Raw genomic sequence first — 72,089 nt, forward strand, 5'->3', positions numbered from 1 at the left:
GGTAGACCGCCTGTCAAGTTTCGTGCCATTTGGACTTCGTTTGATACTCCAACGGTTAACCGAGGGACCGAAAAGGCCTCGTGTGTGTTGCAGCCCAACACCCCTCCAACGTGACCCAAAACCACCTAAACCCCTTCCATCACCTAGGTCGTTCAATCACGATCGCGTAGCCGCAAACCGCACCTCATTTGGAGCCTCCTAGCTCCTCCTACCTCTATATATAGGTCCCTCCATGAAAATCCCGGGTCTCCTCCACCCCTAACCCTAAAAAATCCCCTCACGCCGCCGCCGGAGATGTCCGTTTCCGGCCGGACGCTTCGCGTCGCCGCCCCGATCCAATAGGAGCGCGCCACGTGGCAACGCCGGCCACCTCCCACCGCGCTGTCCGGCGAGCCCGCCGCGGGCCCTCTCGGCCCGGTTCCCCCACGCCGCCCTACGCCTCGTCTCCGCCGCCCGAGAGCCGTCGCCACCGACCAGCGCCGCCCCGCGCCGCCTCCCTCACCGGCGGCCGCCACCTCACCGGCGACCACCGCCCTTGCCGCGCCCGGCCGCCGAAGTCCGGCGACCTCGCGCCCTCTACTCTGGCGCCGCGCCCGGGGTCGCCACCTCGCCGTCCGGAGCTCCGGCAAGCTCCTCCGCTGGCCAACTCGTCCCCAAGCTCCGGCCTTCTTCCTCGAAGCCGACGGCCGTCTACCGTGTTCCCCGACGATCCTCGCTCCCCATGCGGTCCGGATCTGGATCTGGATCGGATCCGGTTGACTTTTGCCCCTAACCCTAATAATTTTTGCTCAATTCATCACATCATAACTCTGCAACCGTTGCTCCGATTCATGTGTGTAGCATATCAAAATGTTCGTCTCGACGAGTACTTCATTTAATCTCATTGCATCATGTTCATTTAAGCTCATCTTGATGCCCGAAATGCTGTTGGAAGAGGGCTATGTGATGTTGGTTTCAGATCCTTAACATGATTTGCTCATTTGTCATTTTTGTCATGATTAATGTGTGCTGCATATGAGGATGTGCCCTACATGAGTTTTGAAGTATGCCATGCCATCTTTATAGGGGTATATGCCATGTATTTTTGTGACCTTTGTGGTGACTAGCACAAGCATGCAAAGTAGCCCTCTCAATGTTACTGATTTCAGGGACTTAGAAATATTCTAAGTCATTGCTCTGTCATTATTTTTATGTCATATGTTCATGTTGATACCTAGTGACCCGTGCCTCTTTTGAGCATGATCAGTAAGGATGTTTTGTAGATATTGTGGTGCTCTATCCATCCATGTCTTTGTTTGCATTTATGGAGCACCCTAGCTTGAGCCAATCGAGCTCTACGTTTGCTATAAAATGTACCTGGCAGATTGTTAACATGTTTAGCAATTTTGCCGAGCTTGTTGTAGTTGATCCATGCGTGCTATGATATTGTTCTTGCCATGTTTAGCTTCTATGCCATGTCTACTTGCTGCGTGTATGCTTAGATTGTCATGCAATGCCTCGTGGTGAGTGCATCGAGCTCGTAAACATGCCTACTTGATATCTGTTTTGCCATGTTCCAATTTTTCACCAAGTCTGAATCTGTTAACGATAATTGCTATGTGTTGGGTAACGTAGTAATTTCAAAAAATTTCCTACGCACACGCAAGATCATGGTGATGCATAGCAATGAGAGGGGAGAGTGTGATCTACGTACCCTTGTAGATCGACAATGGAAGCGTTAGCACAACGTGGTTGATGTAGTCATACGTCTTCACGGCCCGACCGATCAAGCACCGAAACTACGGCACCTCCGAGTTCTAGCACACGTTCAGCTCGATGATGATCCCCGGACTCTGATCCAGCAAAGTGTCGGGGAAGAGTTCCGTCAGCACGACGGCGTGGTGAAGATCTTGATGTACTACCGTCGCAGGGCTTCGCCTAAGCACCGCTACAATATTATCGAGGACTATGGTGGAAGGGGGCACCGCACACGGCTAAGAATATGATCACGTGGATCAACTTGTGTCCCTAGGGGTGCCCCCTGCCTCCGTATATAAAGGATCAAAGGGGGGGTGCGGCCGGCCAGGAGAGGGCGCGCCAGGAGGAGTCCTACTCCCTCTGGGAGTAGGATTCCCCCCTTTCCTAGTTGGAATAGGATTCGGGAGGGGGGAAAGAGGAGATAGAGAAGGAAGGGGGGGCGCCGCCCCCCTCTCCTTGTCCTATTTGGACTAGGGGGGGAGGGGCGCGCGGCCCAGCCCTGGCCACCTCTCCTCTCTTCCACTAAGGCCCACTAAGGCCCATATACCTCCCGGGGGGTTCCGGTAACCTCCCGGTACTCCGGTAAAATCCCGATTTCGCCCGGAACACTTCTGATATCCAAATATAGGCTTCCAATATATCAATCTTTATGTCTCGACCATTTCGAGACTCCTCGTCATGTCCCCGATCCCATCCGGGACTCCGAACTCCTTCGGTACATCAAAACTCATAAACTCATAATATAACTGTCATCGAAACCTTAAGCGTGCGGACCCTACAGGTTCGAGAACAATGTAGACATGACCGAGACACGTCTCCGATCAATAACCAATAGCGGAACCTGGATGCTCATATTGGCTCCTACATATTCTATGAAGATCTTTATCGGTCAGACCGCATAACAACATACGTTGTTCCCTTTGTCATCGGTATGTTACTTGCCCGAGATTCGATCGTCGGTATCTTAATACCTAGTTCAATCTCATTACCGGCAAGTCTCTTTACTCGTTCCGTAATACATCATCTCACAACTAACTCATTAGTTGCAATGCTTGCAAGGCTTATGTGATGTGTATTACCGAGAGGACCCAGAGATACCTCTCCGACAATCGGAGTGACAAATCCTAATCTCGAAATACGCCAACCCAACATGTACCTTTGGAGACACCTGTAGAGCACCTTTATAATCACCCAGTTATGTTGTGACGTTTGGTAGTACACAAAGTGTTCCTCCGGTAAACGGGAGTTGCATAATCTCATAGTCATAGGAACATGTATAAGTCATGAAGAAAGCAATAGCAACATACTAAACGGTCGGGTGCTAAGCTAATGGAATGGGTCATGTCAATCAGATCATTCACCTAATGATGTGATCCCGTTAATCAAATAACAACTCTTTGTCCATGGTTAGGAAACATAACCATCTTTGATTAACGAGCTAGTCTAGTAGAGGCATACTAGTGACACTCTGTTTGTCTATGTATTCACACATGTATTATGTTTCCGGTTAATACAATTCTAGCATGAATAATAAACATTTATCATGATATAAGGAAATAAATAATAATTTTATTATTGCCTCTAGGGCATATTTCCTTCAGTCTCCCACTTGCACTAGAGTCAATAATCTAGATTATACAGTAATGATTCTAACACCCATGGAGCCTTGGTGCTGATCATGTTTTGCTCGTGGAAGAGGCTTAGTCAACGGGTCTGCTACATTCAGATCCGTATGTATCTTGCCAATCTCTATGTCTCCCACCTGGACTAGATCCCGAATGGAATTGAAGCATCTCTTGATGTGCTTGGTTCTATTGTGAAATCTGGATTCCTTTGCCAAGGCAATTGCACCAGTATTGTCACAAAAGATTTTCATTGGACCCGATGCACTAGGTATGACACCTAGATCGGATATGAACTCCTTCATCCAGACTCCTTCATTTGTTGCTTCCGAAGCAGCTATGTATTCTGCTTCACACGTAGATCCCGCCACGACACTTTGTTTAGAACTGCACCAACTGACAGCTCCACCGTTTAATGTAAATACGTATCCAGTTTGCGATTTAGAATCATCCGGATCAGTGTCAAAGCTCGCATCGACGTAACCATTTACGATTAGCTCTTTGTCACCTCCATAAACGAGAAACATATCCTTAGTCCTTTTCAGGTATTTCAGGATGTTCTTGACCATTGTCCAGTGATCCACTCCTGGATTACTTTGGTACCTCCCTGCTAGACTTATAGCAAGGCACACATCAGGTCTGGTACACAGCATTGCATACATGATAGAGCCTATGGCTGAAGCATAGGGAACATCTTTCATTTTCTCTCTATCTTCTGCAGTGGTCAGGCATTGAGTCTGACTCAACTTCACACCTTGTAACACAGGCAAGAACCCTTTCTTTGCTTGATCCATTTTGAACTTCTTCAAAACTTTGTCAAGGTATGTGCTTTGTGAAAGTCCAATTAAGCGTCTTGATCTATCTCTATAGATCTTAATTCCTAATATGTAAGCAGCTTCACCGAGGTCTTTCGTTGAAAAACTCTTATTCAAGTATCCCTTTATGCTATCCAGAAATTCTATATCATTTCCAATTAGTAATATGTCATCCACATATAATATCAGAAATGCTACAGAGCTCCCACTCACTTTCTTGTAAATACAGGCTTCTCCAAAAGTCTGTACAAAACCAAATGCTTTGATCACACTATCAAAGCATTTATTCCAACTCCGAGAGGCTTGCACCAGTCCATAAATGGATCGCTGGAGCTTGCACACTTTGTCAGCTCCCTTTGGATCGACAAAACCTTCTGGTTGCATCATATACAACTCTTCTTCCAGAAATCCATTCAGGAATGCAGTTTTGACATCCATCTGCCAAACTTCATAATCATAAAATGCGGCAATTGCTAACATGTCGGACAGACTTAAGCATCGCTACGGGTGAGAAGGTCTCATCGTAGTCAATCCCTTGAACTTGCCGAAAACCTTTTGCGACAAGTCGAGCTTTGTAGACAGTAATATTACCGTAAGCGTCCGTCTTCTTCTTGAAGATCCATTTATTCTCAATTGCTTGCCGATCATTGGGCAAGTCAACCAAAGTCCATACTTTGTTCTCATACATGGATCCCATCTCAGATTTCATGGCTTCAAGCCATTTTGCGGAATCTGGGCTCACCATCGCTTCTTCATAGTTTGTAGGTTCATCATGATCTAGTAGCATGACTTCCAGAACAGGATTACCGTACCACTCTGGCGCGGATCTCACTCTGGTTGATCTACGAGGTTCAGTAGTATCTTGTTCTGAAGTTTCATGATCATTATCATTAGCTTCCTCACTAATTGGTGTAGGTGTCACAGAAACAAGTTTCTGTGATGTACTACTTTCCAATAAGGGAGTAGGTACAGTTACCTCATCAAGTTCTACTTTCCTCCCACTCACTTCTTTCGAGAGAAACTCCTTCTCTAGAAAGTTTCCGAATTTAGCAACAAAAGTCTTGCCTTCGGATCTGTGATAGAAGGTGTATCCAATAGTTTCCTTTGGATATCTTATGAAGACACATTTTTCCGATTTGGGTTCGAGCTTATCAGGTTGAAGCTTTTCCACATAAGCATCGCAGCCCCAAACTTTCAGAAACGACAACTTTGGTTTCTTGCCAAACCACAGTTCATAAGGCGTCGTCTCAACGGATTTTGATGGTGCCCTATTTAACGTGAATGCGGCCGTCTCTAGAGCGTATCCCCAAAACGATAGAGGTAAATCAGTAAGAGACATCATAGATCGTACCATATCTAGTAAAGTACGATTATGACGTTCGGACACACCATTACGCTGTGGTGTTCCGGGTGGCGTGAGTTGCGAAACTATTCCACATTGTTGCAAATGTACACCAAACTCGTAACTCAAATATTCTCCTCCACGATCAGATCATGGGAATTTTATTTTCTTGTTACGATGATTTTCAACTTCACTCTGAAATTCTTTGAACTTTTCAAACGTTTCAGACTTGTGTTTCATTAAGTAGATATACCCATATCTGCTTAAGTCATCTGTGAAGGTGAGAAAATAACGATATCCGCCACGAGCCTCAACATTCATCGGACCACATACATCTGTATGTATGATTTCTAACAAATCTGTTGCTCTCTCCATAGTACCGAAGAACGATGTTTTTGTCATCTTACCCATAAGGCACGGTTCGCAAGTACCAAGTGATTCATAATCAAGTGGTTCCAAAAGCCCATCGGTATGGAGTTTCTTCATGCGCTTTATACCGATATGACCTAAACGGCAGTGCCACAAATAAGTTGCACTATCATTATCAACTCTGCATCTTTTGGTTTCAACACTATGAATATGTATGTCACTACTATCGAGATTTAATAAGAATAGACCACTCTTTAAGGGTGCATGACCATAAAAGATATTACTCATGTAAATAGAACAACCATTATTCTCTGATTTAAATGAATAACCGTCTCGCATCAAACAAGATCCAGATATAATGTTCATGCTTAACGCTGGCACCAAATAACAATTATTTAGGTCTAATATTAATCCCGAAGGTAGATGTAGAGGTAGCGTGCCGACTGCGATCACATCGACTTTGGAACCATTTCCCACGCGCATCGTCACCTCGTCCTTAGCCAATCTTCGCTTAATCCGTAGTCCCTGTTTCGAGTTGCAAATATTAGCAACAGAACCAGTATCAAATACCCAGGTGCTACTGCGAGCATTAGTAAGGTACACATCAATAACATGTATATCACATATACCTTTGTTCACCTTGCCATCCTTCTTATCCGCCAAATACTTGAGGCAGTTCCGCTTCCAGTGACCAGTCTGCTTGTAGTAGAAGCACTCAGTTTCAGGCTTAGGTCCAGGTTTGGGTTTCTTCTCTTGAGCAGCAACTTGCTTGCTGTTCTTTTTGAAGTTCCCCTTCTTCTTCCCTTTACCCTTTTTCTTGAAACTAGTGGTCTTGTTGACCATCAACACTTGATGCTCCTTCTTGATTTCTACCTCCGCAGCTTTCAGCATTGCGAAAAGCTCGGGAATAGTCTTATTCATCCCTTGCATATTATAGTTCATCACGAAGCTCTTATAGCTTGGTGGCAGTGATTGGAGAATTCTGTCAATGACGCAATCATCTGGAAGATTAACTCCCAATTGAATCAAGTGATTATTATACCCAGACATTTTGACTATATGCTCACTGACAGAACTGTTCTCCTCCATCTTGCAGCTATATAACTTATTGGAGACTTCATATCTCTCAATCCGGGCATTTGCTTGAAATATTAACTTCAACTCCTGGAACATCTCATATGCTCCATGACGTTCAAAACGTCGTTGAAGTCTCGATTCTAAGCCGTAAAGCATGGCACACTGAACTATCGAGTAGTCATCAGCTTTCCTCTGCCAGACATTCATAACATCTGGTGTTGCTCCAGCAGCAGGCCTGGCACCCAGTAGTGCTTCCAGGACGTAATTCTTCTGTGCAGCAATGAGGATAATCCTCAAGTTACGGACCCAGTCCTTGTAATTGCTACCATCATCTTTCAACTTTGCTTTCTCAAGGAACGCATTAAAATTCAACGGAACAACAGCACGGGCCATTTATCTACAATCAAACATGAATAAGCAAGATACTATCAGGTACTAAGTTCATGATAAATTTAGGTTCAATTAATCATATTACTTAAAGAACTCCCACTTAGATAGACATCCCTCTAATCCTCTAAGTAATTACGTGATCCAAATCAACTAAACCATGTGCAATCATCACGTGAGATGGAGTAGCTTCATTGGTGAACATCACTATGTTGATCATATCTACTATATGATTCACGCTCGACCTTTCGGTCTCCGTTTTCCGAGGCCATATCTGTATATGCTTGGCTCGTCAAGTATAACCTGAGTATTCCGCGTGTGCAACTGTTTTGCACCCGTTGTATTTGAACATAGAGCCTATCACACCCGATCATCACGTGGTGTCTCAGCACAAAGAACTTTCGCAACGGTGCAAACTCAGGGAGAACACTTCTTGATAATTAGTGAGAGATCATCTTATAATGCGACCGTCAATCAAAGCAAGATAAGATGCATAAAAGATAAACATCACATGCAATCAATATAAGTGATATGATATGGCCATCATCATCTTGTGCTTATGATCTCCATCTTTGAAGCACCGTCATGATCACCATCGTCACCGGCGCGACACCTTGATCTCCATCGTAGCATCGTTGTCGTCTCGCTAATCTTATGCTTTCACGACTATTGCTACTGTTTAGTGATAAAGTAAAGCATTACAGCGCGATTGCATTGCATACAATAAAGCGACAACCATATGGCTCCTGCCAGTTGCCGATAACTCGGTTACAAAACATGATCATCTCATACAATAAAATTTAGCATCATGTCTTGACCATATCACATCACAACATGCCCTGCAAAAACAAGTTAGACGTCCTCTACTTTGTTGTTGCAAGTTTTACGTGGCTGCTACGGGCTTAAGCAAGAACCAATCTTACCTACCATCAAAACCACAACGATAGTTTGTCAAGTTGGTGCTGTTTTAACCTTCGCAAGGACCGGGCGTAGCCACACTCGGTTCAACTAAAGTTGGAGAAACTGTCATCCGCTAGCCACCTTTGTGCAAAGCACGTCGGGAGAACCGGTCTGGCGTAAGCGTACGCGTAATGTCGGTCCGGGCCGCTTCCTCCAACAATACCGCCGAACCAAAGTATGACATGCTGGTAAGCAGTATGACTTATATCGCCCACAACTCACTTGTGTTCTACTCGTGCAAATAACATCAACACATAAAACCTAGGCTCGGATGCCACTGTTGGGTAACGCAGTAATTTCAAAAAAATTCCTACGCACACGCAAGATCATGGTGATGCATAGCAACGAGAGGGGAGAGTGTGATCAATGTACCCTTGTAGATCGACAACGGAAGCGTTAGCACAATCTGGTTGATGTAGTCGTATGTCTTCACGGCCCGACCGATCAAGCACCGAAACTACGACACCTCCGAGTTCTAGCACACGTTTAGCTCGATGACGATCCCCGGACTCCGATCCAGAAAAGTGTCGGGGAAGAGTTCCGTCAGCACGACAGCGTGGTGATGATCTTGATGTACTACCGTTGCAGGGCTTCGCCTAAGCACCGCTACAATATTATCGAGGACTATGGTGGAAGGGGGCACCGCACACGGCTAAGAATATGATCACGTGGATCAACTTGTGTCCCTAGGGGTGCCCCCTGCCTCCGTATATAAAGGATCAAAGGGGGAGGGGGTGCGGCCGGCCAGGAGAGGGCGCGCCAGGAGGAGTCCTACTCCCTCCGGGAGTAGGATTCCCCCCCTTTCCTAGTTGGAATAGGATTCGGGAGGGGGTAAAGAGGAGAGAGAGAAGGAAGGGGGGGCGCCGCCCCCCTCTCCTTGTCCAATTCGGACTAGGGGGGAGGGGCGTGCGGCCCAGCCCTGGCCACCTCTCCTCTCTTCCACTAAGGCCCACTAAGGCCCATATACCTCCCGGGGGGTTCCGGTAACCTCCCGGTACTCCGGTAAAATCCCGATTTCACCCGGAACACTTCCGATATCCAAATATAGGCTTCCAATATATCAATCTTTATGTCTCGACCATTTCGAGACTCCTCGTCATGTCCCCGATCCCATCCGGGACTCCGAACTCCTTCGGTACATCAAAACTCATAAACTCATAATATAACTGTCATCGAAACCTTAAGCGTGCGGACCCTACGGGTTCGAGAACAATGTAGACATGACCGAGACACGTCTCCGGTCAATAACCAATAGCGGAACCTAGATGCTCATATTGGCTCCTACATATTCTACGAAGATCTTTATCGGTCAGACCGCATAACAACATACGTTGTTCCCTTTGTCATCGGTATGTTACTTGCCCGAGATTCGATCGTCGGTACCTTAATACCTAGTTCAATCTCGTTACTGGCAAGTCTCTTTACTCGTTCCATAATACATCATCTCACAACTAACTCATTAGTTGCAATGCTTGCAAGGCTTATGTGATGTGTATTACCGAGAGGGCCCAGAGATACCTCTCCGACAATCGGAGTGACAAATCCTAATCTCGAAATACGCCAACCCAACATGTACCTTTGGAGACACCTGTAGAGCACCTTTATAATCACCCAGTTATGTTGTGACGTTTGGTAGCACACAAAGTGTTCCTCCGGTAAACGGGAGTTGCATAATCTCATAGTCATAGGAACATGTATAAGTCATGAAGAAAGCAATAGCAACATACTAAATGATCGGGTGCTAAGCTAATGGAATGGGTCATGTCAATCATATCATTCACCTAATGGTGTGATCCCGTTAATCAAATAACAACTCTTTGTCCATGGTTAGAAAACATAACCATCTTTGATTAACGAGCTAGTCTAGTAGAGGCATACTAGTGACACTCTGTTTGTCTATGTATTCACACATGTATTATGTTTCCGGTTAATACAATTCTAGCATGAATAATAAACATTTATCATGATATAAGGAAATAAATAATAACTTTATTATTGCCTCTAGGGCATATTTCCTTCACTATGTTCACATGGTTGCCATTGTATTTTCTGATCCCTTTTGGCTTATGGTTAGTAAGGGACTTTTGTTGTATGCTTTGAGTAGCTTCATGAGATGCCTTGCTTTGCCTTGATATGCTCCTGTAGCATGTAGTTTTCTTGCTCAGAACAATGCTTCCTGATGTTAAATTCCTGACTTGATGTTTATTTCACTAAGTCTGTAACCTGATATCTTTTGCACTTTTGCCATGCTTGTTTGAGCCTGTTAATGAGTGAATTAGCCGTAGCTCAGTGTTCATCATTTGTCAAGCATCTTGAGTGGATCCCTGCCATGTATTTTGTTGTCATGTTGGAGTGCTGTAGCATGTTGTTCTTGATGCATTTAGATGGCCTCGTGCTGTTAATCGCAGACCGGTGCCATATTTGTTTTGCTTGTCATTTCCAAACCGTGCATCCGATTCCGGTGATCTTTTATATCGGTTTCGACCGAAATCAACACCTCTTTCCAGTGGCACTCTTGGATTTCCATGTGAGGCCAGGTTCAATCATTCCTTTCCAAATCATGCATATGCATAGCATATCACATCCCGCATATCATGTCATGTTTTGCATCATGTTGTTTGTGCATTGCACGTGGTTGATTGTGTTCTCCCTTTGCTTGTGTTTTGCCTTGGGTAGAGCCGGGACACGAGTACGTGATCGAGGAGCCCGTTGAGCACGCTTACGAGGATCAAGTCAACTCAGAGAACTTTGCATGCAAGATGACCATACCCTCGAAATCACTTCTATCTTTGCTTGCTAGATGCTCGCTCTTTTGCTATGCCTATGCTGCGGTACCTACCACTTGCTTATCATGCCTCCCATATTGCCATGTCAAACCTCTAACCCACCTTGTCCTAGCAAACTGTTGTTTGGCTATGTTACCGCTTAGCTCAGCCCGTCTTATAGCGTTGCTAGTTGCAGGTGAAGATTGGAGTTTGTTCCTTGTTGGAACATGTTTATTGTTGGGATATCATTATTATATCTTGTTTATCTTAATGCACCTATATACTTGGTAAAGGGTGGAAGGCTCGGCCTTATGCCTAGTATTTTGTTCCACTCTTGCCGCCCTAGTTTCCGTCATACCGGTGTTATGTTCCTTGATTTTGTGTTCCTTACACGGTTGGGTTATAATGGGAACCCCTTGACAGTTCGCCTTGAATAAAACTCCTCCAGCAATGCCCAACATTGGTTTTACCATTTTCCACCTAGCCTCTTTTTCCCTTGGGTTTCCGGAGCCCAAGGGTCATCTTTATTTAAACCCCCGGGCCAGTGCTCCTCTGAGTGTTGGTCCAAACTAGAGCCCCTTGCAGCGCCACCTCGCGGAAACTCGAGGGCTGGTTTTAGTTGTACGGATTGCTTATCCGGTGTGCCCTGAGAACGAGATATGTGCAGCTCCTATCGGGATTTGTCGGCACATTCGGGTGGTGTTGCTGGACTTGTTTTACCATTGTCGAGATGTCTTGTAACCGGGATGCCGAGTCTGATCAGATTGTCTTGGGAGAAGGAATATCCTTCGTTGACCGTGAGAGCTTGTGATGGGCTAAGTTGGGACTCCCCTGCAGGGATTTGAACTTTCAAAAGCCGTGCCCGCGGTTATGGGCAGATGGGAATTTGTTAATGTCCGGTTGTAGAAGACTTGAACTTAACTTAATTAAAATGAATCAACTAAGTGTGTGGCCGTGATGGTCTCTTTTCGGCGGAGTCCGGGAAGGGAACACGGTCTCGTGTTATGCATGACCGTAGGTTGTTCGACCGCGCCTTTGCCTTCTCTTCTCGCTCTCATTTGCGTACGTTAGCCACCATATATGCTAGTCGCTTGCTGCAGCTCCACATCATACCTTTTACCCTTCCTATAAGCTTAAATAGGCATGATCGCGAGGGTGTGAGATTGCTGAGTCCCCGTGACTCACAGATTACTTCCAAAACCAGATGCAGGGACCGATGATGCCATTCTAGGTGATTCGGCTGAGCTCAAGTGGGAATTCAATGAGGACTCAGGACGATACTACATTTCCTTTCCATATGATCAGTAGTGGTGCCCAGTTGGGGCGATCGGGGACATTGTTGCATTTGGGGTTTATCTTTATTTTGGTTCCGTAGTCGGACCTTGAGTGTAACTGGATGAATGTAATGTTATTTATGCTATTTGTGTGATGTGGCGAGTGTAAGCCAACTATGTATCCTTTTCCCTTATTGTATTAGATGGGTTATTGTGAATATTACCTCACTTGCGACATTGCTTTCAATGCGGTTATGCCTCTAAGTCATGCTTCGACACATGGGAGATATAGCCGCATCGAGGGCGTTACAAGTTGGTATCAGAGCCTTCCCCGACCTTAGGAGCCCCCTGCTTGATCGAATCGCTGGCGTTGTTGAGTCTAGAAAAAAAGTTTTTAGTCATTTAGGATTATATATATATCGGAGAGTAGGAATTATTTTTGCTCCTCAGGCCCTTCGTCGCTCTGGTGAGGCATCCTGACGTAGAGTTTTGACTCTTCTCTTCTCAAATTTCATTAAAAAAATTTAGGATCACGCGGGTATCTTGGAATCGTTCCGATGGTTTTGTGACGAGAACATTGTTCTTGGTGCCTCCTGACATTTAGGTGTTGTGGCAGTGTCCCAGGGAGTTGAGCTCCGAGGTGTTGTCATCACAATTTTATTGTTGCAATTCTGGAATACCTGAGTTTTGCCGACATCGAAAATCTCTTTTATGCAGTTGTTGGTGAGATAACCTCGACGCCACCCAGTACTGGGGCGGGAGTTCGGGAGTATTGCCATAACTCGTATAACAGATGCTTTTCGAAGGTTGAGGTAGATGATTTTCCGAAGGTTTCTTGGTTATGTGTTGAAGGATGGATACAGCTGGATGTAGGATTTGCTAGCTTTGGGTGAGATATTATGCTTCCCCTGTATCCCCAACACCTGATTGCATAACCGGAAAGGTTCGGAAGTTTCATAGGTGCGAATTCTTGTAGCTCTAGTATTTTCTTCCGCGGATATTTGGTTTGTGATTGGGTAATCCTCACCAAGTATTTGTTCTTGTCCGTACCTTGTTGTTTTATTCTTCTACCTCTATCTAAGTGGCTTATCAGTTTATGAAAATGTGACCATTTCAATTGGAATGCATTCATTCATTTTGTTCGGATGTTAAGACTATATGTTGCAATTTCAATCCATTTGATTCAGCTTGAATATATTTATGTCAAGATGCTAATGGATGTCACCCTCTTCAGGATGGCTCCTCCTACGCGTTCGAATCCTGAACCGCCACCACCATCTCCACCTCCGGAGGCATGGCAAGCTGTGATGGCCGCTACCAATTCAAACACGCAGATGCTTTTACAATTCTTGCAAGAGCGCAACCAAGGGAATCATGGCCATGGCAAGAATCAGAACCAGTTTGCTACACTCAACCAGTTCCTCGCTAACCAGCCAAAGACCTTCAGCAACTGTGTCGAGGCAACAGACGCTGATGATTGACTCGTGGATATCTGCAAGCATTTCGAGTGCAGCAACGTCAGGCCTGAGGACTTTGTCAAGTTTGCTTCGTTCCAACTCAAAGACCAAGCTGCAGAGTGGTTTCAGCAGTACAAAGATTCCATAGGAGGCCGTGTGATTACCTGGGAGGAATTCCGTCAAGACTTCAAAGCTCACCACATTCCTCAGAGTGTTGTTGAGAGCAAGCGTGAGGAATTCCGCAACCTGAAGCAAGGCAGCTTGTCTGTTTACCAGTACAACATCATGTTCCAGAAGCTAGCTCGTTTCGCTTAGCAAGACGTCCCTGACGAGAAGAGCATGATATATCAGTTCAGGGGTGGCCTCACAGAAGATCTTCAACTAGCTCTCGTGCTCTTTGAGCCGAAGAAGTACGATGAGTTTTACAGCATGGCACTGAAACAAGAGACTGCTCAGCTGAAGTGTGATGCTTCCAAGAAGCGAGTCAGAGATGCGACTCCTTCTTCCTCAACTCAAGTGGTAACTAAGCAGCAAAAGTATTGGTTGCCTCCTCCTCCTCCATTCCGTCAGCCTTATCAGTAGAAGAGCAAAGGTGGCAGTGGATCTTCCCACCCACCCAACCCAGGCTTTCAGAACAAGACTTCGTCTCATGCTCCAAGATCAAGTGCTCCGTATCACCGTCCGCTCTCGGAGGTCACGTGCAACAAGTGTCAGCAGAAGGGTCACTATGCCAACAAATGCTTCAATCAGAGGCGTCTTCCTCCTCCTCCTCCTGTGAGATCTGCCAGTACTGCAGTGGTCAAGCATAATCCCAAGCACGCCAAGGTCAACATGATGAATGCAGCTCAGGCAGAGGACTCGTCGGGTGTCATCATGAGTAACCTTCCTATTAATGATATTCCTGCAAAAGTTCTTTTTGACACTGGTGCATCGCGTTGTTTCATCTCGAGACCTTTTGCATCTAAGCATGATTTGGTTACTCAAGTTTTGCCGAAACCTTTGGCTATTGTTTCTCCGGCCCGACAAATGACTTCTTGAGTATTCGTTCCGGATGTTTCTATCACATTGGGTGACTATAAGTTCCTGTCTTCTCCTAATGTTCTTGGTGACTCGGATATCGATCTTATTCTCAGAATGGACTGGCTTTCTAAGCACAAGTCTCACCTTGATTGTGCTGCCAGGCAGATTCAATTGACTCATTCGTCTGAGGATGTAATTGTGTTTGCCGCTCGTGATGATACCATTCGACTGTTTTCTCTCAATGAGAAGGGCGAGCTGGACGCCATCTCTCAAATTCCAGTCGTTTGCGAATATCAAGACATCTTTCCAGAAGAGCTTCCAGGAATGCCTCCGCACCGGCCAGTTGAATTCATCATCGATCTTGAGCCTGGCATGGAACTTGTTTGCGAATGTCCTTACAAGCTTGGACTTGAAGAGTTGAAGGAGCTGAAGAAACAACTCGATATTCAAGAGCGAATGGGTCTCATCCGACCTAGTTCTTCTCCATGGGGTTGTGGTGTTCTTTTCGTCAAGAAGAAGGATGGAACAGACTGACTTTGTGTCGACTACCGTCCATTGAACAAGAAGACCATAAAGAACAAGTACCCACTTCCCAACATCAATGAGCTGTTTGAACAACTCAAAGGTGCTCAAGTTTTCTCCAAGCTTGATCTCCGTATGGGCTATCATCAGATTCGCATTCATGAAGAAGATATCCCTAAGACAACATTCAGAACAAGCTATGGTTCATATGAATACACTGTCATGTCTTTCGGCCTTGTCAACGCTCCGCCAACATTCTCTCGCATGATGAATTTCATCTTCAACGCCTACACAAATGACTTCGTCTTGGTCTACCTCGATAACATTTTGGTCTTTTCCGAGAACAAGGAGGATCATGCCAAGCACTTGCGTTTGGTGCTGGATAAACTCAGAGAACATCAGTTCTATGCGAAGTTTTCAAAGTGCGAGTTTTGGCTTGGTGAGGTTCTCTACCTTGGGCATATCATCTCTGCCAAGGGCATAGCGGTTAATCCTGAGAAGGTGTCTGCAATTGTGAATTGGGAACCACCTCAGAATGTGAAGCAACTCCGCAGCTTCCTTGGGCTCGCAAGCTATTGTCGAAGGTTCATTGAGAACTTCTCAAAGATCGCGAAGCCTCTTTCCAACCTCCTACAGAAGCATGTGAAGTACGTCTGGTCTCCTGAATGTGACATCGCTTTCAACACCCTGAAAGAGAAGTTAGTCACTGCTCCAGTTCTGACTCCTCCTGATGAATCCAAACCATTTGAGGTCTTCTGTGATGCTTCCCTTCAAGGTCATGGTGCAGTGTTGATGCAAGAGAAGAAAGTTGTGGCCTATACCTCTCGCCAGTTGAAGCCCAACGAAAAGAACTACCCCACTCATGACCTCGAGTTGGCGGCAGTTGTCCATGCTCTTTTAACTTGGAGACATCTCTTATTGGGAAGAAAAGTGGACATTTTCACTGATCATAAGAGTCTCAAGTACATCTTCACTCAGCTAAATCTCAACCTCAGGCAGACTCGATGGGTCGAGATGATTCAAGAGTATAATCCGAGTATTGAATATACTCCAGGCAAGGCCAATGTAATTGCTGACACATTGAGCAGGAAGGCTTACTGCAACAGTTTGATTCTCAAGCCTTACCAACCCGAGCTTTGTGAAGCATTCCACAAACTCAACCTTCAAGTTGTTCCTCAAGGTTTCCTCGCCAACCTCCAAGTCTCTCCTACTTTGGAAGATCAGATTCGCGAGGCTCAACTTCTTGATGCTATGGTGAAGAAGGTGAAGATTGGGATTGCCAAGAGTCAACCCAAGTACAAGTGCTATCGTCTTGATGACAAGGATACTCTATTCTTCGAGGATCGCATTGTTGTGCCTAAAGCTGACCTTCGTAAAGTCATTATGAATGAGGCTCACAATTCACTCCTCTCTATCCACCCTGGAAGTACAAAGATGAACCAGGACCTCAAGCAGTCGTATTGGTGGACTCGAATGAAGCGTGAGATTGCTCAGTTCGTGAATGAATGTGATGTCTGCAGAAGAGTGAAAGCAGAACACCAACGACCAGCTGGTCCCCTCCAACCTCTTGCCATTCCATAATGGAAGTTTGACCACATTGAGATGGACTTCGTGACTGGATTTCCAAAGTCCAAGCGTGGCAATGATGCTATCTTCGTTGTCATCGACAAGCTCACTAAAGTGGCTCATTTTCTTCCCATCAAAGAATCTATCACAGCAGCTCAGTTGGCAGAGCTATATACCTCCAGGATTGTCTCTCTGCACGGCATTCCGCAGTTGATATCTTCAGATCGTGGCAACACCTTTACCTCAAAGTTTTGGAATTCTTTTCAGAAGGCCATGGGCACCAACATTCGCTTCAGCACAGCTTTTCATCCTCAAACTAGTGGCCAAGTCGAGCGAGTAAATCAGATTCTTGAAGATATGCTCAGGGCTTGTGTCATCTATTTCGGTATGAAGTGGGAAGATTGTCTTCCATATGCCGAGTTCTCCTATAACAACAACTTCCAAGCGAGTTCGGGCAAGGCCCCATTCGAGATTCTCTATGGCAGGAAGCGTCGTACTCCTCTTAACTGGTCAGAGACTGGTGAACGCCAACTTCTTGGAAATGACTTGATCACAGAGGCAGAAGAAATGTGCAAAGTCATTCGTGATAATCTCAAAGCCGCGCAATCCGCCAGAAGAGTTACTATGATATCAAGCATCGTGACTTGGCTTTCGAGATCGGAGACCATGTTTACCTCCGCGTCTCTCCAATGAAAGGTACTCCTCGCTTTGGTATCAAAGGGAAGCTTGCCCCTAGATACATGGGTCCTTTCAAGATCGTCTGCAAGAGAGGCGATCGCGCCTATCAACTTGAGCTTCCCTCCAACTTTGCAAATGTGCACGACGTGTTTCATGTCTCTCAACTCCGCAAGTGTTTCAAGACCCCTGACCGCACCATCAACTTTGAAGAGATTGATCTCCAGGAAGACCTGTCTTATCATGAGCACCCAGTTGCTATTCTTGAAGAAACTGAGCACAAGACTCGCAACAAGTCTATCAAATTCCTCAAAGTCAAGTGGTCACATCATTCCGACCGTGAAGCCACCTGGGAACGCGAGGATCACCTCCGTTCTGAGTACCCGGAGTTTTTTCAGTCCTAGATCTCGGAACGAGATCCTTTCGTAGTGGTGGAGTGTTGTAACGCCCTGTATGTAACTTGCCCTATTTGTATTCCAACTCTTGCCGTTTCCGGCACTAAGTTATGATATTTCCTCGTTGTTGGGGTTTTGTCTCCATGTGCTTTTGTCTTTGTCATGCATCTCATATCATGTCATCATGTGCATTGCATTTGCATATGTGTTCGTCTCATGCATCCGAGCACTTTCCCCGTTGTCCGTTTTGCATTCCGGTGCTCCTATGTCCTCCGGTGTCCCTTTCTACCTATTTTCATGTGCGGGTGTTAAACGTTTTTGGTTTGGACCGAGACTTGCCATGCGTCCTTGGTTTACTACCGGTAGACCGCCTGTCAAGTTTCGTGCCATTTGGACTTTGTTTGATACTCCAACGGTTAACCGAGGGACCGAAAAGGCCTCGTGTATGTTGCAGCCCAACACCCCTCCAAAGTGACCCAAAACTCACCTAAACCCCTTCCATCACCTAGGCCGTTCGATCACGATCGCGTGGCCACAAACCGCACCTCATTTGGAGCCTCCTAACTCCTCCTACCTCTATCTATAGGTCCCTCCACGAAAATCCTGGGGTCTCCTCCACCCCTAACCCTAAAAATCCCCTCGGGCCGCCGCCGGACATGTCCATTTCCGGCCGGACGCTTCGCGCCGCCGCCCCGATCCAATAGCAGCACGCCACGTGGCAACGCCGGCAACCTCCCACCGCGCGGCCCGGCGAGCCCGCTGCGGGCCCTCTCGGCCCGGTTCCCCCGCGCCGCCCTACGCCTCGTCTCCGCCGCCCAAGAGCCGTCGCCACCGACCAGCGCCGCCCCGCACCACCTCCCTTGCCGGCGGCCACCACCTCGCCGGCGACCACCGCCCTTGCCGCGCCCGGCCGCCGAAGTCCGGCGACCTCGCGCCCTCAACTCCGGCGCCGCGCCCGCGGTCGCCACCTCGCCGTCCGGAGCTCCGGCGAGCTCCTCCGCCGGCCAACTCGTCCCCAAGCTCTGGCCTCCTTCCTCGACGCTGACGGCCGTCTACAGTGTTCCCTGGTGATCCTCATTCCCCGTGCCGTCAGGATCTGGATCTGGATCGGATCCGGTTGACTTTTGCCCCCTAACCCTAATAATTTGTGCTCATTTCATCGCATCATAACTCTGCAATCGTTGCTTCGATTCGTGCGTGTAGCATATCAAAATGTTCGTATTGACGAGTACTTCATTTAATCTCATTGCATCATGTTCATTTGAGCTCATCTTGATGCCCGAAATGCTGTTGAAAGAGGGCTATGTGATGTTAGTTTCAGATCCTTAACAGGATTTGCTCATTTGTCATTTTTGCCATGATTAATGTGTGCTGCATATGAGGATGTGCCCTACATGAGTTTTGAAGTATGCCATGCCATCTTTACAGGGGTGTATGCCATGTATTTTTGTGACCTCTTTGGTGACTAGCACAAGCATGCAAAGTAGCCCTCTCAATGTTACTGATTTCAGGGACTTAGAAATATTCTAAGTCATTGCCCTGTCATTATTTTTATGTCATATGTTCATGTTGATACCTAGTGATCCCTGCCTCTTTTGAGCATGATCAGCAAGGATGTTTTGTAGATATTGTGGTGCTCTATCTATCCATATATTTGTTTGCATTTATGGAGCACCATAGCTTGAGCCAATCGAGCTCTACTTTTGCTATAAAATGTTCCTGGCAGATTGTTAACATGTTTAGCAATTTTGCCGAGCTTGTTGTAGTTGATCCATGCATGCTATGATATTGTTCTTGCCATGTGTAGCTTCTATGCCATGTCTACTTGCTGGGTCTATGCTTAGATTGTCATGCAATGCCTCGTGGTGAGTGCATCGAGCTCGTAAACATGCCTAATTGATATCTGTTTTGCCATGTTCCAGTTTTTCACTAAGTCTGGATTTGTTAACAATAATTGCTATGTTCACATGGTTGCCATTGTATTTTCTGATCCCTTTTGGCTTATGGTCAGTAAGGGACTTTTGTTTTATGCTTTGAGTAGCTTCATGCCATGCCTTGCTTTGCCTTGATATGCTCCTGTAGCATGTATTTTTCTTGCTCTGAACATTGCTTCCTGATGTTATATTCCTGACTTGATGTTTATTTCACCAAGTATGTAACCTGATATCTTTTGCACTTTTGCCATGCTTGTTTGAGCCTGTTAATGAGTGAATTAGCCGTAGCTCGGTGTTCATCTTTTGTCAAGCATCTTGAGTGGATCCCTGCCATGTATTTTGTTGTCATGTTGGAGTGTTGTAGCATGTTGTTCTTGATGGATTTAGATGGTCTCGTGCTGTTAATCGCAGACCGGTGCCATATTTGTTTTGCTTGTCATTTCCAAACCGTGCATCCGATTCCGGTGATCTTTATATCGATTTCGACCGAAATCAACACCTCTTTCCAGTGGCACTCTTGGATTTCCAAGTTGAGGACAGGTTCAATCATTCCTTTCCAAATCATGCATATGCATAGCATATCACATCCCGCATATCATGCCATATTTTGCATCATGTTGTTTGTGCATTGCACGTGGTTGATTGTGTTCTCCCTTTGCTTGTGTTTTGCCTTGGGTAGAGCCGGGAGACGAGTACGTGATCGAGGAGCCCGTTGAGCACGCTTACGAGGATCAAGTCAACTCAGAGAACTTTCCAGGCAAGATGTCCATACCCTCGAAATCACTTCTATCTTTGCTTGCTAGATGCTCGCTCTTTTGCTATGCCTATGCTGCGATACCTACCACTTGCTTATCATGCCTCCCATATTGCCATGTCAAACCTCTAAACCCACCTTGTCCTAGCAAACCATTGTTTGGCTATGTTACCGCTTTGCTCAGCCCCTCTTATAGTGTTGCTAGTTGCAGGTGAAGATTGGAGTTTGTTCCTTGTTGGAACATGTTTATTGTTGGGATATCATTATTATATCTTGTTTATCTTAATGCACCTATATACATGGTAAAGGGTGGAAGGCTCGGCCTTATGCCTAGTGTTTTGTTCCACTCTTGCCGCCCTAGTTTCCGTCATACCGGTGTTATGTTCCTTGATTTTGTGTTCCTTACACGGTTGCGTTATAATGGGAACCCCTTGACAGTTCGCCTTGAATAAAACTCCTCCAACAATGCCCAACATTGGTTTTACCATTTTCCACCTAGCCTCTTTTTCCCTTGGGTTTCCGGAGCCCAAGGGTCATCTTTATTTAAACCCCCGGGCCAGTGCTCCTCTGAGTGTTGGTCCAAACTAGAGCCCCTTGCAGCGCCACCTCGCGGAAACTCGAGGGCTGGTTTTAGTTGTACGGATTGCTTATCCGGTGTGCCCTGAGAACGAGATATGTGCAGCTCCTATCGGGATTTGTCGAAACATTCGGGTGTTGTTGCTGGACTTGTTTTACCATTGTCGAGATGTCTTGTAACCGGGATGCCGAGTCTGATCGGATTGTCTTGGGAGAAGGAATATCCTTCGTTGACCGTGAGAGCTTGTGATGGGCTAAGTTGGGACTCCCATGCAGGGATTTGAACTTTCGAAAGCCGTGCCCGCGGTTATGGGCAGATGGGAATTTGTTAATGTCCGGTTGTAGAAGACTTGAACTTAACTTAACTAAAATGAATCAACTGAGTGTGTGGCCGTGATGGTCTCTTTTCGGCGGAGTCCGAGAAGGGAACACGGCCTCGTGTTATGCATGACCGTAGGTTGTTCTAGGATCACTTCTTGATCATAATTGTTCAACCACGCCTTTGCCTTCTCTTCTCGCTCTCATTTGCGTACGTTAGCCACCATATATGCTAGTCGCTTGCTGCAGCTCCACATCATACCTTTTACCCTTCCTATAAGCTTAAATAGGCTTGATCGCGAGGGTGTGAGATTGCTGAGTCCCCGTGACTCACAGATTACTTCCAAAACCAGATGCAGGGACCGATGATGTCATTCCAGGTGATTCAACTGAGCTCAAGTGGGAGTTTGATGAGGACTCAGGACGATACTACGTTTCCTTTTCAGACGAACAGTAGTGGTGCCCAGTTGGGGCGATCGGGGACATTGTTGCATTTGGGGTTTATCTTTATTTTGGTTTCATAGTCGGACCTTGAGTGTAACTGGATGAATGTAATGTTATTTATGCTATTTGTGTGACGTGGCGAGTGTAAGCCAACTATGTATCCTTTTCCCTTATTGTATTACATGGGTTGTTGTAAAGATTACCTCACTTGCGACATTGCTTTCAATGCGGTTATGCCTCTAAGTCGTGCTTCGACACGTGGGAGATATAGCCGCATCGAGGGTGTTACAAAATCCAAGCAATACCATGGCAACAACAAGATCAAGATAACTCCAATAAATTCCTTGGACAAATCATTAATAACTAATGCAATATTTTAAGCAAATTAAATTAAATAAACCATATTATTGCATTGCAATCATGCAAATGGAGGGTGTGGCTTGCCTTGCTCCAAGAAGAAGTGGGAAGCTCCTGGTAAGCACACAAAAACCTACTGAAAAACATTTTTGAAAGATTTTGTAAATAATCCATAATGCATTTTTCTCTGCCCAGAAAATCTAGAAACCAGAGAAAAATACCAAATTCTACCAGAAAATAGAGGAGCTCGATAGAAGAATAATCAAAAAGGATCAGTTCATTTGGACTTGCAGTTTAGGAGTTATTCATGGTCAAAGTTGAGTCAAATCTGGATTTAAATTGAATTTAAATGAATTTCAGAAAATCCCCAGGAGGGTGACGTCGAAGGCGTATTCGTGGAATACGCTTCCACTTGAAAACGATTCGGGCGGGGGAGGAGAGGCTGGCCAGAGGGGCCTGCCTGGCAGGTTTAAGAGAGAGAGGGAGAGAACAGAGCCGGGGCGATGGCTGGCCGGCGAAGAGGCAACGGCGGAGCTGGGAGACGACGGAGATGGAACGGGCGCTCGACGACGGTCATGCCCGTACCTGTAGCTCCTCAGGAGGTGGCTGGACGACGTCGTCCCCTTCATCTCCGGCGGCCGCGTGCTATGGCCGCCGGCGAAGTCAACGAATCCAGCGATGATTGGCCCCAGGAAGTGGTCGAGGAGGATCAGTGGAGCGAGTGGAACTCAATGGTGGTGGTGGTGGCAGGGGCGGAGAGGCACTGGAGCGAGCTGGCCAGAGCAGCGACCGAACGGCGGAGCACCTCGCTAGAGAGGAGGAAGAGGGCTCGCCGGCCGTGCTGCTGGGCTCCAGAGCGCGATTGGGAGGGAGAGAGGTGGAGGGGCGAAGAGAAACGAGCTCTAGGGTGGCTTAAATAGGCAAGGCGGAGGGTCCCGAGCTCGGGTGCCGCCATGGGCGCACGGGCCTGCTCCGGCGATGGCTGGGAGTGTCACGGGAGCGAGGGAAGGGATGGGAGAGCGCAAGGGAGAGGTTCACGAGCAGAGCCAGGCCAAGGAGCACGGGGAGGAAGAGGACAGGCGACGAACAGAGCCGGTCGGGGCACTGTTCGCCGCGTGCGCGCGGCGGCTAGCGCCGGCGAGGGAGCTAGAGGAGGGGAGAGAGTTCCAGAGCGACGACAACAGCACTGGGAAGCCACTAGACATGCTCAAGCGCGCGAAGACGACGAGAGGCAAAGTGACTAGAGCAAAACAGCGCTCTGGACGCGGACTCGACCTGCAGAGCGCGTGCACAGGCGCCAAACAGCGTGGTCACCGCCTTGCATGGCAAAGAGGGGACAAGAGGGGCTGGCAAACCTTGTCTGGTGGCTAGTCCTTGCTCCCCAAGGTAGCGCAGAAGTGACCAAACTCTGGTCGTTGTTCGCTTCAAGTAGGGAGCGCGACGTCTCTGCAGGGCCATCCCTCCATTAGTTGCTCCCCATGAATAGGCGTAGAGATCCTAGAACCTCCATGATTCGAAGCCTACATCAACATGGAGTAGCATAGCACCAACTGTCTGTATCACCGGGAAAATGTTCCTCAAACCTCCTTGTGCCTGCAATCTCCTAATCCTATCTCTTATTTATGCAAGTTTCAATTCAGTCTCTTCACTCCTGTAGGTTTGCATGTGTAGAAAGTCTTAGGTGGTGTTTGGTTCTCTAGTCCTAGGACTTTTTATATTCCCAACTAAAAAGTCCCTAGTCTCTAAAAAGTCTCTCCCTGTTTGTTTCCAGAGACTAAAAAGTCCCTAGTTCCTTCCTAGAGGCTATTAAATGACCATGTTGCCCCTAGTATATAGAAAAATAACAATTAAACAACGTCATGGGGTGGCGGGCCAATGGATGCATGGAGGGGCATTGTTGGAAAAGTCTCAAAAAGTCCCAAAAAGACTCTCCTTGAGAGCCGTCTTCATTTAGTCTCAAATGACTAGTTTAGTCCCTAAAAAGTCCCTCCCGTTTGGTAAAAAAGTCTCTAAGAAAGACTTTTTCTAGTCCCTACACGAAAAAGTCCCTGGAAACAAACACCCCCTTAGACAACCGCTAGGTTAGTTTAAAATCTGCCAATAACTCAAAATTGCGAAGAAAAAATCTCCTAGGTTTTGCTTGTAGTCTATTGACCCTCCTTTAGACATACTAAATGATATCGACATTCGGCGTGGGCGCACACTCATAGGCCGGCTCACCCTCAAACCTTCTGAACTTGGAGCAACCACAGGTAACCGATTCGATTTGTGAAGAGATTCATGGCCTGATGACCGATGCATGCCCACAGAGAGAGGCTGGGAGGGTACGAAGGCGAGCTGGAAAGTTAATGCTGTACACCTCTCGCCACCAATCGAACACTAACAGCAGTTCATCATGGTCATTCCCATTAATCCAGATCGTGCATCGTGGCCCAGCGTGCATGCGAGGGTGGACTACACTAGACGCATAGGTCGCCCCATGCCATGCATCTTGAAAGATGAACCGCCCACCACACGCAAGCAGCACTGAAGATGATTGCCATTCGATCGGTTTCAGGACCAGAACCTGTCCAAGGGCGATGCTTGCATCCATCGGCCATGCTGGATTGATGCTGATCGATACCTACTTATAATTGCTGTTGCTGCATAATAAGAACATGAAGCTAAGATAACTAGCTAGCTCGTGATTCATCTTGATGTTTTTGCTGTGGTCAGTCATACTTTGGCAACTGATGTGATCTGTCAATAACTCGCAGCGAGAATTCAATCACCGATCCACCATACGAAATACAAAAGTAACTACTGTCTAGCATGGACATGTACTCATTTGAACTTGCTATATTACACATAATCTCTCTCTCTCTCACTATTTATATTCCAATTTCTCCGAAAACCGATCTGATCTGCTCGCCTGAGTATACATGTAAGACGAAGTGCTTGTCTTTGTTCACTTCATCCTCACTAGGAAAATGCTCAGCTCCGGTGCGCTGCCGTCGTCGCCACCGTCGCCGCCGACGCCGCCCTCGTGGGGGTTGATCATGTAGAACGCCTCCGAGTCCTTGGAGCCGACAACGCGCTCAACGCGGGCGCGCACGTACGTGAGCTCGCCGTCGGGCCCCGCGGGCACGCCGCCGTCCTTCTCGGGCGCGGCCGGCAGCACGCCGGCGCCCATGGAGACGCCGCGCAGCAGGCGCATGACGTGGCGCTCGTCGTCGGAGGCGTCCTTGCGGCGGATGGAGTAGCCGGCCTTGCGGCCGTTGCAGAAGACGGCCCACACGTACTCCTCGACCAGCCGGCGGCGCGCGCTGCGGGTGTCGCTCTCCAGCGCCAGCTTGACCACCCCGGACGCGATCTCCTTGTGCAGCGCGCTGGTGAGCATGGGCAGCTCGATGAGGAACACCGGCGGCGCGCGGGTGTCCTCGTGGATGGCCAGGCTGACGCGGCCGCGGCGGTGGCCGAAGAGCGTCACCGTCGTGGCGTGGTCCGCGAGGAGCGCCCGGCTGTTGTGCCGGCCCAGCAGCGCCACCATCTTGCACCCCGACGAGAGCATCGGCATGAGCTTGAACATCTTGAAGATCCCTCCTCCATGGCCATGGCCGCCTCCTCCTTTGCCGCCGCCGGCGCTGTCCGGCGTCTTGGTCCGGCGCCCGTTCGTGGACGGCCGGAGCAGCGACCGGAGGCTTGGGCCGTCGATGAAAGACGGCATCGACGAGCGAGATGGAACTGTACTTGCCGATCGAGTTGGTGCAGCGAGGCTTTTTTCTTAAGCAAAGGGGCTTCCCTTGTCGTGCGGATATATAGCCAGCCGGCCGGCCAACCATAGGGAGACGAGGGAAAGAGGTTGGCTGGTCGTTATTGCGCTGTGTACCGTACCATCGTGGAGCCTGATCGAACTCATCGTTTACCTGCTGCTGCTTGGATCGGTCCGGGCGTCCCCTCTGCATCTGACCGTGACCTCACATGCATTTCCATATAGTTCGATCCGTGCTGCTTGTACAATTCTTATCTCTCCCTAATAATAAAGCACGGATTGGGTCTCCGGGTTCACCGTCACAATACGCTTTCTTCTCATGTCATAATACGCTTTTACAATTTGTATGGAAAAAATTGTAATATACACGAGGTGGTACTAATGAAATCAAGTCGTGTGCGTCGAACGATCGCACCGGCTCCCTTCCCTGCTGGGCTTGCCTGGACCCGTTTTTCTACTTGCAACGAATCAGCGGCTGGACTATCAAAAAATAAAACTATCAGAGACTCAAATTCGGAAACAATTGGTTTTTCCTTCATACTACGGTGTTTTGACTGTGACCCAGTCGAGCTCCACATCCCTCGCCGCTTCCTCAACTTATCTCAACTGCCAGCGCGCCGGAGGATGAGCAGAAGACAGAGTCGTTGCGGGCCGGCGAGCAGGTACTTATCTCAACTTCCAGCGCGCCGCCACCACCTGCCGCTCCGCTGCGTGCCGCCACCACCGCCTCGCGCGCCGCCCTGGTCGCCGCCGCCGGCCTTGCGTCGCCTCAACGCCCGACCCCCGAGTCTCGCAGGCCCGCTACACACCTACTCTCTTCCAACAATTCCGTGCATCCCGGCTCGATTACTTCAGGGAGGAGGAGGATGACGACGAGGCAGAGCTGCTGGACACGGTCACACGGCCGCCTGTCCCGGGAAGATCTGCAGCAACGGTGGCCTCTGGTGCACGCGGATGTCTGTGGAGGCGGAAATTTAATTCGACCTCACCTCGGGCTGCCGGCCTCCCCAAGTTCCTGCTGCCGGCGCCCTCCCGAAGCTCCTGCCGGCCTCCTCCCTAAGCCCCAAGCACGAACAAGGTACTATGCTGCACACCTGAAAGTCACCCAGCTACTCCTTGTAAAGCCAAATCCCCTTTTGAAATTGAGCAGTTGACCAAATTAACTAGGAAACCCTTGACGGCAAGTTACTTCAGGACTGATAGAATCACCACAAATTGAGATGAGGCATTCAAGCGGGCTGGACACACTGACACTCGAGCAGTAGGATCCCTTGAACTGAAGAAATGAATAGGAAGATACATGCAATTTAAGGTAGGCGCACACTAACGTCTCAGTATCAGCACCATAATTTGTGTGTGTGTATGAATTTTTTAGTTTGTCTCATGATTGATGCATTCACCTTAGTACAGTATATCTTCTGTTTCATGTGTTTTCTGTGTAAAAGTTGGGTCCCGATGACCAATAAGCAAAGAACAACCTTCTCCAACTGACAGTGTTATTCTCCTAAACAATTTGCCATTTTGGTATTTGCATGGGGAATAAAGAAGAACATTCATCATTAGTACTTGAAGAGACTTGCCTGGTTGGGGCAGAACAGGATCTGCTATAGTGCATGTTACTTGACTGCTCACTGTACGACTTCAATAAAATCAAGGTCTTTTCCTGATGCAAGAAAATGTTTTCTTGCTGCAATGGTAAGCTATTCTGAATCCATCTTATAATGTGGCTGCTCATGTTTGGTGCAGACGTAGCGCATGGCAGGGAGATAAAGTGTTGAGAAAAAAGATGACGATGTAAAGGGCAGATGATAGGGGATTACTCAATAAGTATGCGGAGCTGCTATAAAGTTTCCTCCTTTCTGTATAGTTATTTCACTATCCACCTAAATGTCATCCCATGTATATGTAGGAAACTAATTTTGTGTTGCTAAATTTTCTGTATATATTTAATATTATTCAGTGTTAAACTAATAATGATCGAAACAATGCTAGACTTACATGTTGATTCATCATTTGTAGACTTTTGGTTACAACGGATAGATATGAGCAGTTTAGCACTATTCTTGCTTATATATCAAAAAATATTATGATCAACAGGCTAAATCTACCACACGGGTCGTTAGCTCTGTTACCGTAACATTGCACCATCCTAACACGCGAGGAAAATAATTTCACAAGATTCTCATATTAAGTATCTATTCAAAGAGGTATATGACAATGTGCGGGAAGGAGAAATTCACTCGGTAACAACACCGATGCTACGGCTTGCATGCTGAGAGTTGAGACCTGGTGAGCTTACTCGTACTATTGTGTGATGTGTTAACTTACTTTTGTAGTTTCTATATGCCAACATATATCATGCTGTTTTATAGTTAGTAGTATTTCAACATAATTTTTCTATTCATGCATTGAAGCAAAACTGCAGTTAGTTGCTACAGAGCTAGGAGATCTTGGTGTATAATAAAATATATTAATATGGAGGGGTTCCTTTGTCACCTGATTTGATAAGGTATATAGTACGGAAGTTTTTTTATTTCATAATCATATTCTTGATGTACTGTTTAACGTATTTTCTTTTCAGAGATTTGCCCTTCAAATTTTCTTGTGATAGCTAATTGCCTTTCTGTAAAACTCTTTGTGCGGATTAGTTGATATGATAAATGGTCAAACTGTTTGAGTTTCAAAATCATTTTAACATTTCAAATTTGGGGGTTGTATATATACAACCGGATATCATGTGTATCATGCATAGCGATCTACTTTGTTCTGTCTGTTAGCATTAATTAATGTCTACTTCTTGATTATATTTGATATACTTCAGATAGTGAGCATGATTGTGGGGATGGTGCGTATGAGGATTTTTTTTCCCTTCTCCCATTGGAACACACAGGTATATTTGGGTTTATAATATGGGTTGTTGCCCCAGTTGCTTTTGCTTGGCGATAATGGCAATGCAGTTATCACCATGTTTGCACCGTTCTTCACATGCACATCCCTAGGCTCCTTATGTTACTGTTCACCATCACTGTTGATTATTTCTCCTTCTATTCTGTTATCCAATAGGTATTCTCTTACTACATATAAATTTGGAGGACAAAGCATTTATTCTGTTGATATATTAAACCCCATATTGCTGACATTTATTCTGTTGATATATTAAACCCCAAATTGCTGACATGTAACGTCTTCCATCTGAATTTGTTTCATAAAATTAATCATTGGTTTAGTTTGATAGATTAAACCCAAATTAGTTTATGGACTGAACTAGAAATAACACAATCATATATTAGTTTTCTTTTTAAATTTCATAGTAGAGATTTAGCCGTCGATGACCCACTACACGTGGATGCCACATCTTTTCTTCCTCACCTATCGCGTGAATTTTCAATGCCGGTCCACTGCGATCAGGGTGCTGGAGGCTCTTGGGCTTGCAGCTCGCATGCTTGGAGGTAAGTTTTGTAGCCTCCCGTTGCAACGCATGGGCATTTGTGCTAGTGTACACTTATGTTGTACTGTCTACTGAGTACTATATACAGTTGGTACACATGTGTTGTCACGATGAAAAAAATGCATGTAATGGCAAGGTCGTATAGGACAGTTTAAACACCAATTCTACACGTGGTCCCACTATCTAACTTTGGTATGTTACCAAGAAAATATGATGGAATGTGATGAACTTGGGATTGTTTTGCGAATTTAGACCGTGTTACTTGCACAAATACTCTTTGGCGCACCTCCTTTTGGCATTGCCGGTGAGCCTAATCTTTTGCGATGCAAGAGTAGACGTGCAAACAATGTTTTCCTTTGATTCGTTACGCCAGATTTGGCTCACCAAACTTCTCCATGCTATTCCTTTTATTTTGGCAAAATGGGCTTTCCCCATTTCAGTTAATAGAAGCCATCAGAGGTTCACATGACTAACACCCAAAGCCTACCATAAGAGCTAAAGCGTATCAAGATCAAGCAGCAAAGCAAGGTAGAATCACAAGAGTAAAGACGTCCATCGACCACCAGTGATTATGGGCCTATATCTCTTCTTAACTGCACCATCAAGATCATCACAAAACTTCTTGCAAACAATGATTTGAAAGCTGGTCCATTTAAATCAATATGGATTTATTAAGCAGAGAACCATTCAGGACTGCTTGGGTTGGGCCTTTAAATATCTTCATCAATGCCATCAGTCAAAGAAAGTCATTATAGTGCTCAAGCTGGACTTTGAAAAGGCTTTTGATCTAATCGAGCATAAAGCCACTATTGCAATTTTAAAAGCCAGAGGTTTTGGTGAAAAATGGATCAACTGGATGAATATGATTCTCTCTTCTGGTAGCTCCCTTGTGCTTCTTAATGCTCCCTTATTGCAACATGTCCATATTTATTCCTCTTTTTTACCCTCTCCTTCAGCCACCGTCTATGCAATTCTAAACAATGCTATGGTGGACTTCATTTCCCATCACCTGAATGAACAGTAAAATATACAAAAATAAGCAATTCTAACTTTTCTTTACAACAAACATAGCAGACTGTTCCACTCGCGTGTGGATTTTCATTAATAAATGAAATTCATACCACTCTATAGGCGAAGAAGGCAAAATCAAACCTCCAAAATGCCTCAGAAAGACCTTTTTAAGAGCACCGATTTTGACTTTTTGTACATAACAGCACGAATGAGATCCCTTCTAAAAAATTCACATGTGGGTAGAATATTCAATCATGTTTGCTAGAAAATATTCAAAACTGTTATTTTGTACTATTTTGTTGTTTATTTGGGTGCATGTGCACCCAAGAGTCAAACGTCCGCGGCGACGATGTATATGGTCCTAAATATGGTAGAAATCTTTATCCCAATGATGTGGCACATATCGGACAACTCGAATCCACCAAAACCAGACGGCGGGAGAATCCATGTATTGGCCCTCTCATCTACACCCCTCCTATATTTATGCACACACATCACATTTGCAAGATTGATGGTTTCCCGATCGTCAACACAATGTTCTAGTAAAATCGACGTTTTGCCGAGAATTCAGTTAATATCAGCAAACCAAACGATCAAACTTTGGAAGCATGCAGAGCGCCTCCATTTAGCCGCCTGTAGCTAATGGGCCCTCCATTATGTGGAGAAGAGTGTCGATTGTCCTAAGATCTTGCATTCCATTGGGGTAGTTCAGTCAGTATTCGGTAAAGATCTGTTTTAAACCCTTGTCTTGATATTATCAAGACTCCTTTTACCAACAACGAGCTTTTGTTCCATGGCGGATGAGGTTGATGGGGATGCTGGAAGGACCACTAGGAGTGGTGCCGGGTGGAAGAAGGGTTCTTTTCCAGTTCGGCATGTGTCTCCACTGTCCACACCCTATCTAGGACGGACTACCCTCAAAAGTTGCCTTCATGGGCTCTGTTCAACTTGCTGATCTCCGCATCAAACGCCACTAGCTAGATCACCACAAAGCTAGCTTCCATTTGCCATTCCTTTGAGTGCTTCTCGCAGGTCAGGATGACGGAAACGCCAACCATATGATCCACATATATGCATGCATCACACACGCATGTCATGTCATGATCAAACAAACGTACAATTCCATCGGTGTTACCTTTGTTGCCATGTCAGCGAGGCACTACGTACTTTGCGTAGTGATACTCCATCTAATCCGGCCGAACCGTGGGGGGTCGATAAGCTAGCTAGTGATCTATCTCTTGCCCGTACGTACAATGTTGCTGGCTAGCTAGCGAATTATTGGAGAATGCGTGGACGCGCGCGCCCTGTGGATTAAGTTGTGGGCCGGTGTGCATGCACATGGCATGTTTGATCGATTGGACGGGCTTCGTATGTGTATCCACGTTGACGCGTTGTTTTCAGGCTGTTAGGTACTTCATTTGCGTGAGAAGAAGATGACGCCGAGCGTACTGCGTCTGCATGTGCGGCAGGCTGTGTTAGCTAGAACTTGGTTCAGATGAAAAGACCTCGTGATCGGTATCCAAATTAAGCATGATCGGCCAGGCTTTGTGTAGACAGTAGAGAATTCGATCGACCAGCCACGTGCTAGGATCTTAGTGCCAATAATTGGAGATAGATTAAGGAGCTTCTGATCCACTGCTAGAGCTAGAACTACTGTCTATGCACTCCACCATCTATCTCTGTTCGGTGAGATGGTGGAAAAGAAGAAGACGACGCCGGCATCGGCATATGGACCCAGGAGACAACACATGGAAGAGAATCGAAGGGTTTTAGAGTATTTATTAGGCGTCGTTCCATCGACGGCGACGGCGACCGGTCGTTAAAAGGAAGGCGAGCACGCACGTGACGCTGCGCCTCGCCCTCCTTAACTTCTCGAAGAGATCTAGCTGTGCCATATGCTCCTGCCTGCTCGCCTGCTTTCCGGCCGGTCGGCCCTCCGTCCGTGGATGTGGATCCCATCCCATGCCATGCGTACCCCACGCCGGAGAGGGACACGACGCCGCGCTTGCTTGCTTGCCTTGCTCTCGGTCGTCGGACGGCATCTCATCTCGCTAGCTCCTTCTTGCTGCACAGGGAGCTCCTTGGTGTTCTCCTGTTCTGTACGTGCGTTCGGTTGAAACCCTCAAGTTCTGGGGCCATTTCGATACAGTTCGCTAGCTAGCTTGCCAGTCACTTGCCGATACGTGGTAGTCCACAGATCAGCACATGGACCCATCATTTTCTTCCCCCCACAAATGCCACACCATCCTTTGGATCTTGAATCAGAGAAAATTCAACCAGTTCATCTCATCTCGTCCAGTATTTCGTGCCGGTCTGTTATACAGTTACTTTTCCGTTGTGACAGTCGATGGAGTAGACCCATTTCCGTTCTTTCTTCTTCCAGCCTGGATTTTGTCAAAGAAATACTTCATGAATTGCAGTTGAAGATCATGCGCCAAGATGATGCCGATCATGGGTGTTCTGAAGTTGGCGCTGGTAATATAAAGCCTGGAGAATAATCAGGTTTCTCGGGCGATTGGGGGCTGACCGCGGACCCATCCATCGACGGAGAATCGAGAGAGATTGGGATGCGCACTGTTAACTCTAGCTGATGCTGTCCCTGTCAGCATCTTTCAATTGCTGTTGCTTGATGGTACGAGTCATGACAGAAGAAGAATCGGGTTTTCCTTCCTCTCGACATGAGTACATGGTGGCACACATGACCACCATGACAAGCCGAGTTAAGCACCGGGCCTGCCATCTCGCGCGCTGCAAGTGCTAACGCCAAAGTGACAGATTGTGGGATAAGCAGTACGTCGCACCATCACAACTTTGGTTGGAGAGTGGTTCTTCTACATCCACTCTCGGTGCATCCACGATGCACCCACGCAAAAAAAAAATCAAAATATTTTAAAAAAATCTGAAACTTTGTGGAAATAATCATCAACAAATATTAAAGAGGCTTGCAAAATTTGATGGTCAAATAACATTCGAGAAACTCTCTACAAAAAATACAAAATTACAAAATCTGCTCAAACAGTGTACTTACATTTTGACTAATTTTCAGTGAATTTGTCTTTTTTGTACAGACCTCCTCGAATGTTATTTGACCACCAAATTTTGCAAGCCTCTCTAACATTTGTTGATGATCATTTTCACAAAGTTTCAGATTTTTTTGAAATGTTTTGCTATGTTTTTTTGCGTGGGTGCACCGAAGGTGGGTGCAGCCACTACCGTGGGCTCACCAGGGCTATTTGTATATTTTTTTGCGGATAGGGCTATGTGTATTTTCCGTACTGTTTTTTTATTGGGGCGGCTCAGTACTATAGGAGTAATGCTACACACACGGGGACTTTAAGGTACTATAGCGCCGTTTTGACAGTTTCCACTGTTTTGCATTTGTTTTTTTTTCTATTTCATTTTTCTTTGTTTCTTTCTCGATTTTCTTCGGTTTTCAAATTTTTTTCAGTGTTTACTTCGGGTTTACTTATTTTTAATTTTTATTTGGTTTCCATTATTTTTTCCCTTCAATTTCCAAAGGTTTTCATATTTTCTTCCTTTTTTCTAAAACACATGCCTAATTTTTTCATACACACTGAGCATTTTTGGAATGCATCAAGAAATTTTTTATACGTGTTCAATACTTTTTCAATACATGATTAGGACGTTTTCAAATATATGTTTTTAGGGATTCAATTATATTTTTAAGCCTAATTTTTTCATATATGTTGTATATTTTTGTACACATCCAATACACTTCTATATGTTTAACATTTTTCAAATACATAATTAATTTTATTTTCCAGATTGAACATTGTTTCGAATACATGTTAAAGATTTTTCAACACAAAATGAAACATTTTGATATATGGTGCAAACTATGCGAACATTTTTATACATTAGATAAACATTTTATGGTTACAAACTTTTTCTTGAACTGCGTGAGCATTTTATAAAATGTAATGTACATTTTTCTAATGGTGCGAAACATTTCTTTTGAATTATACATTTTTTTAATTTTTTACTCCCTCTTTAAAGAAATATAAGAGTGTTTAGATCACTAAAGTAGTGATCGAAACACTCTTATATTTCTCTATGGAGGGAGTATAAGTCAATGAGGTTAAGTTGTTTAATTGATAGTGTGGTGCGTCTGTACCACTTTGGTCAGAAAAGCTCATTTGTTCTCTTTTTTTTGGATGATTGATCAATGATATAAATCACTTTAGCCACAGGTAAGCTGATCTAAATGGATTTAAGTAGTTAATTATATGATAATTAATAGTTTTGTATTGCTTCCTTCGTTGCTTTTCTCTTATATGTGTGAAGAAAAAGAACCCGTGAGAATAATCTGAGTTCAAGTTTTCTCATGCATCTACCTAAAAATCAGCTTAAAAGAAAGTCATGCAATAGTTATAAAAAATTATCTTCATTATTATTATCATCTGAATTAATGATTAGTTGCTGCTATCTTATATATCTTCTATGTACCTAATGGCAATAATATTGGATCAGCTGTATTGAACCAATCAATACATAGAATTAGAATTTGTTCTATATCAGAAGGAATCAGGTCTATGACATGAAGCTAAAAAAGTTTGCAATCTCAAATGGTCTGCTTATATCTTATGGATTTGGAATTACAGGTTTCAGTTAAATATATGTCCGTATTGCAATTTGATATGCAACTTTGTCACTTCTCTTTGAGCTATTTCCAGCTTTTGACTTCTCATATATTTATTTGATCTAGGAAAAAATTCAAGAAATCCTATTCAACAACAATTGTCATTTGTGGTTGTGCCATAAACAATGGGTACTTATTCCTAAAAAATGGACATGTTGCTTTTAAAATATAATTCTTTAAAGGGTCCCCTGAAATACTGCCGTACGCATTGGGTAAATTTATATGGGAGACTTCTGGCCTGAAGAGACGTAGCTAGGACATATTCTCTTATCAACTACTCTTTGTAGGCTATATTTAGGAGTCACTTCCAAAAAAAATATTTTAACTAATCTTAGTTTCCAGATTATATATAGTTCAACCTTTGGAGATTTTGGAATGAGTAGGAGATAAGATAAAATCCCGCTAAATTGTTCAATCACATATATTGAGCAGTTTCACTATTTTGTGGGCCTAGCTCTTGTGATCAGCGGAAGCTAGAGACTGCCTAATCTCCTTCACAAAGATGCATGCTTAAATTGCCTACTTCTCATTATGAACATTCATTATATTGTTGATTGCCGGCTTTTGAGATGCACATTATACATTTTTCGGGATGGAACGGCCGGGCCAAAAACATACATTAAGTGGTTATTATTTCAGATTTTCACCCTAACTAGATGAAAAACCATCAAATATCTTATGCTTATATAGTCGGTATTTTTGCCGAAAAAGCTTGGGGGTGATCTCTAAAGTGTTGCGCCGATAGTGGATATAGCCAGCAGCCAAGAAAGCAGCATAATAGTGAGCAACGTCAACCCGCAAGCTTATGAAATTTTCTTTCTTGCTATTATGCATGTAAGTAATGCAAAATGGTAGTATCCTAATTGGTAAAAAAACATCGGTGTGATATGGTTGGTGTTATTTCAAAATCATGCTATTTTTTAACATACAATGCACATTGTATATTTTACTATAAGTACTATGGGAAACATAATGAAAATGTTGGATCATTCAGAAAGTTTACCCTTTAGAAATTAGTATGATGTTCACTATGGGGAGATCCAAAAACAGTTTGATGTACATAGTGTTGCTTGATTTTTTTTCCCTTCCAATTCTATTAATTTTAGACTTTGCAGTATTATTTGGTCATGTCAAATGCATTTGCTTTTCAACCTAGACCAAGTACCCCCATGCAACCTAGGCACAAGTATGAAACTACATCCACTAATATCGAAATATGTTAATAGTTGAATACAAAACAACTACCAGATCAAATGAGCTCACAACTATAGAAAGTGTAAGTACTAGTTGAGAGCATCAAACACAACAAAGTGCAGAGAAAGGGAGACTCCTCGCGCTATCCGCCTGTCTGTTTTACTGTGTGGAAGGGGGAGAAAAAGGAAAGAAAAACACATTCGAAAAATCATTATGTGGGTGTATCGGGAGAGAGAAAAACATGTCTGGATAACACCTCCATTGGATAGAGACAGCTTCACCTTCATGCCCACACATAACCTCGCCTCTCTCCGCATCTCACGCCATGCTGCCACTCTCCCCTGCCCTTCGCTTCCATTTCCGCCTCATCGCCGCTCCTCCTCGCTACCACGCCATGGATCCTCGCGTCCGGAGCCTCGGTGCCGCGCGACCTAGGGCGTCCTGACGGTGCTTGATCCGACAATTATGGCCTACATGACTTCATCGACGAGGCCTTCGGCCGCCTCAACGCTGCAGTCGAGAAGATTGGCGTGAAGGCGCTCAAGGCCACCAACGTCCTTGCCGAGGCCTTCACCATCACCAAGGACTTTCTCATCCCCACCGAGCAGCACCCGCGGTACGATGCCCTTTCCCGCTGCCTCAGTCTGCTATTTATGGCCGCGCTCGGCTCTTAGATCTCTGGGTGTTTCCTTCGTTTTGTACATAGAAATGGTTGATCGAGCCAAGATTTTGGCACCGCAAGTGGTGGCTTTCTTTTGGCGGCGTGGGAACTCGTGGAATAGGAGATTCCGAGTGCTAGGGGCTATGGCGACGAAACGGTGAGAGGCTAGGGGGCTATCCCTGTGAAGGAGTGCCATGGCCGCTGACCGAGAGGATGCCTCACTTGCTCCCAAGATGCTTCTGGAATGGTGGTTTCAACCATCCTTAAGATACCTTTTGAGCTTAGAGACCTCGGGAATAGGCATGAACTTTAAGCAATCTCACTCGAGACTTGCTACATCTGTTGCATATGGGTGTTTCTTCCGAGTTCAAGGATTGGGAGAGAAATGTATTTTCTAGTGAGATAGTATAGGAGCCTTGTTTGAGTGACCATCTAATCAATCTTTATCGTAGATTTCTTTGATTATTTATTTAGTAGATATTACATTTCCTTCTAACCGTACCTTCACTTCTTTAGCACATGTATGGTTCTATTGATCAGGATTTTTTCTAAGGTGTGAGATATTACACTCTTGTCACTGATGAGTTACTGGTTTACTCATTTACTGGTTTACTCTAACCATACCATAAGTAGCCGATTTAAATCAGTAATTACTTGCATAGCAAGCCCTTTCTTTCATAGCACCATGAACATGCTTGTGAGTTTTGTTTTAGCATATGATGTTGTGATATATAATAGCATCACACTAGATGGATCTAGAAAATGCAATTCCGATCCTAACATCTCTGAGCATTTTTATTTACTTTGTCATCCATAAACCTCTATCAATGGCCAATGTGTATGATTTCTTTAAGCCTCTCAGTAATGCTATTGCAAACGCAACTCGTATGACTGAAGTAAGGAGGCTGGACTACTTTAATCATATAAGGAGTGTTGTTGACAGTCTCTTGTCCTTGAAAAGGAAGGAGGCCTGACTAATCATATGAAGGTTGTTTTTTACAGTCTCGCGGCCTTGGCTTGGGTTGCATTCTTCGAAAAAAGATTGTGGTTAGTGAAATTGCTTCGTTGGTTTGGATTTTTTTAGTCCGGCCAAAGTTATACGAGTTTCTCCCCTGATTTCCTTCTAATCTTCCTCTCTGTAAGGCACGAGTTTCCCAACAGCACATGTTGGAGAGAGTTGGTACATGTTCAAAGACATGAGAAGCCCCTCGTACTTGTCGGTGGTGTCCACTGCCATATGTCCAAGCCTGGAGTGACAGTCGGTCTTTCGTCCACCCAAGGCCGCCGCCAGCCTGCTCTTCCAATTCCGCATCGAACCTAGGACCCATAGGCAGGACGACAAGAAAGGGCAGCACCTCGCCACCACCACCAATGGCGAGCTTGTCAGTCTGGCCGGTCTAGGTTCCCGCTCACAGCGAAGTGGCTACGGTGGCGGTTGCCCCGGTTGGTGAGGTGACATGGGAGGATCCAGTTGCTACTGATGTGACGAACACAAACACACAACTGTGAGTGAGAATACTCTACATTAGCTATGAATCATTGCTAACTATCTGTCTGTTGAGGAACGTAGCATGCAATTTCAAAAAAATCCTACGATCACGCAAGATCTATCTAGGAGATGCATAGCAATGTGAGGGGGAGAGTGTGTCCATGTACCCTCGTAGACTGAAAGCAGAAGCATTAGATTAACGCGGTTGATGTGGTTGAACGTCTTCACGATCCAACCGATCAAGCACCGAACGTACGGCACCTCCGAGTTCTACACACGTTCAGCTCGATGACGTCCCTCGAACTCTTGATCTAGCAAAGTGTCGATGGAGAGCTTCGTCAGCACGTCGGCGTGGTGATGGTGATGTGATCCGCACAGAGCTTTGCCTAAGCACTACGACAATATGATCGGAGGAGTAAACTCTAGAGGGAGCACCGCACACAGCTAAGAGAACAATTGATCTACTTTGGGGTGCCCCCTGCCCCCGTATATAAAGGAGGAGAGGGGAGGAGGCCGGCCCTAGGGGCGCACCATGGAGGGCAAACCGACTTGGACTCCTAGTCCTAGTCGCCCCCCTTCCTTTCTTTCAGAGGGGGGAAGGGGAAGGAGAGGGAGAGGGTGAAGGAAAGGTGATAGAGCCAAAGGTGTCCCGTCTTTCGATGAGATGGTGGCTATTGTTTTGGAGGAAGTCGACTTTGATGATTCGACTACGATCGTGCGAGGACGTCGCACCTTAGCAATCGCTAAACCAACTCCAAGAGGTTATTGACCACGCCGGAGCACAATCAACCTGACCACGAAGGTCTGTTTTCTTGCAGGCAAAAGAAGAACAAGCAAGAAACTAAGATTGGAATCTGGATATTGCAAATATAAGAGGAAAGCTTTATTGATCAAGGTGGGGTTCTGTGATGCCTTTGTCTGGTCGTTGAACACAAACGGAGTACGCGAAGTTGCAGCTATGGCGAACTTTAATCTAAACAAAACCCAAATTCTAAACGATGCCCTAAGGGCTGTAGATATGGAGGAAGAGGGGGGATATTTTGTGGCCCTTGGAGGAGGGGTCCAAAACCAACCCTAACTCTTGTTTCCCCACACATACGGACTCTAAAAATAGCCTATACTTAAGTATTTCGAAAATACATGGGACTGGCCCAATAATAAGGTGACGTAGCACCTAGAATAGCCTCTGGACAAAATTTAAGTGGCATCTTGTATATTTCGTCCAAGGCTTCAATCACTCCTTATGGTGCCTTCAAAGTCCTGAAATCATCACTTGTAACTCCATTCTTGATCCCCTTGCGCATGCCATCATCTCCATGCTTAGTCTTGCTCCAGTGTTCATCCCTCTTATCCATGCCAGACCCTTCATTTGTAAGCAAAACAAATGTATCCAATTTAGGCAGCATCATATTCTCATGAACATTAGAATCATTACCAAGAAATGAAAGAACCTGATAATTTAATTGGCATGCACAAGCTCTAGTAATTGGTCCAGTATGTATAGCAACAGGGGTTGTGGGTGTAACAATGGTATTGATGTCCTTATCAAAAGGGGGGCCGCGCCCCCTCCCCTTGTCCAATTCAGACTGCCCATGAGGGGGGCGCCACCCCTTGTGGGCTGCCCTCTCTCTCCCCTATGGCCCATGTTGGCCCATTACTTTCCCCAGGGGGTTCCAATAACCCATCGGTACTCCGATAAATATCCGAAACCATTCCGGTGTCCGAATACCATCGTCCAATATATCAATCTTTACCTCTCGACCATTTCGAGACTCCCCGTCATGTCTGTGATATCATCCGGGACTCCGAACAATCTACGGCCACCAAAACACATAACTCATAATACAAATCGTCATCAAACGTTAAGCGTGCGGACCCTACGGGTTCGAGAACTATGTAGACATGACCGAGACACATCTCCGATCAATAACCAACAGCGGAACCTAGATGCTCATATTGGTTCCTACATATTCTACGAAGATCTTTATCGGTCAAACCGCAATGACAACATATGTTATGCCCTTTGTCATCGGTATGTTACTTGCCCGAGATTCGTTCGTTGGTATCTTCATACCTAGTTCAATCTCATTACTGGCAAGTCTCTTTACTCGTTCTATAATACATCATCCCTCAACTAACTCATTAGTCACATTGCTTGCAAGGCTTATCATGATGTGCATTACCGAGAGGGCCCAGAGATACCTCTCCGATACTCAGAGTGACAAATCCTAATCTCGATCTATGCCAACCCAAAAAACACCTTCGGAGACACCTGTAGAGCATCTTTATAATCACCCAGTTACGTTGTGACGTTTGATAGCACACAAGGTGTTCCTCCGGTATTCGGGAGTTGCATAATCGCACAGTCAAAGGAACATGTATAAGTCATGAAGAAAGCAATAACAATGAAACTTAACTATCATTATGCTAAGCTAATGGACGGGTCTTGTCCATCACATCATTCTCCTAATGATGTGACCCCATTCATCAAATGACAACACATGTCTATGGTCAGGAAACTTGACATCTTTGATTAACGAGCTAGTCAAGTAGAGGCATACTAGGTACATTTTGTTTTGTCTATGTATTCACACATGTATCAAGTTTCTGGTCAATACAATTCTAGCATGAATAATAAACATTTATCATGATATAAGGAAATATAAATAACAACTTTATTATTGCCTCTAGGGCATATTTCCTTCAGTGTCATAGTTGCACTAGAGTCAATAATCTAGATTACATTGTAATGATTCTAACACCCATGGAGTCTTGGTGCTGATCATGCTTTGCTCATGGAAGAGGCTTAGTCAATGGGTCTGCAACATTCAGATCCATATGTATTTTGCAAATCTCTATGTATCCCTCCTTGACTTGATCGCGGATTGATAATCCACAAGTATAGGGGATCGCAACAGTTTTCGGGGGTAGAGTATTCAACCCAAATTTATTGATTCGACACAAGGGGAGCCAAAGAATATTCTCAAGTATTAGCAGTTGAGTTCTCAATTCAACCACACGTAAAAGACTTAATATCTACAGCAAAGTATTTAGTAGCAAAGTAGTATGGAAGTAACAGTAACAGTGGCAAAAGTAACGATAGTAGTTTTTGTAGCAATCGTAACAATGGCAACGAAAAAATAACTAAGCAAAGATCAATATGTGAAAAGCTCGTAGGCAATGGATCAATGATGGCTAATTATGTCGGATGTGATTCCTCATGCAACAGTTATAACATAGGGTGACACAGTACTAGCTCCAGTTCACCAATGTAATGTACGCATGTATTCTGAATATAGTCATACGTGCTTATGGAAAAGAACTTGCATGACATCTTTTGTCCTACCCTCCCGTGGCAGCGGGGTCCTATTGGAAACTAAGGGATATTAAGGCCTCCTTTTAATAGAGTACTGGACCAAAGCATTAACATTTAGTGAATACATGAACTCCTCAAACTACGATCATCACCGGGAGTGGTCCCGATTTTTGTCACTTCGGGGTTGCCGGATCATAACACATAGTAGGTGACTATTGACTTGCAAGATAGGATCAAGAACTCACATATATTCATGAAAACATAATAGGCTCAGATCTAAAATCATGGCACTCGAGCCCTAGTGGCAAGCATTAAGCATAACAAAGTCATAGCAACATCAATCTTAGAGCAATGGATACTAGGGATCAAACCCTAACAAAACTAACTCGATTACATGGTAAATCTCATCCAACCCATCACCGTCCAGCAGGCCTACAATAAGATTACTCACACATGTCAGTGAGCATCATAAAATTGGTGATGGAGGATGGTTGATGATGACGATGGCGACGGATTCCCCTCTCCAGAGCCCTGAACGGACTCGAGATCAGCCCTCCCGAGGAAGATTAGGGCTTAGCGGCAGCTCCGTGTCATAAAACACGATGAATCCTTCTCTTTGATTTTTATCTCCCCGAAAGTGAATATATGGAGTTGGGTTTGAGGTCGGTGGAGTCCCAGGGGGGCCACGAGGCAGGGGGCACGCCCCAGGGGGGCGCCCTGCACCCTTGTGGACAGGGTTTGTGTGACGCCCCGAGACCGTTGCGCCAGGTGTCTTCCAGTTATTCGACGTCGTTGCCATGCCATTCGTTTGGTTGTTTGCATTTCATCATGTCGTCATGTGCATTGCATCATCATGTTTTCAAAACTTGCATCCGTCCGGGTCTCCCCGTTCCTTCCGTTGTCCGTTCTGAGCCTAGACACACTTGCACGCGCCCGCGGCACGTCCGAAATATTATTTTATAAAGTGGCCAGAAAATTTTCTCGGAATGGGTTGAAAGTTGGCATGCTGTGTTGTTATAGTGTAGATAGGATGCCTGCCAAGTTTCATCGCATCCGGAGTCCGTTTGACGCCCCAACGGATAACTATAGCGACAATATAGTCGGTCAAACGTCGGACGTTTTCGGTCTCCGGAAACTGTTGCCGGGCTGCATTCCCCCTCTTTCCTCTCAGCCCAAGCCCTTCTTCATAGTCCACCTAGGCCCAGCCTGACCCCTCCTTGCGCAGTGCATCGACTACCCTCGAGTGCGCATCTGAAAATTGTCCCGAACCCAACCCGGACAGTCGTCACCTTTGGGTCCGGATCATCCCCAAACATCTATAAAATATCACCGTTTTCTTATTTGGACTTCCTAACCTAGTTTTCTTGAACCGCCCAATTTTGATCGGAGGGTCCGAATCTACCATAAACTTCCCCTCTTTTCCTTATATAAAAACTCCCTAGTCTAAATCTGGACAAAACCCTAACTTCTAGGCACTTGCCCCCGCCACACTCAAATCCCCACCTCGGGATCCCCTCCCGATCCAAAAATCCACCCATTTTTCCTCCTGTTGCTCGCCCGAGCCCTCTGCCTCAAACCATCGGAGTCCAACCGCACCGCCGCCCAACGACTTCCTCCTTCCTCTGGCCGTAGCTAGCTGCCGCTGTCAACGGACCAGGCCGGACCTCGCGCCCTGCAGCTTGCGTCCCCATGCTCCTCGTCGCCAGAGACGAGCACCATCGCCAGGCCATCCCCGGCGCCCTACCCTTCCTCCTTCACGTTCCTTTCCCCTCTTCTCTCTCAACTCCCTCTCCGTCTCTGTACCAGGAACGTGCAGGAGCTCCGTCCAACACCATGGCCGCTGAAGGAGCTCGTCGTTGCCACCTTGAACCCCGTCGTCCCGTGCCCCGCTCTGCACCCATGGAACAGGGCGACGTCGGCCAAATCCGGGCCGGAGACCCTTGTTCCCGACCGTCCCCTGCCATTGACGCCGTCTTGCTGCGCCCTTCGCCGCTTGGAGCTCCGCCACCGCACCGTCCCGGAGTCCCGCACGTCAAGTCCGACACCCTAGAGACCCGCGACCCGCTGGACCTCCTTCCTCTGTGTTTCAGTGCCGCCGCCTGCATCCCGCTCGTCCTCGAGCGTTGACCAGTGCCAAAACCTAAAATATGGTGGCTTTACTTTGCATGTTTAACAACTCCAAAATATGGTTTAGGGTAGAACAGTGCCAAAACCTAAAATATGCACATGAGGAGTTTCCAGACTTGTTGTTTGTTGTTCCGGCCTCAGTTAAACTTGCCTAGATATGTAGTTTTCATATGCTTCACCCCTTGCCATGTTAATCAACATTTAATATTGTTGGGTACATAAACGAGATCGAATTAAATAACTTGAATGTGGTGTTCCGTCAATATGCAACTCGTTGCATATTGAGCTCCACTTAATTTGTAGTATTGTTTGTGCACTTTGCCATGCTATGCCTCATTAAACCGGACATGCATCATACTTGGTTGTGCATCATGCCATGTTTATGTGATGGTTGTTTACTATGTTGTTTGCTTCTTTCCGGTGTTGCTTCTTCGGGTTAGTTTCGATAACGTCGCATTTGTGATGATTCGTTCGACTACGTCCATTTGTCTTCTTCATGGACTCGTTCTTATTCCTTACGGGATTTCAGGCAAGATGACCATACCTTCGAAATCACTTCTATCTTTACTTGCTAGTTGCTCGATCTATTGCTATGTCGCGATACCTACCACTTGCTATATCATGCCTCCCATATTGCCATGTCAAGCCTCTAACCCTCTTTTCCTAGCAAACCGTTGTTTGGCTATGTTACCGCTTTGATCAGCCCCTCTTATAGCGTTGTTAGTTGCAGGTGAAGATGAAGTTTGTTCCTTATTGGAACATGGATTTTGTTGGGATATCTGTAACATCACGATTCTCAGAATGTTTAAGAAAAAGTTTTCCAAAAATTAGGGCGAGAAAATTTCATTTGTTTTATTTGTTAACAAAGCTTAAATTGGACTTTTATAATTTGAAGGATTTAATTTGAACTAATGTGAACCTAATTAAATTTTGTGTTTAGATCTTTTCTTTTAATCAGCTCTTCTTTGGCATATTAAATATGCGCCTTGAAATTTTTTTTTGGGTTACTGAAATTCGTTTGATTGCTCAAGCTTCTTTTCCTTCTCTCGATTTCCTAAAACGGAAATCAATTTCTTTTCCTTTTCTCAATCTCGGGCCAAATTCCATCGGACCATTAGATACGTTCTACCATTTGAATTGTTCACATATCTTACTAATACTTCTTTCACACGTACATTGTTTATTAGACAAATCCACCAATACATGCATATGTACATCTCTCTTCTCTTCCCTGAGTTGAGCCACTGTTATTTTTTCCTGTCTAAGTCGCATGGGCTTAGCCCATCTAATTTTTTGTTTTCTTTCTTTTTCTTTCTCCTCCCCTCCTCTCCACATGGGCTTCCATCCACTTGGCCCATCCAACTAACGCCTCTCCTCCTCTCCTCCTGTACGTTGACAACTCCAGAAGAGAAACAGCCAACACACACGTACAGGAAGGGAAAAAAGTCACCTGCAATTACATAGAGGAAACGGCTTTGCGTTCCTTCTCCTCCACTCCTTCCTTGGCCATTTCTTCCGGCCAGCGAGCGCCCCTTGGTGCTTCCTATTCCTTTTTAGTTTCGTTCATAAACGCACACAAAGCAAGAAACATACAGCCATGATTCTCCTCCTCCTCTAACTCCCTTGATCTTAGACCATTTCCGAAACCGGAGATATCTAGGCGTGCGCCTCTACTTCTTCTTCCAATCCCCTGGCAACTCATGCCCTCTCTCTTCCTCCTATGCCCAAGAACACTCATTGAACTTTTGAAGCTCCATGGACGCAAGGTTTCGATCCCGATGACTCGGACCATCTCTATCAGAATCCTTGTGCCATAAACTCCTCCTCCACGCCATGATTCCATTCAGGGAAGAAGGAACGTGATCCGTCAAGCACACACGAAGAATTCTGCATGTCCGCGTACATTGTTCATCAAGTTCGTCGCACTGTTCCATCAAACTCGGCGAGGCTCTATCAAATTCCTTTTGCATACGTACTTGTCATCACCTAGTGTATCCCGTAGACATCATGATTCGACCTATCTTTGCCGTTGGCCGCGTGTGTCCAAAACTGAATTCGATTCGATGGCATAATTCTTTAGTTTTGTTCATCATATGACTTTGAGCCCAATAGATAAAATTCTCCATATGACCGTAGAAATCCAGTGATGGGGTTAGATTGTGGGTTCTATCTTGTGATCGGTAGAAGAGATATAATCTTAGTCGTTTTTTTATGGAATCCAAATAGGTTTTGTGTTGGTAAAACTTTTCTATTGGTATGTTATTTCTATGTCTCTCGTTATGCCTAGGAGTATCAAATGTTTTACTTGATTGATTTGAAGGTGCGTTTTATTTTTTTTGTAGCATTTCGTGTAGATAACTTTGTGCATCATCTAAAAGTATGATATGCCTTTGTATTAGTTCCTTCGAGTTATTACCTTGTGTAGGAGTTGATTGGTGCATTAGTTATCATCCCTCATACATGATTGACACGTGTTATTATTTTAATTAGATTTGAAGCATTATTAGTGTAATCTTATTATCACTATTTTGGTTATATTTGATACTTATTATTTGCGAGCGTACAATATTTGGTGAACGCTCGACATGCTTATATTTATGTGGAATTATTCTAAACTTTGCTTTTATGTATCGAATAATGGAATATTTCGTGTTCTGATTATTTCCTTTTGTTTAGCATGAATATATCTTAGATATATTTTCTATATTCATTTACATCCATGTAGCATGTGTGTTTTATATATTCAAAATCATGTCATGCCTATGATAGTGGTCCGACAATCTATTATTTTGTTGTTTAGTTTCTTTATAGTAGTTGTCTTGAATTGGCATGTTAACTTAGAACATAGCCATGGTTATGATGAATTACTTGTTGTAGGCACTCTATTAGCATTTTAATTATCTGTCGCATCATGCGTGGTTCAAGCTCACTTTCTCACTTTGCTAAGTTGTGTGACATGTCATGTTTTATGTGTTATTTTGGTAGCAACTTTTGAGTAATTGTTAACGCGATTTTGTAGATGTTTATTGTTTAGTATTGCATGGATAGTTGCTTTATCTCATTGTCATATTTGCGTTCTATATAGAATTTATTCGTTGTGACATAGAGTTCAGTTTATTATTTTTTAGTAATTATCAAACATGTTATATTTACCTAGGATAGTAGCTATGCATGCTTAGTTGATTGGCATGTCATGTTAGTACTTACTCAAGTAGAAGGCATAATTGGTTGTATGCCTACCATGTGTTATATCATTGGTAGTTTGTACCTTATGTTCATACATTTGGTTAATGTTTACTTGGTAGATATATCATAGTGATTTGTTGATACCATACATTCTTTTATTTAAGAATTTCTTGCCTTATCAATACCATGTCATGATATTCGATTGTATAACTTGATTGCATAACGCGTGTCTATACCAATCCGTGTGTTGTATGATGCTTAGTTGTGTACCTTTTATATATTTGCAAGTGTATGATGACTACATAGAAATGCATTTCATCTTGTTATTCATGCTTCTATAACGCATGTTGATTTGGTTGATGAGATGATCTAGTTTTATACTTTCCTACATGCTTAGTATGCTTCCATGTTTTCATTTATCATAACTAGCATGGTAGTGTTGTATGCTAACATTGTGCTTGATCTTTAGGTCACTTGTTATCAACTAGGTTATCTCATCTTTCATGTGTTATTATATTCCATGTGTTATGGTTGTACTTGTGTTGCTCATATATGCTTGACTTGTCTCATGTTAGTGTTATGAGTGTTTGGCACATGTTGCATTAGATCATCACATGATTAGGATAGTTCACCTTTCAATAGTTGAGTTGTGTCTTTCTCATATGCTTAGTGCACATTGTTACTTTGTTGTTAATCATGTTGTGGTAATACTTTTGCTAGAGGTCATTTGGATATTAGTTGTTTCCTTTATTATAAAGAGTGACCTAGTTCAGTATCTTCTCATGGTCACTCATATGTTCAATGCTTTTGTTATTAGATAAGACCTCTTCAGGATTCTATACTCACATGCCTTGTATGATGTGTCTGGTTATTTAATTTTCCAATTATTTTTGTGATAGCATTGGTTTGTCTATTTTCATAGAAATGTTTGCTAATAGTTGTTATGATTGGTGTTTAGTCTTTGCTTATTGTTAACCATTATAAAATATTTGGATACATCCAAATATTTACTTGTGGTTGATTATTAATCGTAATCATATCTTGTGGATAGTAGTTCACTCTTTTGTTCCATGTCTTGTATAGTTTTCTTGTTAATTGTTTGACAAATGACTTGGTTTGTTATAATAGAGTTGATCCTATTTTATATTAATAATGTTATAGGGTTAGACCTAGGTCAACTCGATTCATGTTGTTCAGTGATGTTTGATTGCTTAACTAGTATAGTTTGTAATGTTTGTTCGTTTGTCTTACAGAACTATTGCCTTTCGAATTATTATATAGTTGATGTATATGTTTGACTACTATTGACCATTATAAATATTTAAATTCTATCTAAATATCTATTTGTGGTTAACTATTACCTTCATCATGTCATGTTGTAATTGTGTGGTTAAATGCATAGGATGGTTCCTTTTCATGTGTGTTGATGCCATTGTGTTTGTTAGATAGTAGTTTCCTATATAGTTTGTCGAGATGTGTAGTGGGTACTACTAGTGGTTAGTACCATAGTTCGTATTAGAACGTTGGTCTTGATCGCCAAGCCTTCCATAGTTGTGTCAACCTAAACCTTGCCACTTCGTTGAATCCTCTCTACTTACCTCCCTATCATGCTATCTCATTTCAGAATCTCCATCTGATCGATATCTCGCTATCCATCCACTCTTAATTTGTTTTGGATGTTATTTGGATTTACTATTGTTTTGGTATTTATTTGTTTTCCATTTGCTATCGTTACGACGAGTAGGGAGTGGCGAGGTTGGACAAGGACAGAAACATGTTACCGAAGAAGGACTCAACAACGAAGGCATGCCTCCTTCTTTGATCATACTTATCCTATGTTTTACAAAATTGCATTGTGTTTTATGGTTACTATATGCATGCCATTATAATTCTTGTAGCTAGCGTGTCGATTGACACATTACCTTGAACCGCTTGTCGCCTATTCGTTTGACACCTAAGTAGAAGTATATAATTCCGGTAGAGTAGAAGTGCTTAGCCATGCTTATCACCCTATAGGTGGCTTGTTGAATGACCTCTAAGTCATTGACAGTTGAAACTTAACGCTGAGCTAGGCTAGTTGGCCTTGTTAACCTTCTCTATCCTCTTCTACTCTGGGTGAAACTTACCATCTGAATACTGGCGCGGGTGACAGCTGAATCAAGGATTGAAGGAGTGATTGGCCGCCCTTCACGAGTTGAAGGGGGCAATCAGTCGTCCGTGCCGCATAAGGCCTAATAAGTCTTGGATTTGAAGATTGTGATAACAGTACAGCCACATGCTATATGGGCACTGGCTTGGTCAAGTAAGCTAGTCAGCCTTAGGTGTCGATGTTGCCGTACCGTAGATGGGATAGCTGCCTTGCGAGGAGTATCCTCGGCACAGATGGGGGGACCGGTTTGAGGACGTACTCTCAGTTCCGTGCGCCAGACCCGGTGGGCATGTCACATCTTTGGGGGATATAGTCCAAAGACCTCGTCACAATCTCCCTGCCGGTATACCAAATGGTGTACTATACCAGCGGCCACTGGTGGCATCAAGACGAGATTGTGTTGTGTGGGTAAAGTGTACGACCTTTGCAGAGTGTAAAACTATTCGAATAGCCGTGTCCACGGTCATGGACAACACATGAATCTTTCTTGATGTACAGGACCTGTCTTGCTTATTCCCTCTTTGCTCCTATTCTTGAAATCTATGAAGGACGTGAGTTGATCAAGGATCCTCACTTGATGAAAGTTGTTCTGAAGATAAAACATGTTTTCATCTAAAACTGCTCCCATCCAACTACTTTATTTGCTAAACAAAATTAGCTTTACGCAAATGAGCGATACAGCCTTCCTTTGAAGCCACATGTAGCTATTAGGTCCTTCCCCGAGGGAGGCATGTTGAGTATGTAATGTACTCATGGCAATAATTTTTTTTGACAACAGAGTTGCATGGACATGAAGGTGATGACTACGACCACTATGGCGATCCATAGGAGTGAGGTCACGTGGACTACATCGACTGCCTGTGGCTGAGATGGAGTCGCTACGCATTGTACTTTCCGCTGTTTTTCTGAATGTAATAAGTGTCATGAGACATTTATCTAGGTATGCCTTGTGGCAAGATATATTTAAAATTGTAATACCTTTTATGTATTGTGCAATGATATCATTTCACTGTGTTGTCAACAATGATCCTGGGGTTGACAAATATACACAGGAGGGTCTGGAAGTTAATTCCGGGTTCTCACAGAAGTGGTATCAGAGCCGATGTTGACCTAGTCACTGTTGGGGAACGTAGTAATTTAAAAAAAATCCTACACACACGCAAGATCATGGTGATGCATAGCAACGAGAGGGGAGAGTGTTGTCCACGTACCCTCGTAGACCGAAAGCGGAAGCGTTATGACAACGCGGTTGATGTAGTCGTACGTCTTCACGGCCCGACCGATCAAGCACCGAAACTACAGCACCTCCGAGTTCTAGCACACGTTCTAGCACTCCAATCCAGCAAAGTGTCGGGGAAGAGTTCTGTCAGCACGACGGCGTGGTGACAATCTTGATGTACTACCGTCGCAGGGTTTCGCCTAAACACCGCTACAATATTATCGAGGATTATGGTGGAGGGGGGCACCGCACACGGCTAAGAAGAACAATCACGAAGATCAACTTGTGTGTCTATGGGGTGCCCCCTGCCACCGTATATAAAGGAGGGGAGGAGGGGAGGGCCGGCCCTCTCTATGGCGCGCCCTAGGGGAGTCCTATTCTCACCGGGAGTAGGATTCCCCCTTTCCTAGTCCAACTAGGAGTCCTTCCAAGTAGTAGGAGTAGGAGACAAGGAAGGGGAAGAGGGAAGAGAAGGAAGGAGGGGGCACCACCCCTCCCCCTAGTACAATTCGGACTAGTCAATGGGGGGGCGCGCGGTCTGCCTCTTCCTCTCCCCTAAAGCCCAATAAGGCCCATATACTTCTTCCCCCGTATTCCCGTAACTCTCCGGTACTCCAAAAAATACCCGAACCACTCGAAACCTTTCCGATGTCCGAATATAGTCGTCCAATATATCAATCTTTACGTCTCGGCCATTTCGAGACTCCTCGTCATGTCCCCGATCTCATCCGGGACTCCTAACTCCTTCGGTACATCAAAACTCATAAACTCATAATATAACTATCATCGAAACCTTAAGCGCGCGGACCCTACGGGTTCGAGAATAATGTAGACATGACCGAGACACGTCTCCGGTCAATAACCAATAGCGGAACCTGGATGCTCATATTGGCTCCTACATATTCTACAAAGATCTTTATCGGTCAGACCGCATAACAACATACGTTGTTCCCTTTGTCATCGGTATGTTACTTGCCCGAGATTCGATTGTCGGTATCTTAATACCTAGTTCAATCTCGTTACCGGCAAGTCTCTTTACTCGTTCCGTAATACATCATCTCACAACTAACTCATTAGTTGCAATGCTTGCAAGGCTTATGTGATGTGCATTACCGAGAGGGCCCAGAGATACCTCTCCGACAATCAGAGTGACAAATCCTAATCTCGAAATACGCCAACCCAACATGTACCTTCGGAGACACCTGTGGAGCTCCTTTATAATCACCCATTTACGTTGTGACGTTTGGTAGCACATAAAGTGTTCCTCCGGCAAACGGGAGTTGCATAATCTCATAGTCATAGGAACATGTATAAGTCATGAAGAAAGTAATAGCAACATACTAAACGATCGGGTGCTAAGCTAATGGAATGGGTCATGTCAATCACATCATTCTTCTAATGATGTGATCCCGTTAATCAAATAACAACTCTTTTGTTCATGGTTAGGAAACATAACCATCTTCGATTAACGAGCTAGTCAAGTAGAGGCATACTAGTGACACTCTGTTTGTCTATGTATTCACACATGTATTATGTTTCTGGTTAATACAATTCTAGCATGAATAATAAACATTTATCATGATATAAGGAAATAAATAATAACTTTATTATTGCCTCTAGGGCATATTTCCTTCAGTCTCTCACTTGCACTAGAGTCAATAATCTAGTTCACATCGCCATGTGATTCAACACTAATAGTTCACATCACCATGTGATTAACACCCATAGTTCACATCGTCATGTGACCTATACCCAAAGGGTTTACTAGAGTCAGTAATATAGTTCACATCGCTTATGTGATTAACACCCAAAGAGTACTAAGGTGTGATCATGTTTTGCTTGTGAGATAATTTTAGTCAACGGGTCTGTCACATACAGATCCGTAAGTATTTTGCGAATTCTATGTCTACAATGCTCTGCACGGAGCTACTCTAGCTAATTGCTCCCACTTTCAATATGTATCTAGATCGAGACTTAGAGTCATCCAGATCTGTGTCAAAACTTGCATCGACGTAACTTTTTACGACGAACCTTTTGTTACCTCCATAATTGAGAAATATTTCCTTATTCCACTAAGGATAATTTTGACTGCTGTCTAGTGATCTACTCTTAGATCACTATTGTACTCCCTTGCTTAACACAGTGTAGGGTATACAATAGATGTGGTACACAGCATGGCATACTTTATAGAACCTATGGCTGAGGCATAGGGAATTACTTTCATTCTCTTTCTATCTTCTGCCGTGATCGGGCTTTGAGTCTTACTCAATTTCACACCTTGCAACACAACCAATAACTCTTTCTTTGACTGTTCCATTTTTGAACTACTTCAAAATATTGTCAAGGTATGTACTCATTGAAAAAACTTATCAAGCGTCTTGATCTATCTCTATAGATCTTGATGCTTAATATGTAAGCAGCTTCACCGAGGTCTTTCTTTGAAAAATTTCTTTCAAAAACACTCCTTTATTCTTTGCAGAATAATTCTACATTATTTCCGATCAACAATATGTCATTCACATATACTTATCAGAAATGTTGTAGTGCTCCCACTCACTTTCTTATAAATACATGCTTCACCGCAAGTCTGTATAAAACTATATGCTTTGATCAACTCATCAAAGCGTATATTCCAACTCTGAGATGCTTGCATCAGTCCATAGATGGATCGTTGGAGCTTGCACATTTTGTTAGCACCTTTAGGATTGACAAAACCTTCTGGTTGCATCATATACAATAAATCCATTAAGGAATGCAGTTTTGTTTATCCATTTGCCAGATTTCATAAAAATGCGGCAATTGATAACATGATTCGAACAGACTTAAGCATAGATACGAGTGAGAAACTCTCATTGTAGTCAACACCTTGAACTTGTCGAAAACCTTTTGCAATAATTCTAGCTTTGTAGATAGTAACACTACTATCAGCGTCCGTCTTCTTCTTGAAGATCCATTTAATCTTAATGGCTTGCTGAACATCGGGCAAGTTAACCAAAGTCCATACTTTGTTCTCATACATGGATCCTATCTCAGATTTTATGGCCTCAAGCCATTTTGCGGAATCTGGGCTCATCATCGCTTCCTCATAGTTCGTGGGTTCGTCATGGTCAAGTAGAATGACCTCCAGAACAAGATTACCGTACCACTCTGGTGCGGATCTCACCCTGGTTAACCTACAAGATTCAGCAGTAACTTGATCTGAAGTTACATGATCATCATCATTAGCTTCCTCACTAATTGTTGTAGTAGTCACAGGAACAGATTTCTGTGATGAACTACTTTCCAATAAGGGAGAAGGTACAATTACCTTATCAAGTTCTACTTTCCTCCCACTCACTTCTTTCAAGAGAAACTCCTTCTCTAGAAAGGATCCATTCTTAGCAACGAATGTCTTGCCTTCGGATCTGTGATAGAAGGTGTACCCAACAGTCTCCTTTGGGTATCCTATGAAGACATATTTCTCCGATTTGGGTTTGAGCTTATCAGGATGAATTTTTTTCATATAAGCATCACAATCCCAAACTTTAAGAAACGACAACTTTGGTTTCTTGCCAAACCACAGTTCAGATTGTGTCGTCTCAACGGACTTAGATGGTGCCCCTTTTTTAACGTGAATGCAGTTGTCTCTAATGCATGATCCCAAAACGATATTGGTAAATCGGTAAGAAACATCATAGATTGTACTATATCCAATAAAGTACGGTTATGACGTTCGGACACACCATTATGCTGTGGTGTTCTAGGTGGCATGAGTTTGTGAAACTATTCCACATTGTTTTAATTGAAGACCAAACTCGTAACTCAAATATTCGTCTCTGCGATCAGATCGTAGAAACTTTATTTTCTTGTCACGATGATTTTCTACTTCACTCTGAAATACTTTGAACTTTTCAGACTTATGTTTCATCAAGTAGATATACTCATATCTGCTTAAATCATCTGTGAAGGTTAGAAAATAATGATACTTGTCGCGAGCTTTAATATTCATCGGACCACATACATCAGTATGTATGATTTCCAACAAATCTGTTGCTCGCTCCATTGTTCTGGAGAACGGAGTCTTTAGTCATCTTGCCCATAAGGCATGGTTCGCAAGCACCAAGTGATTCATAATCAAGTGATTCCAAAATCCCATCAGCATGGAGTTTCTTCATGCGCTTTACACCAATATGACCTAAACGGCAGTGCCGCAAATAAGTTGCACTATCATTATTAACTTTGCATCTTTTGGTTTCAATATTATGAATATGTGTATCACTACGATCGAGATCCAATGAACCATTTTCATTGGGTGTGTAACCATATAAGGTTTTATTCATGTAAACAGAACAACAATTTATTCTCTTACTTAAATGAATAACCGTAATAAACATGATCAAATCATATTCATGCTCAACGCAAACACCAAATAACACTTATTTAGGTTCAACACTAATCCTGAAAGTATAGGGAGTGTGTGATGATGATCATATCAATCTTGGAACCACTTCCAACACACATCGTCACTTCACCCTTAACTAGTCTCTGTTTATTCTCCAACTCCCGTTTCGAGTTACTAATCTTAGCAACTGGACTAGTATCTAATACTAAGGGGTTGCTATAAACACTAGTAAAGTACACATCAATAACATGTATATCAAATATACTTATGTTCACTTTGCCATCCTTCTTATCCGCCAATCACTTGGGGTAGTTCCGCTTCCAGTGACCAGTCCCTTTGCAGTAGAAGCACTTAGTCTCAGGTTTAGGACCAGACTTGGGCTTCTTCACTTGAGCAGCAACTTGCTTGCTGGTTTTCTTGAAGTTCCCCTTTTTCCCTTTGCCCTTTTCTTGAAACTAGTGATCTTGTCAACCATCAACACTTGATGCTCTTTCTTGATTTCTACCTTCATCGATTTCATCATCATGAAAAGCTCGGGAGTCGTTTTCGCCATCCCTTGCATACTATAGTTCATCACGAAGTTCTACTAACTTGGTGATGGTGACTAGAGAATTCTGTCAATCACTATCTTATCTAGAAGATTAACTCCCACTTGATTCAAGCGATTGTAGTACCCAGACAATCTGAGCACATGCTCACTAATTGAGCGATTCTCCTCCATCTTTTAGCTATAGAACTTGTTGGAGACTTCATATCTCTCAACTCGGGTATTTGCTTGAAATATTAACTTCAACTCCTGGAACATCTCATATGGTCCATGATGTTCAAAACGTCTTTGAAGTACCGATTCTAAGCCGTTAAGCATGGTGCACTAAACTATCAAGTAGTCATCATATTTAGCTAGCCAAACATTCATAACGTCTGCATCTGCTCCTGCAATAGGTCTGTCACCTAGCGGTGCATCAAGGACATAATTCTTCTGTGCAGCAATGAGGATAAACCTCAGATCACGGATCCAATCCGCATCATTGCTACTAACATCTTTCAACACAATTTTCTCTAGGAACATATCAAAATAAACACATGGAAGCAACAACGCGAGCTATTGATCTACAACATGATTTGCAAAATACTACCAGGACTAAGTTCATGATAAATTTAAGTTCAATTAATCATATTACTTAAGAACTCCCACTTACACAGACATCTCTCTAGTCATCTAAGTGATCACGTGATCCAAATCAACTAAACCATGTCCGATCATCACGTGAGATGGAGTAGTTTTCAATGGTGAACATCACTATGTTGATCATATCTACTATATGATTCACGTTCGACCTTTCGGTCTCCGTGTTCCGAGGCCATATCTGTATATGCTTGGCTCGTCAAGTATAACCTGAGTATTCCGCGTGTGCAACTGTTTTGCACCCGTTGTATTTGAATGTAGAGCCTATCACACCCGATCATCACGTGGTGTCTCAGCACGAAGAACTTTCGCAACGGTGCATACTCAGGGAGAACACTTTTTGATAACTAGTGAGAGATCATCTTAAAATGCTACCGTCAAACTAAGCAAAATAAGATGTATAAAAGATAAACATCATATGCAATCAAAATATGTGACATGATATGGCCATCATCATCTTGCGCCTTTGATTTCCATCTCCAAAGTACTGTCATGATCTCTATCGTCACCGGCATGACACCATGATCTCCATCATCTTGATCTATATCAATGTGTCGTCACGTGGTCGTCTCGCCAACAATTGCTCTTGCAACTATTGCTATCGCATAGCGATAAAGTAAAGCAATTATTGGGTGCTTGCATCTTATGCAATAGAGAGACAACCATAAGGATTTTGCCAGTTGCCGATAACTTCAACAAAACATGATCATCTCTTACAACAACTTATATCTCATCACGTCTTGACCATATCACATCACAACCTGCCCTGCAAAAACAAGTTAGACGTCCTCTACTTTGTTGTTGCAAGTTTTACGTGGCTGCTACGAGCTTAGCAAGAACCGTTCTTACCTACGCATCAAAAACCACAACGATAGTTTGTCAAGTTGGTGCTGTTTTAAACTTCACAAGGACCGGGCGTAGCCACACTCGGTTCAACTAAAGTTGGAGAAACTGACACCCGCCAGCCACCTGTGTGCAAAGCACGTCGGTAGAACCAGTCTCGCGTAAGCGTACGCGCAATGTCGGTCCGGGCCGCTTCATCCGACAATACCGCCGAACCAAAGTATGACATGCTGGTAAGCAGTATGACTTATATCGCCCACAACTCACTTGTGTTTTACTCGTGCAAATAACATCAACACATAAAACCTAGGCTCGGATGCCACTGTTGGGGAACGTAGTAATTTCAAAAAAATTCCTACGCACACGCAAGATCATGGTGATGCATAGCAATGAGAGGGGAGAGTGTTGTCCACGTACCCTCGTAGACCGAAAGCGGAAGCGTTATGACAACGCGGTTGATGTAGTCGTACGTCTTCACAGCCCGACTGATCAAGCACCGAAACTACGGCACCTCCGAGTTCTAGCACACGTTCAGCTCGATGACGATCCCCAGACTCCGATCCAGCAAAGTGTCGGGGAAGAGTTCCGTCAGCACGACGGCGTGGTGACGATCTTGATGTACTACCGTCGCAGAGCTTCGCCTAAGAACCGCTACAATATTATCGAGGATTATGGTGGAGGGGGGCACCGCACACGGCTAAGAAGAACGATCACGAAGATCAACTTGTGTGTCTATGGGGTGCCCCCTGCCCCGTATATAAAGGAGTGGAGGAGGGGAGGGTCGGCCCTCTCTATGGCGCGCCCTAGGGGAGTCCTACTCCCACCGGGAGTAGGATTCCCCCTTTCCTAGTCCAACTAGGAGTCCTTCCAAGTAGTAGGAGTAGGAGACAAGGAAGGGGAAGAGGGAAGAGAAGGAAGGAGGGGGCGCCGCCCCTCCCCCTAGTCCAATTCGGACTAGTCAATGGGGGGCGCGCGGCCTGCCTCTTCCTCTCCCCTAAAGCCCAATAAGGCCCATATACTTCTTCCCCCGTATTCCCGTAACTCCCCGATACTCCGAAAAATACCCGAACCACTCGGAACCTTTCCGATGTCCGAATATAGTCGTCCAATATATCGATCTTTACGTCTCGATCATTTCGAGACTCCTCGTCATGTCCCCGATCTCATCCGGGACTCCTAACTCCTTCGGTACATCAAAACTCATAAACTCGTAATATAACTGTCATCGAAACCTTAAGCGTGCGGACCCTACAGGTTCGAGAACAATGTAGACATGACCGAGACACATCTCCGGTCAATAGCCAATAGCGGAACCTGGATGCTCATATTGGCTCTTACATATTCTATGAAGATCTTTATCGGTCAGACCGCATAACAACATACGTTGTTCCCTTTGTCATCGGTATGTTACTTGCCCGAGATCCGATCATCGGTATCTTAATACCTAGTTCAATCTCATTACCGGCAAGTCTCTTTACTCGTTCCGTAATACATCATCTCACAACTAACTCATTAGTTGCAATGCTTGCAAGGCTTATGTGATGTGCATTACCGAGAGGGCCCAGAGATACCTCTCCGACAATCGGAGTGACAAATCCTAATCTCGAAATACGCCAACCCAACATGTACCTTCGGAGATACCTGTAGAGCTCCTTTATAATCACCCATTTACGTTGTGACGTTTGGTAGCACACAAAGTGTTCCTCCGGCAAACGGGAGTTGCATAATCTCATAGTCATAGGAACATGTATAAGTCATGAAGAAAGCAATAGCAACATACTAAACGATCAGGTGCTAAGCTAATGGAATGGGTCATGTCAATCACATCATTCTTCTAATGATGTGATCTTGTTAATCAAATAACAACTCTTTTGTTCATGGTTAGGAAATATAACCATCTTCGATTAACGAGCTAGTCAAGTAGAGGCATACTAGTGATACTCTGTTTGTCTATGTATTCACACATGTATTATGTTTCCGGTTAATACAATTCTAGCATGAATAATAAACATTTATCATGATATAAGGAAATAAATAATAACTTTATTATTGCCTCTAGGGCATATTTCCTTCAGTCACCTGGCCTTAGTTAGAAATGGAAAGGCTTAGGGACTATTTTTATAAGAAAAACTATTTTGAAAAGGATCATTCTTGTACTCTTCTCCTTCACTGCTGCTATTGTCATCTCATCTTATTCAACTGAAATTTAAACTCTACTTATCTACCATCTTCATTGTAGTATGTGAAACCCTTTTCCCTGCCCTGGGTGTTGAAAAGTCAGAAGCTTCACACGATGTGCCAAGAATTTCAAGATAACTTCAACCCCTGAAGCTTTGAGTAGCACATTTTTCCAAGAGAAGACACTTCGAGACCTCAAGAAGGCAACAACTTTCGATCATGATCCAATCGTCAACGTTGAAGATTTGCTCCAAGAATTATTGTGACCATCCATATAGGATTAGGTTGGTTAATACCCATGTAGTGGTAGGACTCGTAACTAGTAGACGCAAAACCTTTCTTGTATGAGTATCATCTGCATATTTTTCTTCTGGTGTTTTCTATGCAGTCATACTAAACAATTTGCCAAAAAGAGTTGCTTTTGAGTTTTATTTGGATAGCTTCATGATTAGCTAGGTGTTATCTTTTGTTTATCTTCTGGGGTATCTCCTCCTTATGTAGGATTCTTTTACTCCTCTTAAACTCTTTCCCTCTTCTCTATAAACCCTGGAGGTCACCTTGAGATGAACGAAGTTGCAACAACCCGTTTGGAGATCTATTATCCAATTGAACCCCATGGAAAACTACTTTTAAGGGGGTAGTAGACAATGATTGTGTCAAGATTGAAGATTTGAAGACCTTCATTCACAAGGAAGACGAAGATTGAAGACCTTCACTACACCTACCATAACGTTCAAACTTGAAGGATCAATTAATCTAGCTGGACCAATGCTTCACCTACGGAAGGACAAGCTGAAGAATGTTCAACCAGCTACAGAAGCTATCAGATTACCATTGCCAAGATCGAAGGATTGTTTACAAGTCTTGAAACCTAGAAGAATTATGATAAGAGAAGTATCTCCAATGAAGACCCAAAGCCACCTATCACCAAGTTCAGAATGAGCAATGATTCCACAAGTTTTCGAGAAGAACTATGTCGATGACGAAGCTAATCCAAACCCATTCTCTTTAGTCAGCCCAAATCTCGGGGACGAGATTTCTTTTAAGGGGGGTAGATCTGTAACATCCCCGATTATCAGAATGTTTAAGATAAAGTTTTCCAAAAATTAGGGCGAGAAAAATTTCATTTGTTTTATTTGTTAACAAAGCTTAAATTGGACTTTTATAATTTGAAGGATTTAATTTGAACTAATGTGAACCTAATTAAATTTTGTGTTTAGTTCTTTTCTTTTAATCAGCTCTTCTTTGGCATATTAAATATGCGCCTTGAAATTTTTTTTGGGTTCTGAAATTCGTTTGATTGCTCGAGCTTCTTTTCCTTCTCTCGATTTCCTAAAACGGAAATCAATTTCTTTTCCTTTTCTCAATCTCGGGCCAAATTTCATCGGACCATTAGATACGTTCTACCATTTGAATTGTTCACATATCTTACTAACACTTCTTTCACACGTACATTGTTTATTAGACAAATCCACCAATACATGCATATGTACATCTCTCTTCTCTTCCCTGAGTTGAGCCACTGTTATTTTTTTCTGTCTAAGTCGCATGGGCTTAGCCCATCTAATTTTTTGTTTTCTTTCTTTTTCTTTCTCCTCCCCTCCTCTCCACATGGGCTTCCATCCACTTGGCCCATCCAACTAACGCCTCTCCTTCTCTCCTCCTGTACGTTGACAACTCCAGAAAAGAAACAGCCAACACACATGTACAGGAAGGGAAAAAAGTCACCTGCAATTACATAGAGGAAACGGCTTTGTGTTCCTTCTCCTCCACTCCTTCCTTGGCCTATTTCTATGCCCATTTCTTCTGGCGAGCGAGCGCCCCTTGGTGCTTCCTATTCCTTTTTAGTTTCGTTCATAAACGCACACAGAGCAAGAAACATACAGCCATGATTCTCCTCCTCCTCTAACTCCCTTGATCTTAGACCATTTTCAAAACCGGAGATATCTAGGCGTGCGCCTCTACTTCCTCTTCCAATCCCCTGGCAACTCATGCCCTCTCTCTTCCTCCTCTTCCCAAGAACACTCATTGAACTTTTGAAGCTCCATGGATGCAAGGTTTCGATCCCGATGACTCGGACCATCTCTATCAGAATCCTTGTGCCATAAACTCCTGCTCCACGCCATGATTCCATTCAGGGAAGAAGGAACGTAATCCTTCAAGCACACACGAAGAATTCTGCATGTCCGCGTACACTGTTCATCAAGTTCGTCGCACCATTCCATCAAACTCGGTGAGCCTCTATCAAATTCCTTTTGCATACGTACTTGTCATCACCTAGTGTATCCCGTAGACATCATGATTCGACCTATCTCTGCTGTTGGCCGCGTGTGTCCAAAATTGAATTCGATTCGATGGCATAATTCTTTAGTTTTGTTCATCATATGACTTTGAGCCCAATAGATAAAATTCTCCATATGACCGTAGAAATCCAGTGATGGGGTTAGATTGTGGGTTCTATCTTGTGATCGGTAAAAGAGATATAATCTTAGTCGTTTTTTTGTATGGAATCCAAATAGGTTTTGTGTTGGTAAAACTTTTCTATTGGTATGTTATTTCTATGTCTCTCGTTATGCCTAGGAGTATCAAATATTTTACTCGATTGATTTGAAGGTGTGTTTTATTTTTTTTGTAGCATCTCGTGTAGATAACTTTGTGCGTCATCAAAAAGTATGATATGCCTTTGTATTAGTTCCTTCGAGTTATTACCTTGTGTAGGAGTTGATTGGTGCATTAGTTATCATCCCTCATACATGATTGGCACGTGTTATTATTTTAATTAGATTTGAAGCATTATTAGTGTAATCTTATTATCATTATTTTGGTTATATTTGATACTTATTGTTTGCGAGCGTACAATATTTGGTGAACGCTCGACATGCTTATATTCATGTGGAATTATTCTAAACTTTGCTTTATGTATCGAATAATGGAATATTTTGTGTTACGATTATTTCCTTTTGTTTAGCATGAATATATCTTAGATATATTTTCTATATTCATTTACATCCATGTAGCATGTGTGTTTTATATATTCAAAATCATGCCATGCCTATGATAGTGGTCCGACAATCTATTATTTTGTTGTTTAGTTTCTTTATAGTAGTTGTCTTGAATTGGCATGTTAACTTAGAACATAGCTATGGTTATGATGAATTACTTGTTGTAGGCACTCTATTAGCATTTTCATTATCTGTCGCATCATGCGTGGTTCAAGCTCACTTTTTCACTTTGCTAAGTTGTGTGACATGTCATGTTTTATGTGTTATTTTGGTAACAACTTTTGAGTAATTGTTAATGCGATTTTGTAGATGTTTATTGTTTAGTATTGCATGGATAGTTGCTTTATCTCATTGTCATATTTGCGTTCTTTATAGAATTTATTCGTTGTGACATAGAGTTCAGTTTATTATTTTTTAGTAATTAGCAAACGTGTTATATTTACCTAGGATAGTAGCTATGCATGCTTAGTTGATTGACATGTCATGTTAGTACTTACTCAAGTAGAAGGCATATTAGGTTGTATGCCTACCATGTGTTATATCATTGGTAGTTTGTACTTTATGTTCATACATTTGGTTAACGTTTACTTGGTAGATATATCATAGTGATTTGTTGATACCATACATTCTTTTATTTAAGAATTTCTTGCCTTATCAATACCATGTCATGATATTCGATTGTATAACTTGATTGCATAACGCGTGTCTATACCAATCCGTGTGTTGTATGATGCTTAGTTGTGTACCTTTTATATATTTGCAAGTGTATGATGATGTAACGCCCTCAATGCGGCTATATCTCCCACGTGTCGAAGCACGACTTAGAGGCATAACTGTATTGAAAGCAATGTCGCAAGTGAGGTAATCTTCACACAACCCAAGTAATACAATAGGGGAAAAAGATACATAGTTGGCTTATAATCGCCACTTCACACAATTACATGAATAAAGCATTACATCATCCAAATACACTCAAGGTCCGACTACGGAACCAAAATAAAAGAAGAACCCCAAATGCGACAAAGGTCCCAGATCGACCCCAACTAGGCTCCACTACCGATCAACTAGAACGAAACAACACAACGGACAAAGTCTTCATCGAACTCCTCCTGAGCTTGGTTGCGTCATCTGCACGGACTCATCGGCACCTGCAAGCTGGTTTTGGAAGTATATGTGAGCCACGGGGACTCAGCAATCTCGCACCCTCGCGATCAAGACTAGGTATGGGGTGGAGCTGCAGCAAGCGACTAGCATATATGGTGGCTAACATACGCAAATGAGAGCGAGAAGAGAAGGCAAAGCACGATCGAGAAACTATGATCAAGAAGTGATCCTAGAACAACCTACGTCAAGCATAACTCCAACACCGTGTTCACTTCCCGGACTCCGCCGGAAAGAGACCATCATGGTAACACACGCTGTTGATTCATTTTAATTAAGGTCAAATTCAGGTTTTCTACAACCGGACGTTAACAAATTCCCATCTGCCCATAACCGCGGGCACAACTTTCAAAAGTTCAAATCCCTGCAGGGGTATCCCAACTTAGCCCATCACAAGCTCTCACGGTCAACGAAGGAATAGACCTCCTCCCGAGACATTCCGATCAGACTCGGTATCCCGGTTCTACAAGACATTTCGACCGGGTAAAACTAAACCAGCAACACCACCCAGATGTGCTGACAAATCCCGATAGGAGCTCTACATATCTCGTTCTCAGGGCACACCGGATGAGCAAGACGTCGGGTAAGCCAGCCCAGAGTTACCCCTGGTAGCCTCGGACATCGCTCAGTTGGACCAACACTCAGAGGAGCACTGGCCCGGGGGGGTAAAATAATGATGACCCTCAGGAGCGCGACTCCCAAGGGAAAAGAACAGGCTAGGTGGCAAATGGTAAAACCAATGTTGGGCATTGCTGGAAGAGCTTTACTTAAGGCGAACTGTCAAGGGGTTCCCATTATTACCCAACCGCTTAAGGAACGCAAAATCCGGGAACATAACACCGATATGATGGAAAACTAGGACGGCAAGAGTGGAACAAACACCAGGCATAAGGCCGAGCCTTCCATCCTTTACCAAGTATATAGATGCATTAATTAAAATAAGATATATAGCGATATCCCAACAAGTAAACATGGTCCAACAAGGAACAACAACTCCATGTTCCAACAAGGAACAAACTTCAATCTTGACCAGCAACTAGCAACGCTATAAGAGGGGCTGAGCAAAGCGGTAACATAGCCAAACAACGGTTTGCTAGGACAAGGTGGGTTAGAGGCTTGGTTCAACAATATGGGAGGCATGATAAGCAAGTGGTAGGCATCGCAGCATAGGCATAGCAAGAGAGCGAGCAACTAGCAAGCAAAGATAGAAATGATTTCGAGGGTATGATCATCTTGCCTGAAATCCCGCAAGGAAGAAGAACGAGTCCATGAAGAAGACAAAAGGAATGTAGACGAACGGGTCCTCACAACGCGACGTTATCGGAACCAACCTGAAGAAGCAAACACCGGAAAAGAAGCACACAACATAGTAAACAACCAACACATGAACATGGTATGATATGCGGGATGCGGTATGCGATGCATATGCATGATTTGACAAGGAATGCATGAACCTGGCCTCAACTTAGGAATCCAAGTGTGCCACTAGAAAGATGAGATGAAATCGCTTGAAAACGATATAAAGAACGCCGGAATCGGAGTTACGGTTTGGAAATGGCAAGCGATTCAAAAATGACACCGGTCTGCGATTTACAGCAAGTAGCCATCCAAATACAATGAGATGAACATGCTACAGCACCCAAACATGACAACAAAATACATGGCAGGGAATCATTCATGATGCTTAACAAAAGACTAGCACTGAGCTACGGCCAATTCATCCATTAACAGGTTCAAACAAGCATGACAAAAATGCATTTGGTAAACAGATCTCAGACTTGGTGAAATTAACACTTGTGTGGATTTTCAGATCAGATAGCACTCTTCGGAGCATGAAAACTATATGCTACAAGACCTAAACATGGCAAAGTAAAGCATGGCATGGAACTACTCAAAGAGCTTAACAAAAGTCCCTTAGTGACCTTGAGCCAAAAGGGATCAGAAAATACAATTGCAAGCATGTGAACATGGCGAAAACATAATCAGTTCTCAGACTTAGTGAAAACTGGGACATGCTGAAAACAGATATCAAGTAGGCATGTTTACGAGCTCGATGCACTCACTACAGAGCAAGTCATGATAATCTAAGCATACACCCATCAGGAATACACAAAATAAGCTAGACATGGCAAGAACAATAACATAGCATGCACGGATCAACTACAACATCATCGACAAAATTGCTAACAAGTAGACAATCTGCCCAGATTCACGGAATAGCAAAAGTAGAGCTCGATTGACTCAAGCTAGGGTGCTCCATAATTGCAAACAAAGACATGGATGGATAGAACACTACAAGATTAACAAAACATCCTTACTGATCATCCTCAAAAGAGGCACGGATCACTAGTAAACAACATGAACATATGGCATCATGAAATAAACAGATCAAGGACTTAGTGGAAAAGCTAAGTCCCTGAAATCAGCACTACCAAGTGCCTCACTTTGCAAGCTTGTAATAGTCACCACACACATCACAAAAATACATGGGTTGCACCTCTGGAAAGATGACAAAACTCTTAACAAAACATATGTAGAGCTCAAGGGCATAACATGCACACAATAATCATGGCAAAAATGACAAATATGCAAATGGAGTAGCAGATCTGACAATTAACTCAAGTAGCACTCTTCTAACAGCATTTCGGGCATCAAGATGAACTCAAATGAAAATGATGCAATGAGATGAAATGATGTACTCTCTGGGACGAACATTTTGATATGCTATATGCATGAATCGAAGCTATGGATGCAAAGTTACGACATGATGAACAAGGGCATATGGATCTGGGAATTTCGCGGACTTAGTGAAAAAAATAGACCTCTCGGGAAAAGTCAACCCGGGACGAAGCGGTGCGGGACGGAGGCGCGTTTGGATCGGAGGAGTGGTGGATCTCATCCCACTCTCTCCGGATCCGGCCGGAGTAACTCCGGCGAGCTCGAGGACGAACTCCGGCGGGGTGGCTCGGGCTCCGGCGAGCTTGTGGGGGCGGCACCGGCGGACAACGCCGGCGAGGCGGCGGAGTTCCGGCGTGGCATGGCGGTAACCGGCTAAGGACGACGACCGGATGGAGGGCAGCGAGGCGAGCTCGAGGCGGCGAGGCGCTCTCTGTGGCCGGGCGGGCGACTCCGGCGGCGATCGGAGCTCACGGCGGCGCGGGGCTCCCAAGGCGGCGCGGGGCCGACCAGGCGCGGGGCGGTGGCGCGCACCGGCGGCGGAGCGAAACAGGGCCCGGGCGGGCCTGCCCTGGGCCCGGCGGGCCGCGAGAGGTGGGAGGCGCGCGGTGGGACAGGTGGCGCTGGCCGGTAGGCTGAGGCGGCGGAGGCGATGACGTGGCACACTCCGATTGGCTGGAGTGATGTGGTCGGCGAGATGGACGCGTCCGCCGGCGGGCGGACATGTCCGGCGGCGCGGAGGGAGTTGGATCTAGGGTTGGACTGCGCGAAAAATTCGGGGAGAGCCACATATATATAGGTAGAGGGAGCTAGGAGAGTCCAAATGAGGTGCGGTTTTTGGCCACGCGATCGTGATCGAACGCTCTAGATGATGGAGAGGGTTTAAGTGGGTTTTGGGCCAAATTGGAAGGGTGTTGGGCTGCAACACACATGAGGCCTTATCGGTCCCTCGGTTAACCGTTGGAGTATCAAACGGAGTCCAAATGACACGAAACTTGACAGGCGGTCTACCGGTAGTAAACCAAGGCCGCTTGGCAAGTCTCGGTCCAATCCGGAATTGTTTAATCCCCACACATGAAAGAAAGGTAGAAATGGCCACCGGAGGAGAACGAAGCACCGGAATGCAAAACGGACAACGGGAAAAATGCTCGGATGCATGAGACGAACAAGTATGCAAATGAAATGCACATGATGACATGATATACAATGCATGACACGCAAGCAATGACAATGCAACAATAGCGAATAACTGGACGACACCTGGCACATCGGTCTCGGGGCGTTACAGATGACTACATAGAAATGCATTTCATCTTGTTATTCATGCTTCTATAACGCATGTTGATTTGGTTGATGAGATGATCTAGTTGTATACTTTCCTACGTGCTTAGTATGCTTCCATGTTTTCATTTATCATAACTAGCATGGTAGTGTTGTATGCTAACGTCGTGCTTGATCTTTAGGTCACTTGTTATCAACTAGGTTATCTCATCTTTCATGTGTTATTATATTCCATGTGTTATGGTTGTACTTGTGTTGCTCATATATGCTTGACTTGTCTCATGTTAGTGTTATGAGTGTTTGGCACATGTTGCATTAGATCATCACATGATTAGGATAGTTCACCTTTCAATAGTTGAGTTGTGTCTTTCTCATATGCTTAGTGCACATTGTTACTTTGTTGTTAATCATGTTGTGGTAATATTTTTGCTAGAGGTCATTTGGATATTAGTTGTTTCCTTTATTATAAAGAGTGTCCTAGTTTAGTATCTTCTCATGGTCACTCATATGTTCAATGCTTTTGTTATTAGATAAGACCTCTTCAGGATTCTATACTCACATGCCTTGTATGATGTGTCTGGTTATTTAATTTTCCAATTATTTTTGTGATAGCATTGGTTTGTCTTTTGGCATAGAAATGTTTGCTAATAGTTGTTATCACTGGTGTTTAGTCTTTGCTTATTGTTAACCATTATAAAATATTTCGATACATCCAAATATTTACTTGTGGTTGATTATTAATCGTAATCATATCATGTGGATAGTAGTTCACTCTTTTGTTCCATGTCTTGTATAGTTTCTTGTTAATTGTTTGACAAATGACTTGGTTTGTTATAATAGAGTTGATCCTATTTTATATTAATAATGTTATAGGGTTAGACCTAGGTCAATTCGATTCATGTTGTTGAGTGATGTTTGATTGCTTAACTAGTATGGTTTGTAATGTTTGTTCGTTTGTCTTACGGAACTATTGCCTTTCGGATTATTATATAGTTGATGTATATGTTTGACTACTATTGACCATTATAAATATTTAGATTCTATCTAAATATCTATTTGTGGTTAACTGTTACCTTCATCATGTCATGTTGTAATTGTGTGGTTAAATGCATAGGATGGTTCCTTTTCATGTGTGTTGATGCCATTGTGTTTGTTAGATAGTAGTTTCCTATATAGTTTGTCGAGATGTGTAGTGGGTACTACTAGTGGTTAGTACCATAGTTTGTATTAGAACATTGGTCTTGATCACCAAGCCTTCCATAGTTGTGTCAACCTAAACCTTGCCACTTCGTTGAATCCTCTCTACTTACCTCCCTATCATGCTATCTCATTTCAGAATCTCCATCTGATCGATATCTCGCTATCCATCCACTCTTAATTTGTTTTGGATGTTATTTGGATTTACTATTGTTTTGGTATTTATTTGTTTTCCATTTGCTATCGTTATGATGAGTAGGGAGTGGCGAGGTTGGACAAGGACAGAAACAGGTTACCGAAGAAGGACTCAACAACGAAGGCATGCCTCCTTCTTTGATCATACTTATCCTATGTTTTACAAAATTGCATTGTGTTTTATGTTTACTATATGCATGCCATTTTAATTCTTGTAGCTAGGGTGTCGATTGACACATTACCTTGAACCGCTTGTCGCCTATTCGTTTGACACCTAAGTAGAAGTATATAATTCCGGTAGAGTAGAAGTGCTTAGCCATGCTTATCACCCTATAGGTGGCTTGTTGAATGTCCTCTGAGTCATTGACAGTTGAAACTTAACGCTGAGCTAGGCCAGTTGGCCTTGTTGACCTTCTCTATCCTCTTCTACTCTGGGTGAAACTTACCATCTGAATACTGGCGCGGGCGACAGCTAAATCAAGGATTGAAGGAGTGATTGGCCGCCCTTCACGAGTTGAAGGGGGCAATCAGTCGTTCATGCCGCATAAGGCCTAATAAGTCTTGGATTTGAAGATTGTGATAACAGTATAGTCACATGCTATATGGGCACTGGGTTGGTCCAGTAAGCTAGTCAGCCTTAGGTGTCGATGTTGATGTACCACAGATGGGATAGCTGCCTTGCAAGGAGTATCCTCGGCACAGATGGGGGGACCGGTTTGAGGACGTACTCTCAGTTCCGTGTGCCAGACCCGGTGGGCATGTCACATCTTTGGGGGATCTAGTCCAAAGACCTCGTCACAATCTCCCTGCCGGTATACCAAATGGTGTACTATACCAGCGGCCACTGGTGGCATCAAGACGAGATTGTGTCGTGTGGGTAAAGTGTACGACCTCTGCAGAGTGTAAAACTATTTGAATAGCCGTGTCCACGGTCATGGACAACACATGAATCTTTCTTGACGTACAGGACCTGTCTTGCTTATTCCCTCTTTCCTCCTATTCTTGAAATCTATGAAGGACGTGAGTTGATCAAGGATCCTCACTTGATGAAAGTTGTTCTGAAGATAAAACATGTTTTCATCTAAAACTGCTTCCATCCAACTACTTTATTTGTTAAACAAAATTAGCTTTACGCAAATGAACCATACAGCCTTCCTTTGAAGGCACATGTAGCTATTAGGTCCTTCCCCGAGGGAGGCATGTTGAGTACGTAATGTACTCATGGCAATAATTTTTTTTGACAACAGAGTTGCATGGACATGAAGGTGATGACTACGACTACTATGGCGATCCGTAGGAGTGAGGTCACGTGGACTACATCGACTGCGTGTGGCTGAGATGGAGTCGCTACGCATTGTACTTTCTGTTGTTTTTCTAAATGTAATAAGTGTCATGAGACATTTATCTAGGTATGCCTTGTGGCAAGATATATTTAAAATTGTAATACCTTTTATGTATTGTGCAATGATATCATTTCACTGTGTTGTCAACAATGATCATGGGGTTGACAAATATACACAAGAGGGTCTAGAAGTTAATTCTGGCTTCTCACAATATCATTATTATCTCTTATTTTAATTAATTCATATATATACTTGGTAAAGGGTGGAAGGCTCGGCCTTATGCTTGGTGTTTTGTTCCACTCTTGCCGCCCTATTTTCCGTCATATCGGTGTTATGTTCCTTGATTTTGCGTTCCTTACAGGGTTGGGTGTTATGGGGACCCCTTGACAGTTCGCTTGGAATAAAACTCCTCCAGCAAGGCCCAACCTTGGTTTTACCATTTGCCTCACCACCACCTACTTTTCCCTTGGGAGTCGCGCTCCCGAGGGTCATCTTTATTTTAACCCCCCTGGGCCAGTGCTTGTCTAAGTGTTGGTCTGAACCAGAGCACCGTGCGGGACCGTCCCTTGGCAACTTGGGTTATGTTGGTACCTGTACGCTTAGCTTATCCGGTGTTGCCCTAAGAATGAGATATGTGCAGCTCCTATTGGGATGTCGGTGCATCGGGCGGTCTTGCTGGTCTTGTTTTACCATTGTCGAAATGTCTTGTAACCGGGATTCCGAGTCTGATCGGGTCTTCCTGGGAGAAGGAATATCCTTCGTTGACCGTGAGAGCTTGTGATGGGCTAAGTTGGGACACCCCTACAGGGTTTGAACTTTCAAAAGTCGTGCCTGCGGTTATGGGCAGATGGGAATTTGTTAATATCCGATTGTAGAGAACTTGACACTTAACTTAATTAAAATGAATCAACCGTGTGTGTAGCCGTGATGGTCTCTTCTCGGCGGAGTCCGGGAAGTGAACATGGTTCTTGTGTTATGCTTGATCGTAAGTAGTTTCAAGATCAATTCTTGATCACTTCTAGTTCACGACCGTGCTTTGCTTCTCTTCTCGCTCTTATTTGCGTATGTTAGCCACCATATATGCTTAGTGCTTGCTGCAGCTCCACCTCATTACCCTATCCTACCCATAAGCTTAAATAGTTTTGATCTCGTGGGTGTGAGATTGCTGAGTCCTCGTGGCTCACAGATACTTCCAAACAGTTGCAGGTACCGATGATACCAGTGTAGGTGACACACCCGAGCTCAAATGGGAGCTAGATGAAGATCGTGTTCGTTGTGTTGTTTCATTTCCAGTTGATCAGGTGTGGAGCCTAGTTGGGACGATCGGGGATCTAGCATTTGGGGTTTTCTTCTTTTCTTTTGGTTCCATAGCCGGACCTTGATTGTAATCTGGATGATGTATGTTTAACTTGTATTTGTGTGAAGTGGCGATTGTAAGACAACTCTATATCCCTTTCTTATTCAGTACATGGGATGTGTGAAGATTACCCCTCTTGCGACAAGCCTACCATGCGTGTGACGCCCCAAGACCGGAGCTTCAGATGCCTTCCAGGGTTTCCGGGTTTCATCGTGTGATTTGTTTGGTTCGTTGCATTCATCATTGCATCATGTGCATTGCATCATGTCATCATGCCATCATCTCATAAATCTTTTGCAACTCAAATAAATAAACCGTATGGATTTTCAGTCCATTTAAACCGAGGGAATGCACATGGTGATTTTCTCTTTATAACATATATCCTCCCAATCTTATTAGGGAGCTCTAATTAATATTCTAACACACTTGCAAAATAATTCCATGTATTTTATACTTCAAGTTTGGTCCCCAAAACTTTGCCCATAATTTCTTTCATTGCTTTCCCATTCTCCACAAAAATTCCGAACATTTTTGGACTCTCCAAAAATGTTTTCCTAATTCAAACTTATTTGAATCACATTCAAATGTGTTCGAATGCAATCCTTCCAAATGGTGCCAAATGTATTTTTCTTGGATCAAGCTCCTTTTTATGAGTCCAAGAAAATTGGCGTCCTGCTCAAATTCTTCTCCTATCTCTCTCTCTGCTTTTCTT

The 72,089-nt window shown here is 44.0% G+C and overlaps 1 protein-coding gene and 1 long non-coding RNA gene across 2 annotated transcripts; one reads left to right on the top strand and one right to left on the bottom strand.

Annotated features, from left to right (window-relative positions):
* Positions 1-25,101: 25,101 nt before the first annotated feature.
* On the bottom strand, positions 25,102-26,164 carry LOC119297451 (protein MIZU-KUSSEI 1-like). Its single transcript, XM_037575238.1, has one exon. The coding sequence runs from the start codon at positions 26,070-26,072 to the stop codon at positions 25,314-25,316; it is 759 nt and encodes a 252-aa protein (XP_037431135.1). The 5' UTR covers positions 26,073-26,164; the 3' UTR covers positions 25,102-25,313.
* Positions 26,165-27,318: 1,154 nt separating this feature from the next.
* Positions 27,319-28,784, top strand: LOC119297452. The gene is made up of 3 exons (XR_005145658.1): positions 27,319-27,429; positions 27,663-27,812; positions 28,215-28,784. It is a non-coding gene; the product is annotated as an uncharacterized LOC119297452 (long non-coding RNA).
* The last annotated feature ends 43,305 nt before the right edge of the window (positions 28,785-72,089 follow it).

The sequence above is a fragment of the Triticum dicoccoides genome, chromosome 5A (genome assembly GCF_002162155.2).
Source record: "Triticum dicoccoides isolate Atlit2015 ecotype Zavitan chromosome 5A, WEW_v2.0, whole genome shotgun sequence".
Taxonomy (NCBI): domain Eukaryota; kingdom Viridiplantae; phylum Streptophyta; class Magnoliopsida; order Poales; family Poaceae; genus Triticum; species Triticum dicoccoides.

Bases quoted from the DNA above. Each gene is read 5' to 3' on its own strand.
- LOC119297451 (XM_037575238.1), bottom strand. From the start codon at position 26,072: ATGCCGTCTTTCATCGACGGCCCAAGCCTCCGGTCGCTGCTCCGGCCG.